Raw genomic sequence first — 51,583 nt, forward strand, 5'->3', positions numbered from 1 at the left:
CAAATGAAATTTCAATTAATGTGTATTAATATTAATTAAATATTTACATTAATTATAATTTATCATAAAAAAATAAAATATAATTGAATCTCCCGGAAAAAAATCTATATTGCGATTTTTTTTATTTTTTTTATTTTTTTACATGGAGGAATTCCTTCTCGTCTACTGATGAAAAAATAATAATAATATTTTATAACCCAAAATATCACTATTTGCTTACGACAATTAGAAAGCGAATGAAAGGACACATTTGAATTCGTCATTAAGCTTATAATCTATAAACTGAAGCGAAGACATTCAATATCTGAAGCTGGTGAGGTGTTCCAGTGAGAAAAATTATTTCATACGGATTCGACACCGCACGCAGCTTGCGTGCGGTATTCGATCCGGACCGTAAATTACCTGATCTATGATCCAGAAAAATTATTCCATACGGATCCGACACCGCATGCAGCTTGCGTGCGGTATCCGATCCGGACCGTAAATTACCTGATCTGTGATCCGGATGTATTTTGGTGGGCCTCTTCTAATTTTTTTTTATTATTAAAAAAAACGGAATAGATGTATTTTGGTGGGCCTCACCTAAATTTTTTTTATTATTATTAAAAAAAACTGAAATAATCCTGACCGTAAGGATCGGACACCGCAAGCAGAGATGCATGCGGTGTCAGTACGCAATAATTTCTCGTTCTAGTGATAAGATGCATGCGGTGTCCGTACGCAATAATTTCTCGTTCCAGTGATGGAAGGTGTTGAATTTTTCATTATTTAATATTAAATTTGATTTTTTGTTTTATTTATTACCCATAGCTATTTTACTTAACAGTTAATTAAAAAATAGTGTGCTGATATCATAATCTTATCAAGACCTAATCAAACTAAATAGAATATGTTCAGTAAACTTAGCTTAAGAATCACAATAAGCCAAAAATAAAATCTTTACATGTAAAATTACTTGTCAAAATTAAGTTCTTAGTGAGATGGCAAACTAGAGGCATTTACATGCACACCACAAAATTCTTGTGTATTTGCATATCTAACACCCAAATTTACATGCACGGCACTCAAATCCTTATTATGACATAAAAAACATTGCTATAATTTAATTTTAAATGTGAACTGCATGTTTTTAAAGCCACACATATATCATTTGCTAATTTATAAAGTATAGCTGTGCTTTATATGAGTTATTTTCTTTTTTTAGCTTGAAATCAATTAGATTATTGTAGCCAAACCAAATCGTTTCAAATTGCTTTGGTTTTTATTAAAAACACATATTTGTTGCATGCTACAAGTCTGATGATCAGTTGTTGGAGAGCAATTTTGGTAGTCATATTTATGAATGACCTCAAACATATAATCAGTTAAATAAAATAAATAAGTAGGAGATACTTCATTTTGTAACAAATTCAAAATAGAAAAATTACAGCACCTAACGTGGTCAATTTATTAGGTGGTTATTCATCTCGTCAAGATCGAGGTGACAAAATTTGACGACAAAGGAAAATTTGGCATTCGGCGATGCGAGGTGATGGATGTGTTGTGTTCTTTGAATTTGGAGAAAGTTTTTGATAGCGATGAATGTCTTGGAGAGATGTCAAAAGTAGATTGGTTGATGATGAACCGAGTGTTTGTGGTTTAACTGAAATTGTTTATCTCATGTGATCAAATATGGAGTGATGATGGAGACCTCTGCAGAAAAATTTTGGAGAATATTGGAGAGCAAATATTTCACAAAGTGTGTGGAGAATCATCATCATATGAAGTATCAACTTTACAGATATTAGATGAGAAATAGGGCTACCTTGACAAGCACTTGAATTATTTTACAAAGCTTTTTGTAGATCTATTAAATCTAGATGAGAAGGTTAAAGATGAAAACAATGCACTTCCTCTATTTAATTAGCTTCCGAATGAGCATGAAAATTTAATGATGACACACATTCATGGGAAGGAGGGATTGAATTATATCGATATGACTACATGTTGTTGAACCATGATTTCGTCTAAGGAGCCAAAATTTCACAAAGAAGGAGTTGACTAAAGCACTTACACTCTAACGCAGCAGATATGAGAAGATATGAAATTGGGAAAAAAGGTGGCACCAACGATACCTCCAAAAATCGGGACAAGTTTTGTGGGTGTAGCTTTGTATAAATTTTATGGCACTAAATTTTCCAAACGATTTGTCACTTTTAATAGTCCTACAATTTGATTAAAGTTTTCTTAAGGAGTGAACTTTATTTTAATTATCAATATTCTAAGAGCCACAGTTAACCTTCTCATAGTGGTCTCTATGTCATATTCAGTAATTTAGGAAACATTTAAGATTCTTTGTTTGGTGACTCTTTCTCCACTTAACTCGTATAAGAAGATCTATTTTCTTCAAAGTTTGTTTCTGTAAATCTACTTGAGTCAATCTCAGTTTGAGGATCATAGCTCATTGAAGGAGCATAGCTAATTGAAGAATCAACTTCAATGTAAATGTCAAGTCCAACCTTGTTATATGAAGTTCAAAAACAACAATTTAATTAAAATAACTTAGGATATAAATCATACCCCACTTCATCAGGAGTCAAGTATGCTTGAAAACTATGTTTTGAACATATGCATTTAAATTTACCCTCACATAAGTAAGTCAGAAGCTAAGATTTCACTTGCATGAATGACTCAATACTGTTCAAGAACTTCATGTTAGTCCTTTTATGCATGAATATAGTCTATTGTATATCTTGGACCTTACATTGTGAATATCCATAGGTAACATATATATTTGATAAAAGATTAATTAAATGCAGTTAACATCATACATAATTGCTGCCTAAAAGTACTAAATTGAGTCCTATATTATTTAAAAATGAAGACTCAAACCCCAAATATATTCAATATTATAGGTATACCTAACACAAAATTGATCAATTTGTGCCATATATGAAAGGGCATTAACTTACATTCCATTGAATTCTTACAAGTTCTTTTATGAAACACATGAACTTAATTTGCATATTTTCATATAAACCTGATTCCTCATGGAATTACATACATACCATACAATTCACAGTTATTTATATATATAACCTCAACTTGCATGTTTAAATCAAACTAGAGTTTTAAATGATCAAATTTCGATCTATGTTGGGCTCAGCTTGACATCGATCAGCTAAAGCAACAATGAGTCGTCTCAAATTTAGCAATTTAAATTTGTTTTGGCTCAAAAATCACAACGACCTCAGAGCTAAGCAACTTACATATATACCACACAATTCACAATTATTTATATATCTAACCTCAACTTGCATATCAAAACCTAAATAGGTCTATAAACGATGGGGTTGGCTTGATATCAATCGACTAGAACGGAAACGAGCTATCTCGAATTGAGCAATTTAAATCCATTCTAGCTCCAAATTCACAACAATGTGAGTCGTTTCAAGTTATCTAGCTTAAATAAATGACATCAACTAAATTACAACAAATTATACCATGTGTATAATACAAAATTTCGTGAAAAACTTACCCACATACCACTCAATACTTATATATTTATTATTTTAACACTTATATTTCAATTTTGCGTACATATCAGGGCATACACATATGCATGAATGGTGCATTTGTCTTTTCAAAAGTTAATATGATGATATTTATGGCATGATATGAAAGATTCGGTATTATACATGTAAAAGCAATTTAACTATATATATATATATATATATAATATCCTAAACCAAGAAACTGTAATTATGGTTAATTTTAAATTTAAATGTGCAAAAAAATATGTTAAACTAACGATCTTCAATTATTCTTAGATCTGAATAAAACGATTTAACTATGAGTGTAATACCTTATGTTTGTTTAAATATCTTGTATTTAGATAGAAATGTTAAAATGTGATTAAGTTTTAATCGAATTTAGATTAAATGCTTTATGTCTAACAAGCCTTTTACGTCTAAATCAAATGATTGTCTGAGTAAAGAATCTCATTTACATGCAAGATATTCTTATATTTGATCTGCTTTATAACTTTGTTATGATAAATTATTCATAAATTTATAAGAAATATAGGCATATAGGTGTTTGTTTATAAGTGATGCACGTTGGAAGCCTCGCTGAGGTGGAGTCATAAATTTAGTGTCTTAGCGTTGCATAAAAATTCAACACACACTCACGTAATTAAAAATAAGTAAGTAGAAGAAGACACCTCTTTTTTTATATGAAAAACCTTGCAAAGAGGAAAAAATAACGGAGCTTAGCCCAGTTGAAATAATCCACTATGATTGATGAGTACATAGGTCCACTTATCTTCTGAATTAGAAAAGATGAAGTTGCAAAGTTAATCATTGTAAATGGAAATTGCAGTTGATCGATAATAATCGTAGTCTAGTTGTAGTTCTATGTGATAGCGGGTTGCAAATGCTTGCTTCATGAGCGTCAGTTGGATATAGAGGTTGTAGTAAGAAATTGTAAGAGTTGTTAGTCACGTAAGTTGTAGTTGGTCACGTAGATCGTAGTGGTGAGCTGTGCTGACATCTGTAGGTAGTAGGAGCTGGAGACGAGAAATACATAAGTTGTGGACAATTTAGACCGTATTTGGTCACATGGTTCATAGTGTTGAGCTGTGATAACATTTATAAATAGCAATGAGCGGAGAAGAGAGTTGTTGCACAAGATGTGGGCCCATGTAGGACATTGTCAATCATGTAGATGTTGGGCTGTGATGACATTTGTTGGCCGCAAAGGCCGGAGTCTGGAGCTGCACGAGATGTGGGCCTAACCCATGTAGGATGTTGTCGTTCATGTAGGATGTGGTGATGGGTTGTCATGATGTTTGTAGCCTACAGAGGCCCAAGTTAAGAGTTGCACGAGCAGTTGACCATGTTGGTTGTATTCGGTCACATAGGTCATAATGGAGGGCTATGATGACATTCATATGCCGCAGAGACTAGAGTTAGGAGCTGTACGAGCTGTGGACGACATTAGGTGTAGTTGGTCACATTCGCTTCACGGTTGAACTATGATGGTGTTCATAAGATGCAGGGGTCGAAGTTGGAAAATACACAAGCTTGAGACCATGTAGTCTGTGTTTTGGTAGGCAAGTCATAGTAGTGAGTAGTGATGACGTACATAGGTCACATAGGCTGAAGTTGGGAATTACACAAGTTATGGACCACTGAGGCCATAGTCAGTCACATAGATCTTAGTAGTGGGCTGCGAAAAAAGAACTTTAGAAGTCTAGAAAAAATCACAGTCTTCAAGGTGCACTATTACTCCATATTCAGAAGGTGTCATTGCACCATATGTGAGAAGTGTTGTTACACCGTCATCAGGAGGCATCATTACACCATAAATAGGGTGCATTGTTACATCATCATTGGGATGTGTCATTGCACTGTACCTGGGGTGCATTATTACACAGTCTTAATGATGCACAGTTACACCATCTTTAGTAGATGTCGTTGCACCGTATATGGGGTATGTTGTTACACCATCTTTAGAAGCCATCATGACACAATATCTGGGATGTGTTGTTGTAGTACTAACAAGGTGTGTCGTTACATCGTATCTAGAGTGCGTTATTACACCATCTTCGAGATGCATTGTTACACCGTAATTGTTGTACCTTACTTTTACACAATGTATGTTATGATTCTGCAACACTCGTTGTGACTTCACAAGGGACTTCACTGAGAAGCAGGTGGCAGTCGATGATGGTTGACAGTGGTCGGTAATGGTGGTTGGAGTTGGTTTGCAGTGGCGACCAGAGTTGGTTGGTGGTGGCGACCTAAATTGGTTGTTGGCAGTAACTTTGGTTGGAGTTGGTGGAGGCGACTGAAGATGGATAGTGTTAGCGGCAACAGTTGCCGACGACAGCCAAAGTTGGTGTGACGATGGCAGTCGGAGTTGGCCAAAGGTAGCGGTGGCTCGAGTTGGCTAGGAGCCAAGTGTTGGTTGGAGTTGGAAGTGGCTACGATCGAAGTTGGCCAGAGGTACAAGAGACAATCGGAGTTGGTTGGAGGCACAGGAGAAAGTCAAAGTTGGTAGTGGTAGTCAAAGTTTACCATCAACATTGGTTAGGGTTGGCAGTGACGTTGGCTGGAGTTGATGGAGGCAATTGCAATAGGCGGCGGCGACGTGCACAAGAGTTGGCAGCGACAAACAGAGTTGGCCAAAGATGATGATGACAATGGTTGGAGGCTATGATTTCCAAAGCTAGTTAGAGGTTACAACAATAGATTGTCTAAGGCTATGATGGAAGATGGCCGGAGGTGACCACCATAGCTAGTTGGAGGTGGCGGCAATGCAGGGATGATGGTGGTTGGTTGCTGCAGGAGCAGGACGTGTTCACCGGATCTTTCAGTGTATGATCCTGGGCTTCAGCTCTCTCTTTTGTATGCTCTGGCCTTACTCTTGGTAATGGGTCTCATTTCCATCTTATGAGGGTTATTTAAAGAGTTCAGGTTGCAAATAAGGAATGAATTCAAACAATTATTAATTGGACGACCCAGAGTGATCCACATGATTGAACGATATTCAATGAACATTTTAATGCCTTAATGATGTCAGAATTTGGCGATCTTGGACTCGTTGGATTTGTCTTATCGAGAGAATTGATTTGAATATAATCATTTTATATTTGTAAATCTAAAAAAATGGTTTAATGTGTTAATTTGAGCTTGTATTCAACAATTTTGATATCGTTGGTTCCGTCTCGTCGAGTCGGTCAGCTTGATTATGATTTTACTGAAATCAGAATTTTGGATGACTTTTAATCAAACTTTGAGCATTTCATGTTCAAAAATTTATCTTGAGATTCATGTCGTGGCTCAAGGATCGTGTCAAATGACAAAAATTTGTTGAAGGCGTACCAATAAGTATTCCATATATAGTCCTCTTCTAACAATGTGATGCCACAATTTTATCAAGATTTAATAGAAGCATATTCTTTCTTACCACTTCACAAACAATACTTTCTAGAGGCATGTACATGTTAAAGCACTTCATAAATTTATAAGAGATATAGGAAAATAGGAATTTGGTACATCACAAGAGGAAAATGAAATGGATATAAACTTACACACAAAAAAAAAAATCTTCTAAAACAATCTCAACTAAAAATTTCTTCAAATTACAATGGAAAGTAATTATTATGTAATTCAAAAAACAAAATATTAATTATAACATTTATTAAATTCACTAGTTTTAAATGAAAATATGACACTAAATAGGACGTAATGGAGAAAAAGGATTCATGTAGCCGACCCCACGTAGTGGGATTAAGGCTTTGTTGTTGTTGTTGTTGTTGTTGTTGTAAACCCAAGTATGCGTGCAAGCCTTAAAAGAGAAATACTGCACATGATGTGATATATTAAAGTGTTTAGTATCCTATTCAATTAAAACTTCACAAGTTATACATTCCACTGAACTAATTTTGCCCAAGTAACAGCACACAAGTAAATTAATAATGATACTAAATTACCAAATTTACAAAAGAGAGTCCTAAAAATCAATATATAAGTGTTAAAAACAATATATGATTGTGATATAAAGAGAACAGTGCACGAAAGGAAGCAAAATTTTTTATAAATAATTTAAATATTATGGCATATTTTAATTATTTTATGCTTATCACTATGTAGCATGCAATGTAAATATGAACTTGAATACCTATAATACAACTGATATCTAATCAAGTTAAAATATTACTTTGCACTTAACTCTTCATTGATTTTATTGAGTTCATTCCTAAGTAGGTAAATTTTCAAACTAGTCTAGGACACCATGCCATCTCAAATGTGGCTATTAATGTATGCCTTCTAACATAAATGAAACTTTAGCAAATTATATTTGATAATCATTAAATCAAGAGTGAGATACATGAGTTCCCTTTATATAATAGTGGCAAACTAATATTGATGTGCAGTGATTAAAGCGATTAAATATTTAGATAACTACATTCACTATATATATATATATATACACACACACACACACACACACACACACACGATATTTTTTCACTTTTTATCATAAATAATGAAAGAGTTTATCCTTAAATTATTATTTTGATGTAACCCCATTCTATATATTTCTCCATAATATATTGGAAGAGCATATATTTCTTAGAAGAATGGGTTCCAGTATCAAAAATATATAGTTATATATTTTTTATGTTATTTGACTATTACCAAAGCTACTTTAGATTATATATGATATTTTTTTCGCTTTTTATCATAAATAATGAAAGAGTTAATTCTTAAATTATTATTTTGATGTAACCCATTTCTATATATTTCTCCATAATATATTGGAAGAACATATATTCCATATAAGAATGGGTTCCAGTATCAAAAATATATATTTATATACTTTTTATGTTATTTGACTATTAACAAAGCTACTTTAGATTTAAACATGCTAGTAAAATTTTATATTTATAATTTTATTACTAAATATAATAAAATAGCTATCAAATTTAAACTTTTTGTAAGGTGCTACCTAGTTATCAATAATAAATTATAGATATTAACAATTTTATAATAAAACTTGTTATGGGGAGTTACAATTGAAAAAATATAGCAACCATAAAGTAATATGATGAAATGTAAAAATAATAATTTAACATCAATCTAACATAAGTAATTTGTGTGTATTCTGAAGTGGTTTTCATCATAACAATGAGTATAAAGATTGCTGAAAAAAAAAACTATTAAAATTACATTTAAAAATAAGGTAATATTAGTTTTAAAATGCACACGATGTATGTCACGAGCTACATCGTCCTCTGAGGATACCATCTAACCTTGTTCACTGTCGGCAGTGGAATCTGTCGGACTGTCACCGAAAGAAGTACACTTCTCTGTGATTCTCCGCAGACACATGTAAAACTATCTTCCATAGTTATGTGTGTGACGTGACGTCAGTAGGGAAGTCTAAAGTCCACTGTGGTAGAGTAATCGTCGGGAGATCCCTAAAATCCTAGAGCTCATCTTCCCTGAACGATTCAAAAGACATCCATCAGTCACAACACAAGTACAAATTGACAAAAGTAGTAATCAATTACAGATTTGTGCGGGCGCAAGGTCTCAGGGAACTTAGTATACCAACCTCACCGAGCCTATCACAACATGACGATAGCTAACATTATAAAACATGGGTTCTTGGTTGTCTTTAAGTCACTTAATAACAAGATCGTAAGCATCACATATGCATATCACCAAAAAAGGACATCTAGGAGTACCTCAAAAACCACAACATCGAAAAGAAGAGAGGAACTTGGTTTCCTTTATCAGGATTTCACATGTGACACCAACCAAGAGCAACTAACAGACCATTCAGAAGAACCTACAAGGTTGAACGTCTCATCATGGACCTCACAAACCCACAAAAAAACCAAAGGTAGAGTATGATAATAATGAGAAGAAATAAATACAGAGTAACATATAGATTATTCATGCTAGAAAGAAAAACATCCAAATCAGATATCTCATGAAACAAACATAAAAAAACCCAAAGCCACTAAACAGTAACTCCACAAAATCAATTGTCCTTAGTGTTCATAAATAAACGTAAATAGTCGACCCTACGGTCGTGGGACATCTTCATTAATAACTGTCTGCTGGTCGAGTCCCATAACAACTTTAAGAAGTTTAGATACAGCGGCTTATCCCCATAAAATTTTGGATGTGTCTCCAGAACTCAAAGAAAGTCGTCTATGGGGGTGTCATGTGAAGTACTAGTATGAATTGTGCACGCTTCCACTAGTTTTATTATTTGTTTTCTATCAAAACCAGCTCCTTTTTTTCTTTTCTCCACCCTAGGACGCTTTTGACCTGCATATGGACTCTAACTCCTTTTGGTTTAGGTTGGGGCCTTCACCAGACCCACTTACCTGCTCGGTCTCCAAGTCCTCTGGTGAGGTTGCAAACGAGACCTAAATAACATCATAGTGTATTTATTCCATTTTAAATTATGACTTGATAAATTAAAAAAAATTTAAAGAAAAAACATGACATGTAATATAATGCATCTAATATGGGAAAAAAGTTAAATTTTATCTAATAGCTAAATAATAATACTAATTGGGGGTAAAAATTAAATGAGAAGTATGCCCTATATATTATAATTTATTTTCCACATTTCACAATGCCAATTTTTTTCAAACAACTTGTAAAAATTAAAGGATGATACAAAATTCATAAACATTACTATTAAATTTAAAAGCATATAATAAAAAGTATATGTTGTCTACTAGTAACTATGATACACATGTATTGGTTAAATATTTTGTATGATAAAGATTTTGTATAAAATATACTATCATTGATTGTGTAAAAACTAATATATAGCATGACTAAAAAGAATATTAAATTTAAAATTTAATAAGCACTAACTTTTTTTAATTATATTTTAAGCCAAAGTATCCTTACAAGATTAAGACCTTCATATATTGTACATTTTATGATAACAATCATTTAATATGCCCATATCTAAATTAACAAAAATTTGTAATTAATTATCAATATTCATATTTTGAAATTATATGATAATAACGTAACATCATTAAAAAAATATTAATTGTTTCTTAAGTGTGTGTGTGTGTGTGTGTGTGTGTGTGTGTGTGTGTGTGCATGTATTAAGTATAACATTTGATAAGTTTATATTTATAAAATTAAAATTATATATAATAAAGCAAATGTATTTTAATTTAGCATAAGAAAAGTCTTAAAAAGTAAAACATTATAAAATGTTGGAAAAAATCATTGATGTTTAAAATATGAGTTTGTAAGATATACATGATTTAAAATCAATCATATTATAGAGCACATATTCGTACATTATAAAAGTAGCTTATTACAATTTTAAGTAAAATTTATTTAACCATGATAATAAATTAGTGTAAATTTAGATAAACATATAAGTAACAAATGAGTTTGAAATTATATAATATTTTTTATTATATATCATATATTTTATAAAAATAATCTTAGATAAACTTTTTATGTGCACCTCTTTGATTTATATCCACCATGAATTATCACCAATTATCTTAAGTGGTACTCTATGAAATAATACATATAACACATGCTCATTTCTTAGATTTTGATATCCAAATAAATTTGAATCTAATAACATTATCAATTCAAAAATAAATACATTTATAAATAACAAACTTTAAATATCTATTAGTGCATTTAGAAATCAAGATATATGTAGATAAAGTTATAACTAAATGAATTTCTTATTTTAGCTCAACTATGTAATATGACATTTTTTATACAAGTAATGCTAGACAAAGATTATATAAATAATTTATAATTTTATATATATTTTCTTACTTAATTAGATTGAGTATATATATGAGATTGATAATATTAACTATTAGTTGTAAGGATATAAGAACAATCTTAAACACTAGTATAACTATGGAATAAATCATAAAAAATAACATTAAGATAGTATTTGCATCACTTAAGCTATCAATCTTAAAATATAAAACATGAGTATTTTGATCATTATATAAACATTATTTATTTAGAATTGTTATTTTTCCAACATATAAATCTTCACACATTAAAAATTATGCATGAAAGTGCTAGTAATCATTAGGTTCATTTTTTAGATTTTGTTAATATTTTAATTTTCTAGCACAACAATTTTTGTGGGGGAATAGAATTTAAATTATGATTAAAATATTTAACAAATAAACTATAAATAATGCTTAATAAAGGATTGTATGAATGATGGGTCACTTCTTAAAGAGGTGATATTTTCATAGTGAACATAAATTAAAAATGTGTAAGGCATTGTAGTCAATTTTAAACCTTTTAATTTAATTCAAGAGATAATATCTTGCAATTAGTTTTGGGGCATTTATATACATATCACTTAGTTCCTATGTATTTATCTATCTAACACATAAAATGTAATTTTTAAATACATGCCATCTTTAGTTAGAATGAAAAGGTCTATATCACCTTTTAAAAGTTAATATAGTAATTTTTTTGATGTGATATGAAAGATTTGAGTTGTATAAATTTAAAAAGTAATATATAGGTGTTAGATGTATAAATACATAAGAATTAAGTGCTATGTATCCAAACTCCTCATTATTTTCATTTAAGGAAAATAAGTTTTGCTTAAATATACATATTTTTTCTCAGAAGAAATTTAACTAAATTAATATTTTTCTAGATTTATAAAGACTAAAGAATTAGTGATGTCAATCTTCATTTTAAGTTTTTTTCCTTTTTAGTTTTAATGTACAATGACCACAAGGCTCTTGTAGGTACTCATTCTTTTTCCCATTAAAATTTTGCTTTTACTTTATTTTATCCTTCTTTCATTCTTCCAAGAGACATTTAATTTTTTTTCCATGTAAATAAATAATATTCTACATGAAAATTTATTTTTCAATTATAATCGTTTAACCTATCTTAGAAAGAATTTTTTAGGCATAGCATATAAAGATTTACAAAGTCAAAGTGAGAACACCTATATAACATTGTTCATTATTAACTAAAAAATATACACAATATATTTTGATAAAATAATATATTAGAAAATTTTAATATCTTTAATATTAATAATTTTAAAAATTCAAGAGCTTTTTTGGAGTGGTGGTCAAAGGCTAGGATTAGTGGAATGCTACTGAAAAAAGTTATTTATCTTAATATTCTAGGATATGCATATGAATGAGATTTTTTTTAGTAGATGACTACCTTTTCTTTGTTATGATCTAGCATATAAGAGGTTTTAGATGTTAGCTAACTATTGTGATAACTTTAGGTCAATTGGATATATGAATATGATGCTATAAAATTTCTAATTAAAATATTCAAAATAAGTAGATGACAAGAGTTAAGATTTTGGAAGAGTATAGCTCAATTTTACTGAGAAATTAAGTAATGTAAAAAAAATTAAAAAGGTTATAAAGATGAACAAAATAAAAAAAAAAAAAGAGAAAAAAGATATGTCAAAGTTTTAGAACCTTAAATGTGATTTTTTATAAATAAATTCAAATTTTAGCAGCACCAACTTCTTGTAAACATAAATTTTTGTAAAACAAAAAAATAAATTTGCTTTAAATGAAGGAGAGTGTATGTATTACATGAAGTGGGGTAGCAATGAGAGAGAATCCTTAGTATATAAACTAAAATCGTCTCTTAAAAATTCATCCATAGGCTATAATGGTAACACCCTTAAATTTTTTAAATATTTAAAATAAATAATATCACTCTAATTTTAAATAAATTAACTATTTTATTATTTCTCTTGAATTCTTAATATGAGCTATTTGATATGGTTCTAAAATAAATTTTTATATTTAAAGTATTCTATCTAAATCATACACGATTTGCTCATATTTCTTAAAATAAAATATTTCATCAAACTTTATTATTTTAACCTCATCATTCATTTTGATATTAAATTATTTGAGTTATTATGTTGTATATATGATATCTACCATAATTATATAAATAAAGATGTATTATATTGCTCATTCACGTGTGGAACGCTATCATGAAAACAATTATTAGGCATTTTGAGTAATGATATAATTATGATTAATATTGGGGACACTTTACTATATGTAAGCTATGTGAAATGTTAGTAAGCAACAACTTTTTTGGAACTTAGTTGTTATTGTCTTTTGATTCAATCATAATGTCAAATATTAACCTCAATAATAATTGTTATTGTCAACAATTATTAACATTTGATTCAATCATAATGTTAACCTCAACATTTTTTGAAGCTATGTGAAATGTTAGTAATGATTCAATCATAATGTCAAATATCAATTGAATACATTTGCAATATCTTCTTAAAGTTACACTTGATTACACATTTCTACAAAAAAGAAAAATAAATTATTATGAACTTCACAGCTTTTTATAGCTGTATAATGAATGTTATGTTATCTCTTAAATTGTACTTTATTGTCTTTTGAATGTTGTATTATCTCTTGAATTATTTCTAGTATGTTATACATATTTGTTATATCATTTGAACTACACTATTGTGTTATTATTGTTTGTAATATCTCTTCAGTTGTATTATGTCAAGTCAAGTTGTCATGTTTGAACATATATTTGAACTATTTTTGAATTGTGCTTGAATTATTAATATATTTGTTTAAAGCTTGGTCAAATCTTCTTTGAATTAACCCCAACTCTATTCAAATGTTATTTTCTTTAATTTTCTTTTATTTGAATTTTGTTTGAATGATTTTTGATTCATGTATAATCTATGTTAAAAAAACTTGAATATGTTTTGAATGTGAACCCAACCTTGCTACAATATGATTTGAACCTTGTTCAAAGCAGTACTTGCCATCATAAAATTTAAATAACCACTTCGGGCACAATGTTGAGTATTTTAATCTAAAATAAAATTCTTTGACATTTTTATTCAAAGTAGATAAATAGTTGTTATTTTTTAAGATCATATTACAAGAATAAAAAGTAAAATATTTACCCAAAAGATATTAAATTGCATTAAAATTTGTTTTATTTTATATAAATTAATATTAATGATTTTTTTTATTCAAAGAATAAAAAATTAGATTACTATATGAAAAAAAAACATATAAAATTTGGGGCATTTACATACATATGATTTTAAATTGCATTAAAATTTGTTTTATTTTATATAAATCAATATTAATGATTTTTTTATTCTAAGAATAAAAAATAGATTACAATATGAAAAAAAAAACATATACAATTTGGGGCATTTACATACATATGACACACTTCTACATATGATTTTTATGTATTTACATATCTAATAACCAAATTTTCATATTTATATTTATAAACATTTAAAATTATAATATCCCATCAAGAAAACCATCCATTTTAATTTTTTAAAAGTAAAATAAAAATTTTCATGAAAATATTATAAATAAATATCAAACTGTATGTAATAGATACATAAATACATAAGAATTATGCGTCATTCACCTAAATTTTCCAAAAAAGTAAACATCTGATTTAAAAAAAAAAATAATTGATAGGTGCAGACTTCATGCTATTTTCTTCAATTATTTGTTGATCTTCTCGCTTCCGTTGCATTGTTTATTCGCTTCGTGGTTGAATTAGGTATTCTGGTTGAATTGTTCTGCTGAGCGCATTGGGAGGAGATAGTTTCGGGGTTAAATTAGGGTTTCTGGTTGAATTGTTCTTCTCTTTCTCCCCCACTTCCTGTCCGTCTACTCGCTCGATGAAGTCATCAATTTCTTATTTTTCTAAGTTCTACTCCCCCCTAGAAGTAAACAAAAAAAAAATTGCAGTCTTTTCTGCACATTCCTTCTTCCTCGACGTTCAGACTCGAGTTCTACTTCAAAATCTCACCCAGACTTTTGACTTTCAATGTTCTTTATCCATTTACAGTCTACAATATTATCCATGGGATCTATATCCTGCCATTATTCTTCTCATTTGCAATCTCTCTTCATTTCCTCTACAATTTCCAATTTCTGAAATTTCTGTCTCATGTAGCCTTTTGATTTACCTATTTGCTTTTTTGTTTAAAAAAAGCTAGATTTTTCGTCAGCTTTTCTCTTATTCTGTCTCATGTAGCCTTTTGATTTACCTATTTGCTGTTTTGTTTAAAAAAAGCTAGATCTCTTAGTGAATTGGTTTTGTTCATCTGCCTTCCTCATGAAGCTTTTTTTGCAAGTCATTGAAGCCCGAGGTCTCGTTGCGCTGGATCTTAATAGGTTGAGTGATCCCTATGTGAGATTAAAGCTTGGGAAGCAGCGAGCAAAGACTAAGGTTGTGAAGAAGAGCTCCAAGCCATGGTGGGAAGAAGAGTTTTTCTTCCAGGTTGAAGACCTTGGGGAAGAACTGACTGTTTCAGTAATGTATGAGGACAAGTGCTTCAATGGCGATTTTATTGGACAAGTTAAATTGCCGTTGTCTATGGTCTTGGATGCAGAGAATCATTCTCTTGGGACTGCTTGGTATCAACTGCAGTCCAAGAGTAAGAAGGCGAAGAACCGAGAATGTGGTAAGAATTTATGTTTTCAAATCTTATTCATCTGTTTACTATGAGATTCGTGTAATTTTTTTTTCCCAAAATGCAAATTTATGTTGTATGAATTTCTTCTTCATTTTGTTCCCTGGATTTTGGGTTCGATATGTCCGATTCATGCATCAGTTTGTTAACCATGTCTGCCTTTTTCTTAAGGGATTTATATCTTATATTAGAACATGCGTGGTTGGAAATTAGTCTCAATCAGTACTGTCAAACTCAAATGAGGTTTTTTAAATCTCATTTTACATCTGATGACTCTATAAACATGTATAGAATCTTCTGTGATTCAATCTAATTTAAATTTTATTGAATATAATGAATGGAGATCTAATTTGCCAGGTTCTTTTTAGTTTTAGATCTAATTCAAATTTTATTGAATATTATGATTGACTTTTGGCTCCTGTTAAGGCTTAGGGGATGATCTCTTGGATCAACAGGCTATAGATATTGATAGGTAGGTAATCCACGCGTTGATCTACTACAATAAGGAACATCTTTCAAACATCTCATTTAACTTGGGTTTGAGGCTCAAGGAACTTTGTACTCAACGTTTGAGACTCTGGAACTACTTGGTGCTTGTGGAGGGTGACTATTGCTGAGTGCAAAAGGTGTTCCATGACAATTTTATTGATGAGGGGAGGAGAACCCTTTGGTGGAACGTAGGGTCGACGTCCAAGGTGGTGAGTTGAACCCTCAAATGATTATTTGATTATTGCTTTGTAAGAATGTTGTTAGTGAACCTATGAATCACATAAATATGAGTATGGACACGGGCACAATGTTTATGACATTACATAGACATGATGATAAGACATAATTGTAAAAAGTAGGATATGACAATTCATGGATACAATTTTATATTTAATATATTATTAATATGAATAATATAATTTTATGTTATTCTTTAATGAAGGCATCATGTGATGAAATATACTTTCATAAAATAAACATTCTAAATATGAAAAGAACTAATTAGGATTAGTAATAACAATTATTTTATTGCACAATCATTTATTTGTGTCTCGCTATGTCTTGATCATGTCCTCGCATGTGTCCTTTTTATGTCTTGCCTTGTACTTGCCATGTCTATGCCGTATTGAAGCCCAAAATTTATTTAAAAAATCCTGACATAGTTTTCGGTGTGTCAAACACGTGTTGGGACGTGTCGGAGTTGTGTTCGTGTCTAACATATGTTCGACATAGACACATATGCCATTCAGAAGTGTCCGTGCATCATAGCCTATATTATTGTGGCGATAATCGTTTCTTTCATTTGATGCTCATTGATGGGACCTCACTAGCACACCAATTGGATGACGCTGTGGATTTATGCACTAGGATCCAATAGGTGTTAGAGGTGGATGACCTTATACAATTGCGAGGAGTCACTAGAGGAAGATTCAATGCCATGCAGGCAATGTACCCCTTGTCGACCACTCTTAAAGAGTGCGGTGAATGATTGCCCTAGAGAGAAGGCACTTCATTAAATCTCCATTGCACAACATTCAAGAATGCTATTGATTAAAGATATTGGTTCATGCATCGTATTCGATACAAAAGAAGAATTTCAAAATATAGTCCTAGTAAAATGGCATATCAACCTTAAAGGGATTTTTGGATAAAGGAAGGCGCAAAAAGTACAATACAACATACAAAGTGACCAACAAAGTGACATAGAAGTGAAAATACATTTTTCTTTGCTCCTTAGGATTTTGGGATTTAGAGGAAGTGATCCCGAGTCTTCTCTTCTTTCTCTCACTAGAGTGTTCTAGAGAGAGGTACTCTGGGGAAAGGGGGTGGCCGGCAGTCACCCCCTCCTCTGAAGCTTTGGGGAGGCGGTCAAAAGAGTAGTGGTGGTTCTCGTGGCGGTGATGGTAAGGAGATTGGGGTGGGATTGGCTGGTCTTGCCTCCGGTAATGGGGGTTCTTATGTGGATAAGGTGGATGCAACTTGGCAGGGGAGTCGATTGGGCGATAGTGGTGTATCCAGGCAAAGCTTGGTGGAAGTTATGGTAAGAGATGGGAGAATATCGGTGGACAATGCAACCCCAAGGGATATTGAGGATCATATCTTGAGGAAAGCTAAGGAGTGGCGTTCCAATTTGGCTCTTCTCGTGCTAAAGAATTTAGGCGATCTCATTTCAAAGTTTTGTGCGAAGATGTAGGTAGTGTTGGAAGACTCCTTAGGCTCTGATGTGTTGGCCAATAGAGGCATGGTGGTGTTGGGGAAGAATAACACCGATAAAAATGGAAAGTCACAGAATGAAGATGTGGTGGTTGATCAACAAGAAAAGACTGATTCCAGGTTGTACTATCACCTTGGTGATGGAGCGACGACTATGGAGGTTATGTCGGAGGCGGCAATCAGGGAGGATGATAATATGATTGACTACATGGCTAGTGAAGCTCATTGGGAAGCTATGCATAATGATTTGGAGATTTGTGAATCTGGTTTTTCTGCAGGTGTGGAAAATAGGGATACAAGTATGCAAGAGGCGAATTGTTTGCTACAGTGCCCCCCAGATGTCTATGAAAATGCATCAAACAGCCAGCTGTCTAGCAGCTTCCGAGTAATTGCTGGCTTTACAAAGCTGCAAGAATAGTGCGCCGCTTGGCAATAATGATGGTTCTACCAAGGAGAGATTGGAGGCTGCACAACCCTCTAGGGCCCCGAATCCTCAAAATCGATTAGCCAGTGGTTGTGTTTTCTCCAATGCTAATCACAAATTTCCGATTGGTAGGTAAAATGCTTGGGCAAAACCGGCTCACATTCAAGTCACTCAAGTGGAGAATGTGAAAGACTATTTTGATGAAGAAGGAATGGTCAATCTTAATATGGAGAAAGCATGATTTAAACATATCTAGACTTGAAAATGTAATTGTTGGGAAATTACTTGGAAGACATCTTTTATATGCTGTCCTTAACGTGGAACTTTGTAGGAAATGGATGCATTTTGGCTTTTTCAAATTTGGTTACGATTAATTGCTTTATAAGCATCTTTGAGAGTGTTGAAGCAAGGGATGTTGTCCTTTTGGGAGTACCGTGGTTCGTTGTGGGTACAATTATCGGATTGGATGTGTGAAGACCTTCCTTTTCGTCAGAATCTTTTGTTGGTTTTTCGACACCAATTTGGATTTAGTTACCTCATTTACCAGATAATATGAACATTCTCTGTATTGCAAGGTTGGTAGGCCAACCATTATGGATCAATGTGCAAACAGACCCTTGGGGTCAGAATAATTTTACTCAGGTATGTTTTCGAGTTGATCTCTTAAAGAAATTGGCAATTGGCACTTGGAATCATGGGATAAATGAGAATTTTTCTAGAAAATTGAATATGAAGATATTTCACATCTTTGATTTAAGTGCGAGAAATGGGCCATAAAATGTTCCCATGTCAGGAAGTTTTCATTCTGTTAAATGTGGGAAGTACGAGGATCTCAGAGGAATCTAGCTAATTTAGTGGGTGACATGGCTGGAGCTAGTGGTGTGGTGTAGGTTGATCTTTTAAATCCTTCAAAGGGCAGCACCTCTAACATGTCAACCCGATAGGCTTCCACTATGGGAGATGGTAATAGCAGGTATGATAAACAAGAAACAGTCACACCAAGTCAACCCTCTAGTGCACTGCTTCGAAGGAGGAAGATTGGTAACATGTTTGGCCATGGACACTAGTTACCATGAATCGGAAAAAAATCACCAAAACCAGGCAAGTCTGGTGATTCGGTCAAACAAAGAATACTTTCGACACAAAGGGCAGTGAGCCCACAAAGCAGAAGGCAGATCTCCCACCTCAATCTGTTGATTATATACCGCAACAGGTTTTTAACTTTGGTTCCATTCCAGCAGGGGGTGATGAGCCTACCCTTACTTAGGTTCTCTAAAATTTCATGCTGGTTTGCCCTCAACTAATATTGGTTTCTTGTTGATTCATGGTAGCAAGCCCAAAACTCCCAAAGAAATGGTTTCTAAAGCCAATTATGGAAATTAATTGCAGGGCTTGAGGCCGGCTCTAGGACAACAGAGGAAACAAAAGAAGAGGGTGGAAATTGTTACGGACAGCGGGGATGCGTCCCCCGTGGATGATCAATGAATAATATCCTATTATGGAATTGTCGGGATGCCTAGAAAAAGAAGGTTAGAAACTACCTTGGGACTCTTGTTGTGGAAAAAAACACATTGGGTAAGTGGGTCTCTTGGAGAATAAAATTGAGGACATTAGCAGACTGGAGAACGATAAGCTGGTTGGTAGAGATTGGAATTATTTTCATCAAATGACCTGTGGTAAATACGGGGGTATTCTTGTTCTCTAGTGTATTAACTATATGAACTTCATTGTGACCAGGCATAGTGACCAATGTATCATGGGGACTGTGAAAATCTAAGACTTCTGTTCTTGGAATATCGCTGTGGTTTAAGCTAGCAATGATTACTCTACTCGGAGGGCTCTATGACATCTCATTGTGGAGACCGGTGATGTTGACACCTCGCTTCTTATTGGAGGAGATTTTAACTGCATTTTATCTCAAGAAAAGAAGAAAGGGGGTAAACTGTTCAAATTCTCTACTAGAGTTCAAGAGATGTCGAACTTCATTGCCGAAAATGATCTTGGTTTCTCGGGTCCATGCTTCACGTGGTCTAACAACAAAATTGAAAACAATAAAATTTGGGTTCAACTTGACCGATGTATGTTCAATTCCACGAGGATGCGCCTTTTGCTTGTGTGGAACACTTGCTTCATATGACTTTTGATCACTGTCCGATGACTCTTTACTGGGAGGCACAAAATACATTCAGTAAGAATGAGTGGATTTGTTTTGAGAATACTTGGACTTCATATTCGGAAGCTTGGCATATTGTGCTAAGGAAATGACAGGCGGAGAGGAGGCAACTATCTTGCATTGGAAATGATTACGTGCTATTTACATTTGGAGTAAAAATAATCTAAGAGAGTTGACTAATCTTGAAACTCAGCTGGAAGGTGAAAGCTCTATGTTTCACTTGGATGAAAGTTTAGATCGATGGTACGATGAAGAAATTGAAGCGAAAATGAGGAGTAAAATGCATGATCTTAATGTTACCTTAGCTGGGTTGGCTGTTTGGTGGAAGCAAAGAGCTAAGGTTAGATGGCTTAATGATGGGGACCACAACACTTCTTATTTTCTCTCTGTTGCTACAACCCAGCACCGATCGAACCGCATTACCAAAATCACGGATGCCAATGGGGATTGTCTCAATGAAATGCAGGTATTTTAAAGGCCTTTGAGAGTTTTTCAACTCCAAATCGAAGTGCAAGCTGCTTGTGTTTCAGAGGTGGCCGAACGTGGAGGAATTTCCCCTTAAAATTTAATTGAATAATGAAATTCTTTCAAAGGAAGTGACAGAGGAAGAAATTTGGTTCACGGTTAGTAAGATGAATGCCCCCAAGATTGACGTTATCATACTTCTTTCTTTAAGCACTTTTCGAAGATTATTTGTAAAGAGGTTATTAATGCGTTTGAGAAATGCTTTCTGTCCGGATGTGTGCTGGAGCAATGGAGAGAGACTCTTATTGTGTTAATTCCTAAAACGACCAGTGTCATATCTTTGGCGCTGTTTTGTCCTATTAGCTTTTGCCAAACTATCTACAAATTTGTTGCCAAGATTTTTGTTAATGGACTCAAAGGAGTTTTGCCGACTATTATATCTGAGAAACAAGCGGCTTTTGTTTTCCTCGCTATCCATTTCTACCAATTTTCTGCTATTTTTAAGAGATTTTGAATATATTCAAATATGCTAATGTTGTTTCCGGGCTCATGGCGCTTAAAATTGATATGGAACAAGCTTATGAGAAAATAAGCTGGTCCTCTTTGTTTGAGAAAATGAATCACATTGGATTTCACTCTACTTTTATTAATTAGGATCCGCAACGTGTTCATCGCCCCAAGTTTGCTATCATGGTCAATGTACAATGGACGGAATGGATTCAGGTGGAGTGTGGTTTTCATCAAGGGCGCCTGTTATCATCCTACTCTTTATCCTTTGCTCGGAACTTCTCCTGCTTCCGCTCTCTCAACAAGGTCAAAGTTTTAGGATCCAAATTGGTAGAGGCGGTCCTAGAATCTCCCACCTTCTATATGCTGATGAATTTCTTCTCTTCTCAGAAGCCTCTATTTCGGTGACCAAATTCATATCTCGGATTACTGAAAATTATTGTGAGTGGACTGGTCAACGTATAAATTTGGACAAATCCATGATTCTTTTTAGTAGGAGAACACACCTAATTGGAAGAAAAGAGAAGTTGTGGAGTTGCTTTGTTTTTGTAAAGTTGATGAAATCACATATCTGGGCATTACATAAGCTCAAGGGAAGCTTGTCAAATCTGATTACAGTAAGCTCCTTGTAAATATTGCCAGTAAAGTCAGTTTTTAGGGAGTTCGTTACATCTCATTGGCTGGGCGTATAGCCCTCCTTAAGGCATCATATATAGTGCTGACTATGTACTTGCTTACTTATATTGAGATTCCCAAGGGTCTCTCCAAGGAGCTCAAAACTCATGGAAGAAAAATTTTTTGGAGCAAAGGTAATGGAACGAAGGGTCTTTAGTACATTTCTTGGAAGGATTTGTCCAAACCGTCCAGACTACGCAGTTAATAATTGGAAAGGGCTGCTTAGGGCCAAACTTGCTTGGAATTTTCTATCTCAAATCTGCTACGCAGATTTCTTGCTAGCAAATATGATACTAATGTGTGGAACAATACCAGCAATAGAAGTGGTTCTATCTCTCGCATGCACACTGTAGCTAATCGATCTATTAGGCGATAAGTACCGCTAGTGTCGACCGAAATGGGAGCTCTGAGCTTCGATTTTCTGCTCCCAAATTCCTCCTCCTCTCTCTCTCTCTCTTACAATCCCACTCCCTGTTCCTTTCACGTGGGCATAAGTGAATTGCAACCCTTGCTACTGTGCAAGGCCGTGAGTAGCAGTGAACCGGGTGGCACAGGGAAGTTGCAACTCAGGATTTTAGGGCTCCAACATGATTTCTGTAAGCACAAGTCCCTCTCTCACGTCATTTGTGACTTTCATTTTCTTTCTCACACTTCCGTTTTGACTTGTACCTCGTTTTTCATGCAAATATCATTTTTGATAGCAGTTAAAGGCACCTATTGTGTGCCGTAAGCATCGAAAGTCTTTTGCGAGTTTTTGTAATGTTTCTAGCACGAAATCAATGTAGGAGAGGTGTGGTTGGAGGTGATAATATAGAAATTAGGAGGTTTCGGACGTATCGGTTATGCTGAGAAGTTTATTTGAGGTATGTGTTGAAAATTAAATGCATGTTATGAGCTAAAATTTATGAAATGCTATTTTGTTTACTAGCCTCAGGTTGTCCATACGAGATGACGAGCTCAAGACGAACGTGTGGGCACTCTTCATATGGCTGCTTCATCAAATCAGATGAAATAATCTTATGCTAATTTAAGATAAATAATCTTCTATAGGTTTTCATATGAATTTTTTTGATGCAAATGCATGTCGGCCGTTAAAATTCCCTTCATTCTTTTGAAAAATATAAAATGCAGTTTTAATTTAATTTAATATATGTATATTGATTTTCTTAAAAATAATATTTTTTATTTTTTAAAAAATAAGACTGGATGGATCTCATTCATTTAATAGTTTAAGTAATCGAACATAATACCGCAAGTAACGCACCTATCCCGAGGAATATGCACATTACTTGATAGTGAGACTTGATCAAATAAACTACAGAATTTATGACATATGTCTGGTCTGCGACAAGTTCCCCTATCTAATATGAAAAATTAGATAGAGTTTATATTACCTGCGTTTTTAAAACTTCCTATAGAAGCAAACCCCTATAGTTAATTACCTCTCAAATAACTGAACTCATTTAAGAGAACTCTCGATGATGATTAGATGTATCAATCTTCATGAATTCAAAGTTTAGGGTTTCTAAGGTTGGACATAGAAAAGTCAAGTGGGGGAAAAGAACCAAATGAGAACATTTATTTCTGGAGTCGAAGGAAAGAAAAGTAGGGAATGTCAATGATCCTGAGGAGAACCTCGGTGATTTCCTAAACTATCATATTGTTTGACTTCAATTTTGAGAAAATGTTATTTGACTTTTCATTCTGTTAATTTTATTATTTAATTCTTATATTTGCATGACACAATCATACAAATGACCTGGAAGATAGAATGGTTTACGTCGTATTGGACGATGACCTCGGAACCTAAAGTGAGTTAGGGCTTAAATTACACAACATTGCTGTGCAAAAACCTAAACGATAAAATGAGGATTTATGTTGCGCTAGGCGGACTACCTCGAAGTCTTATGACTTGTTATTTAATCTAAGGAAAGGTTTGTTGTTGTAGATATGTTTGCTCTTTCGAAGTTCTTCTGTACATCCTCGCCGTGCTGCACGTGGTATTAGCTCCAAGCTCCATGTCATAACAATTTCAGGTTTAATGTTAAGTTTAAATGTACATGTAATTTTTGGGTCAGTGGTCTGTTGCTGGGTACCTCCTATAAAACCAGACTACTATCCTTTTATTCTAAAATGTATAATACGCATAAAGGAAATAGTAGGAGGTGTAGTAAAGAAAAGCAATAACTGGTGTAGTAAGAAAAACAGTAGTAAAGAAAATATAGTAAATATACAGTAAAAAAGAGAAGAGCAGTGTAATATACAGTAAAGGAATAAATGCTGTAAATATAAAATAAATCTGTGTGCCTAATGGGAATAAATCTCATGAAAGACTCGAGAAAAAACTGGGAATGACTCACAAAAACTCAATAAAAATCGTAGGAAATGCACGAAACACCGAATAAAATCGTAAGCATTCAAGACGGGGTGGACTTAGAATCAGGACCTTGGGTTAAAATCAAGACCATGGGGCCTTAATAAAATAGTCAACATCATGTATGTGTGATCCAACACTAAGTAAAAGGTTTCTGGCCTAACAGTCACATAAAATGACAATTCCTAACCTGATTCATATTACTGTCTCGTAAATTTTTTATAAAATATTTTGAAAGGATTTCATTTTTCGAAAGAGATTTTTGATTTGTCATGCACTTAAAAGAAAATATATTAATTTATAAGGCACTTAAAAGAAGAGAGACGGTAATTCCAATCCCTCATTCTCTCAAAGTCACTGAGTCAGGATTGTGCTAGAACTTCTCACACATACCCAGATGTCTTTTTCATCATTGTCCTTAAACCCCAAAATCATCCTACTAACAACCTTGCTTGATTGTTCATATATAACCAGGGCTATATATGTGCGTTTATGCCTCAGACATAAACACCTAAATCAAATCAAGAAACAAAGAAAAAAGAAGAAAAAGAGGGTGAGAGAGAGGAGGGACTAATCCACCCGAAAGGACAAAGAAATGAACGGTGGATAGACCCGCAAAACATTTTTTTTAAGACTCCAAAAGAACACAATAGAAGGCCTTGAAATCATTTGTCGACCACTTCAAATCAACCGACCGAAATATCTCAAAATGGTGCCCAAATCAATGAGGAGCCGAGATATTAACATCCCCATCTATTTCAACTTGAATTCTACTATCAACATCCTCATCTATATCACCATCACTTTGAACAACAGAGCCGAGATATCTAAATCGTTCACACCTTTTAATAATTTGATCACCCAAAGTTACACTTCTGTCACTAGAACTACTACTACTAAAACTACATTCCATGTATTCAGTTTTAGCTCTACTTAAATGAAGGCCTTTAGGCTCCAATGTAGACCTCCATAATTCAAGTTTTTCCTGGGTTTTTTCTCTCGTCTTATCCACGAGAAAGATATCATCCGCAAAAAGCATACACCAAGATACATCCTCCTGTAAATGTCCAATTAGACCATCCATAACTAAAGAAAAAAGATATGGGCTTAAAGCCGATCGCTGATGTAAACCAACAGAAATAGGAAAATATGTGGTCAATCCTCCTTCAGTTCGAACATAAGTAACAACTCTAGCATACATATCTTTAATGACTTGAATATAAGTCATATCAACACCTTTCTCAAGAACTTTCCAAAGGATATCTCTTGGAACCTTATCGTAAGCTTTTTCTAAATCAGTTAAAATCAAATGTAGAGCCTCCCTATTATCTCTGAACTTCTCCATCAAACCTCTCAATAAATGTATAGCTTTCATAGTAGATCTGCCCGGCATAAATCCAAATTGATTATGATAAATCCTTGTAATAAGTCTTAAACTATGTTCAATTACCCTCTCCCATAATTTTAAAGTATTACACATCAACTTAATTCCTCTATAATTGGCACACTCTTGTGCATCCCCTTTTTTCTTAAAAATGGGGACCAAAATACTCTTCCTCCATTCCTCAGGGATTTATTTTGTTTTTAAAAAAATATTAAAGAGTTTAGTAAGCCAAAAAACTCTCAAATCTCCTAAATATTTCTACACTTCGATTGAGATATTAGATCCTGCAGACTTGCCACCATTGGTTTTCTTTGAAGCCTTCTCAACTTTTTTTTTTATTAATGCAATGATAAAAGTGAAACGTTTTATTATTGTTAACGATATTAAGATCACTAAGTTCGATCGTACTTTCAGGAACTTCATTAAAAAATTTATCAAAATAACTCATTCACCTATTTTGAATATCTTTTTCCTAAGAAAAACACTTTTTTATTTTCATCTTTAATACACTTTAAGTGAGTAAAATCTTTACCTTTCTTATCTCTTTGTTTGGCTAGTTTACATATATATTTTTCACTTTCATTAGTATTTAATATATTATAAAGATCACTAAAAGCAGAATTTTTAGCGTCACAAATTATTCTCTTAGACTCCCTGCGAGCCGTTTAATATTTTTCTCAATTCTCTATGTTTTTACATTTAAACCAATTTTTATAACTTACTTTCTTATATTTTATCTTTTCTTGCACATTATTGTTCCACCACCATTTTTATTTATAAAAAAATTTTCTTTTGATTCTCCAAGTACACATTTTGCTACCTGTTTAATAGTATTTGTTACTTTATTTTACATAACATTTGTTTCTTCACGAACATCCTAAATTTTGAAATCTTGAATTTTACTCATAAAAATAATTTTATGTGTCTTATATGTTCCCACTTCTAATTTTAGGATGATGAGTCCTAGTATCCTTTACTTTACAACTCTTCATTTTAAAATCTAGATCTAATAGTCGGCGTTGGGTACTTAAATCCTCACTTAGAATGACCTTACAATCTTTGCAATCTCGACGATATCTTTTTCTCATAAGAAAATAATCAATTTGTGTTTTATTAGATTCATTCTTATAACTAATAAGATGCTCATCTTTTTTCTTGAATAAAGTATTAGTAATAATAAAATCATATGCTAAAGCAAAATCTAAAATGACTCTACCTTCCTCATTAGTACTTCAAAACCGTAGTCATCTTGAATATTTCTGAAATCTTCAACCACTCTACCGACATGTCCATTTAAATCTCCTTCAATAAAAAATCTTTCTACAAGAGGTATCATTTATATTAAGTCTTCTAAGTCATTCCAGAAATTTTTTTTAGACCCTAAATCTAAACTTACTTGAGGAGCATAAACACTTATAATATTAAATATCTTAGTATCAATGATAATCTTAAGGGCTATAATTCAATATCCAAATCTATTAATTTTTAGAACATTTTCTTTTAAACTTTTATCAATAATAACACCTACACCATTTCTAGTGCAACTCTTACCAGAATACCAAAGTTTAAAACCTAAGTTCTCAATCTCCTTAGCCTTTTCTCCAACCCTTTTAGTTTCTTGAATACATGAGATATTAATATTACTATGAATCATAATATCAACTAATTCCATTAATTTACCATTGAGAGTACCTATATTCCAAGATCCTATCCTAATATTAGTTTCATTAGTTTTATGGACTAACTTCTTTATTTGCATCCGTTCGTAATGTGGGAACCCTTGCTTATTTGGCACTACACCCGGGCGTTGGTGTACCTTGCATACTTTTCACTGTATTCAGGCCGTACAACGCGTCACTTTCAGTGGACGCCCTAACACTTACACAATGATCAAAACGATTCATTTCATGATTTTTTCAAAAAGTTTTACGTTTGTTGTCTACTATCTAACGCAACCCTCCACTTTTCAGATCTGAGCATGAGACCGACAATGACAGTGTTAAATAAAATAAAATAAAATAAAAACAATTTATACTTAGTTGTCATGATAGTAAGTATTTGAAATTAATCTTGTCAGAGATCTCCTTGTCCTGCAATTCTTTTTCATTCAGATTAGACTAGTATATATAATAGATTCATAAGTTTGAAGTTTGATATCCAATGGACACGAACTTCCATCATTGTTGGAAACTACTTGTATATAGCTGTAATTCTAAACAGCTGATATTAGCTTAACTAGTTTTATAAGTGCCTACAATGATTTAAAAAAGACTGCATTCACCATTTTATTGAGGCCTGGAATTCATAATGAAGGCTTGCTAATAACTTAAGTTTTGACCAAAAGAATTTTCACTTTACGGAGTGGACATAAAGGTTAGTGGAGGCCTATTAAGTAACACGCACGCAAAGATAAAAGCACTAATTAAAGAATTTGTTAGTATTTTTTATGGAGATTTTTAATATAAGGTTTAAGGCTTAATATCAAATGATAATTTATACATACATACATACATGCATACATGGTTGACGTTTCTTCAATTGCTAGAGGATTATGCCTAAATTGGTGTCATAATACTCATGGGGTTCCTAGGTTTTCATGAAGGGCCTCGGCATAATAAGCGTTCTTTTAAAACTAATATAAATAAAAGACATATGAGACCATTTTCTTTTGCTGATAAGATTCACAATAAAGGACTTATGAACCACCATAGAGGTCAAGTAGTCTGACCACTAGTCTTACTTGATAATGAATGCCTTAACTTTGCCTCTGTGTATTTTAAATTAATCTTCTAAAATCTCAGTGGTAAGGTAGGATAGACTAGCGAATAGAAAAAATGTCAGGAAAGAAAGCCAGACATGCACATGGAATTCCTTATACATACGATAATGGTTAAAGTCCAAAGTAGTTCCCAAACTATTTGTATGTGATCAATTTAATTTTAGAGAATCATATTGTTTCAATTTAGCGCTTGCTTATATAAATTGATCTTGAATGGTCCCTCGGAACTGAACTATAATTTTTTTTTTATTGTTGAGGGACATGTATGTACATTTTGTGTCATAGAACTAAAATGTATAAATTGTACATTTTTTTTTTATAAATTCAGATGTTCAAAATTAAAATTTTATTTTATTGAGGTTAATTTTGTTACAAAAATTTCGGAGTCAGTCACAGATGTTCAAAATTAAAATTTTATTTTATTAAGGTTAATTTTGTTACAAAAATTTCGGAGTCAGTCACAGATGTTCAAAATTAAAATTTTATTTTATTAAGGTTAATTTTGTTACAAAAATTTCGGAACCAGTCACAGAACTATTTTGGATTAATTTTATAAAGGGGCTAAAGTAGAGAAATGTGATACTATGAATTAAATTAGTTGCATATGAATAGTTAGAACTATTTTGGGCTTTAATTACAAATGATAAAGTGATATTATTTTGATCTACATGCAAATGTTTTAGGCTGACAATATGAATGTGTTGGCTAGTCTAGTGTTTTGAACTCGAGGAATGCGGCCTTCGCTATGTTACTAAATGCAACTTGATTTACTTTTTAGATTACAAATTGGGCGAATAGCTTATTCATAATATTTTTGTAAAAAATTGCCAAGCAGTTGAGGAATTAAAATTTTCTTGTTTGTTTTTTAAATATTGTGCAAAATTTATCGTACGAGGCTATTCAAATTGCAAGAAACCACATAGAGCATCACAGTAAATTTTATATGACAAGCAATAAATTTATAGTTATTTTTATAGTGCATGCTATGAAGTGGAGTAATCGTAACATTAAACATTATAAACTCCATGTACTCGGGAATCTAACATAACACTGCAAGGGAGTTTGCCGAGCTACATACACATTTTAAATAATGGCTACCTCATTAACTAGTTATTACAAGAAATTATTATAAGTCTTGTAAATGAATCCATAATTCCCTATTATATCAATTTTGATAGTACAATATTGATTCAAAGGAGAAAATCTGCAGGTAAAATGAAAAACAGAGTGAGGTCTATGATTTGATAGATTCACGGGTAACACTTGTGTGGTGCCACGAGGAGCGGGTATGATAACATTTCCAGTCGTACTTAAGGTGACAGACGTGCATAAGGCTTTATCCCATGAGCTCTAAAGTAGCTGGCTTGCAAATTGAGGTGCCAATGTCATTTGTGAATAATTTGGGTGTCACCGTAATGGCTTATTTGAGTTTATCGATGCGACTCAACTTCCAAGCAACTTGGTTGGCTTGTCTGCAATGCTCGCGATGCTTGCAGTTGAGGCCTGCTGGTTCTTATTTGTTTGTGGTTCTTTAGCCTTATAGACTTTTGTTGTAAACCTTTGAAATGGGATCCAAAAGTCTACCTACAAGAAGTCTAAGGGCTTGCTAAAGGGGTGCTTGGCATGATGAAAATGAGGGTCATTGAGTGGAGGGCTCTACGTTGGCGTGACAATGGTTTGGAAAGATACATTTGAGAGAAGAAAAAAATGGGCGACAATTTAATTTTGTATCTTTCATGTAAGTTTTGATAGTATTCAATGGTTGATGTTTTTGTTCTTGAATGGTTCTCAAATACCATGTACAATTCTTTGGTGAGGAGAGCAAAATAAAAGAGCAAGTAGTAGGAGAAGTCTAATTGTTAGATTGTAAGTTAATTGAAGAAGCAACAATATTTTAACTTTGGAAATTGTAGTGTTGTTTGTAGAAGTTGGAGGTTCATTTTGCATTTGCATGAAGGAGCCTTCTCTATTTTAATGGTGGATAAAGCATGCACTAGTGCTTGTTCTGCTTGCTAATGGTTTTTTCTTTGTGAGAGGGAGTGGGTCAAGAGAGATGATGGAAGGTTCCTTGTAAATACTAAACTATTTTAGGATTTGCATGTTGATAGCTAGCATTTGATTTGCTATTGCACTGTCACTAGACATACTGACACCAAGCCCGTCTTATGTTAAGTGTGGATTCTACCGAAAGTGGACCTCCTTTTTAGGAAAAAGGATGGGTTCCGCCGACTTGAATTACTCTCCTCCAGAGGGTAATCGGTTGTGGTGAGTCATTGTAAGGGGATACTTCTGGAGAAGACAAGGTATTGGTCAAGGATGACTTGAACTCATTTAGAGATTCGAGTTCTCAAGGCAAACTTCCCAAATAAAGTAATTGAAAAAAGATGTCATCCCCTAGGCCAACTAGATGAACTTGTTAAGAAGGATGAGTTCTCGGGATGAAATTGTGGGGGCAAGTTCTTTAGAATTAGAATTTTAGTCCTAGGGCTGACTAGATGAACTTATAGAGAAGGATGAGGTCTTAAGATGAAAGCATAGAGGTTACTTCCTAAGAAAATGATTCTATCTTTAAAATTTTCAGGTGAAATGTACAAGAAGAGATGACTACTATGATGAGTTATGGAGACATTATTTTCTAGTGAAAATTCATGGAGAGGTTGTTAAGTGGAGGCAGTTCCCGTGAAAAAGTTTTTGGGACACTAGTTTCTCTGGAGAAGTCATTGAGTTATTGAGAAGAGGCAACTTTTCGGGACAAGTTGTTGAGATGCTATATTCATGGGCCTCCTAGTGTGGGTGATTAGCTTAAATGACCAATTTAATTGAATTTTTGAAGAAAAATCATTATCTTTGGAAAAGTTATTTAACTTAGATATATTATTTATTTTTAAACAAATTGTCGAGAGGTTCACAAAAATATGACTCTTGAGAATCATCTTCAAGATTGGCAACTTCACAAGGAGGGTGGTTGACCAAGGCTGATTGAAATGGGTCACTTTAGAGAAAGATGCAACTTTTTGATACAAATTTTTGAGATACTAGTTTCTTAAAATAAGTTTACAAGAAGATGTAAGAATGATATTATCTTTAAAAAATTGACTTAGTAGTGCGCCAATTTTGGTGTGAAGTTGAAGAAATCAAACTTCCACATTGGTCTTGGTGTTGTATAACCCAAGAGGAATAGAATGGTGCCAACCAAATAGGGAGGATTACAAGTTGTTGTAACAAACCAACTCTTATCCATCAAGATATTGTCCGCCTTGGCTTAATAGTTTCATGATTTTGTTATGTTGGTGAAAGTTCAAAGGTCGCCTATCACATGATTTCCTCTACACGAGCATGCTAAACTTTGAAGTTTTTGATAAATTGTCCGCCTTGGCTTAATAGTTTCATGATTTTGTTACGTTGGTGAAAGTTCAAAGGTTGCCTATCACATGATTTCCTCTGCACGAGCACGCTAAACTTTGAAGTTTTTGATAAATTTATAATATTTGCACCAAATGGCGCCTCAATGTTTAAGAGTTCAACTTCATTCTACTTAAGGGACTTCGCATTCTCCCCCACTTAAATAGCTAATGTTCTCGTCAGTTTCTTAGCTCATAATCTTCTACCAAACAAATAAGATTCTGAAGGTGGCCATTATAGATTTATGAGATGGCTTTCACTTTGTAGCACTTTGTCCCATTTAGGGCTCAAGAGGTGGCTCCTTTGGTGCATTGTTATGTATGGAATGTAATTCCCATCTTTAGGCTGGTGCAGCTCTAATATTATTTGTAATAGCATGAACTTTCATCCATGGAGATATTGTCTGCTTTGACCTAATGATCTCATAATTGTCTCATTAGTGTAATTTCCTAAGAGGTCTCCCATCCATCCCATGAGTACTTAGGCCCGAGCACTCTTAACTTAAGAGTTTTTGATGAAATTTTAATAGTTAACCAAATGTACCTCAATATTTAAGAGTTAAGCTTCATTCTATTTAAAGGGTTTCACAGTTGCCTCTAGTTTGCTCTCAAAGGATCTAAAGGTCGAAAGCAGGTCCTAACTTTGCTTAAGGAGAATCTTAACAAAACGGTGTCTAGAGGGCAAGATTTGAATAAAAGGACTTTCGAGTGCTAAGAAAGAGCTCAACATGGCAAGATACTTAGAATCTCTTTCTTTTGTAAAACATCTAAAAACTTTATGAGCAAGATTAAACTTTCGTATATATTCTACTAAGGTAATATGAAGTATTAACATTTTTTTTATAAATCTACTACGTATAAAAAATAGATTCATACGATTTCATGTATTTTTACTCTTGTTTAAGTTGATTAACTATAGCATTACAACCTCATAAGTAATTTCATAGATAATGATTAATTATCCATACTTCTTAAATTGCTTTTAAGGTGGAGGCTTTTTTATAGTCAACTAGCTTGATTTTGTAATAGTGATCATATTTTTAGAGTTAAGCTTGTATCAGCTTGAGTCCACTTATCAAATGGCTTTTCAACCTAAACCCTAACCATTTTAGTAAGGGTTTGCGTTGAATAAGAAAGTATATTTTGAAGCCAACTATTTTTTCCTTTTAGATATCTACTAATACTTATTTTTAATAATCGAAAGGAACATGATTTGAAAATTTTGGTTTATGTGACTGGTCTTTTGGTGTATTATTGTTAAACAACTTATTTGTTTGATGAATCTACTCTTAGTAGTTGTGCCAAATATTGAACTCTTGCTTAGATTCAATTAATGGGTAAGATGCATTAAGAGAGGAGGTGAATTAGTATTTTAAAAACGTTTTCTAATCACAAATTCTATGTTTGATAAACAAAATAATTATTATAAGTAGAAAAAGTGCAAGTAATGATAGAGAACAAAAAAATAATTTATACATGGTTTGATTCAACCGGCCTACATCTATTGCTAATTCCTATTTGATTAGGATTCTAGTAATCCTAACTGCTAAGTGCCAAACAACTTAGCTCTTGGAGTTGGTGGGGAAATCGACATGCAATCACGCTTGATAGGGGAGTTTGCCCCAAACAATTGTTTCAATACTAACAAACACTAAATCTTTATAGACTTGGCAAGCACTAAATATAGTGAGGATGTAAAAATGTAAACAAAATTTACTTATAATGTTTGGTCTTTGGAGAAAGATTGATGCTTTATGAAAGCTTTGCAAAAAATATCAAACCATGCGGCTTTTTTCTCTTGTTCTACCTCTAGGAATTCGCTTGAAGGTTTGCAAATGATGTTTGGGATGAACAAAATGAAAAAAGTGTAAGGAAATTGGAGCCTCCATCCCCTCTCAATGCTTTCGAAAAGGGGTATATATAAATAAGCTTCACCCAGGTTTATACATGGTTAAGACCAAGTTCCAATAAAATTTGAAAAATTTTGAGCTAAGAATTTGCTTATCGGACAATTAAGTGTATTTCATGATCAGTTCAAATTTAGAAGAATTTTATACTAATAATACGTATTATTGACTGATTGTATGCATGATCCCAAACTAGGTATTTGGGCATGAAGTTATGGAAATCCACTTTAGTGACTATAATTATGGAAACAGAGATCTTCTAATGGCTTGTCTCCAGTGGATTGTTTATGTCCGATTGAATGTACGGCTCTGAGATCTTATGTATAGCCTTGAGATCATATTAATGATTGAGATTGTCTAGATAATTCTCTATAGATGAAAACATTTATGAAAATTAGGTTCAAAATCACCTGTCCTTGTCTAAATAACCACCCAATGATTTAAGCTGTTTTTTGTAATCTTTTCAAAGTAAGTTGGATTACTTGAACATAAAATTTTTATTATTTATTTTACATATGAGAAAGTATCTCGATAGCCATGGGGTTATATATTTATTGTAACTAGAATATTAAAAGAAAATTAAATGAGTTAATTATCTGTCTTTATTAATTATTTTGAGTCTATCTTCCAATCCTTCTTGACATCATAGTTGCTAATAATATTTCTAATTTTAATCATTATCACTGTAATCATTTCATTGAAATATCGGTTACTCCGATCATTTATTTGTTATCATCACAATATGGCTTGTGGTTAACTTCAGATCATATGTTGCCTTATTAGATTAGCATTTACATCGGCTTTTTTGTAATTATATTAAAAAAACATTGATTTTGGGTTCTGATACATGAATGTTTTTATTAAATCCCGCAGGAGAAATTCGTCTAGCCATGTCACTTTCTCAGAAGAATTCTTGTGATGGAACACCTCCTTGGTCTTCTTGGGTAGATCTAACATCAAATTCAGATAAATCCTCAGAACTGAAACGAGAAATACCATCAGTAGAATCCAGTAGTAAAATGGACTCTTATGCTGTATCTGAGGATGAAGAAGTCAATCTTGATATAGAAGAGAAGTTGCGTGGTCAATCATTGCGTGAGAGAATGTCTAAGATTTTTTCTAGGAAGAATGTGAGCATTTCAACATCCTCAAGTAAAGATTCTGATATCACTGAAATAAACCAAGAGAAACCACTAAATCTCGAGCCTGATGAAACACTGTTACCTGATAATTTTTCTGAGTCTTTGAAATTCTTGAAGTCAAAAGAACAGGGAAGTGAAGTACCAGAAAATTTACCTGGGGGAGTACTTCTTGACAAGCATTATGCAATCTCCCCAGCTGTGCTGAACTCTCTTATCTTCTCACCTGATTCAAAACTTTTACAATCCTTAGCAGATGTTCAGGGAACTACTGATTTATGTATGGAACCCTGGAAATTTGAAAATGGCGGAGAGAGCCTGAAAAGAGTGCTCACCTACATAAAAGCTGCAACTAAATTAGTTAAAGCAGTGAAAGCTACAGAGAGTCAGACTTATCTAAAGGTTGATGATAGAAACTATGCTGTTTTAGCAAGTGTGAGTACTCCTGATGTTCCGTTTGGTAGTTCTTTCAGGTGTGAAGTTTTGTACTGTATAATGCCTGGTCCTCAATTGCCATCTGAAGAGCAATCATCTCATTTAGTGATTTCATGGCGCATTAATTTTCTTCAGAGTACAATGATGAAAGGTATGATTGAAAATGGTGCAAAGCAAGGCCTGAAAGAAAACTTTGTTCAATTTGCTGAGGTGTTATCTCTGAATGCTAAAACTCTTGATTTGAAAGATGCTGGATCCAGAAAAGAGCAGATTTTGTCTTCTATGGAGACCGAGCCAGAGTCTGAATGGAAGTTGGTGTGTAGAATTTTTGGCAATTTCACTATAATATCCTTCATATTGGCTGTTTTGTGTGTTACTGTGCATATACTACTTGCAAACCGTAGTTCAATACAGGGGCTTGAGTTCATAGGCCTAGATTTGCCAGATTCTATTGAAGAAGTAATGGTCTGTGGAGTCTTGTTTCTCCAAGGAGAACATGCTTTAAAGAGGATAGGTCATTTTCTGCAGGCAAGGAGGCTAAGAGGTTCAATTTTTTTTTTACTTCGAATTTGGATGATAATCAATATAAGCTCTTAAAAAATTTCTACGTTTAATATTTCTGTAAGTCCTGAGAATGCATTTATTACTTTAACATGAGCTGGGACTTACAATCTTAGAATTTTATATGCATTCATCACTCTTAAATGAACTAGGACTGCTATTTATGCATGGAACTGTGGAGACTTGACCATCACAGAATTTTATATTCATTATTCATGAATTATATTCTAACGGATATTCTTTGCTGCTAAGTTAGTATTCTTGTTAGAAAGTAGGCCTTGCCAAAGGGGCTTACTACTTTGCAACTGCATATTAAAAGAGAGGCAAGTAAGTTGTGATCATTGTTGATCTTTTGCCGAATATTAGAATATTTAACATTTGCTTCAACAAAATGTGCACAACTCGTTCCTGCAGTAAGCAAATAATTTGCAGCATGCTTGAACACTAAATAATCCTTTATAGCTCTAACACATTTTGCATTCATGTTGGTTTACTTTTTCAGGCATTTTTTCTTCTAGTATTTTGGAAAATAAAGGAAAATTTCTGTGAAATATTGTATTATTTTCCAATATAACTTTAGATTTTGAGTTTTTTTTTTTCTTTTCCTTTCATACAGGGAATGATCATGGAGTAAGAGCTGAAGGAGATGGTTGGTTGCTAACAATTGCTTTGATCGAGGGAATTAATTTTGCAGCAGCTGATTCATCTGGTTACTCTGATCCATATGTAGTGTTTACCTGCAATGGCAAGAGAAAGACAAGCTCAATTAAATTCCAAACTCTGGATCCTCAATGGAATGGTGATTCAATGACCTTTCACTTCTCCTTCTCTTCTTCATTTCAGATTGACATTTTGATTTCGTCATTGTTACAATTTACAGAAATTTTTTATCTGTAATCATAGGCCCAAAGTTTGTTATGCTTATTAAGGCTACCTTTAAGTTGTGAATAAAACTTTTTAAGTTTTTTAGATTGTGGCACCTTCAAAAGCGTTCATGCCTTATTCTACGATTTCTCATTACAATAGTTCAAATTTAGAAAAAGATCAATGACTAGTTGCTGCGTTGTGGATATTTTCGTAATACAACACAACACAATGTAGAGGTTAATTTGTCTTCGATAAAATCCCTTCAATCTTGATTTGTAGCCGATGCCAAGTATTCCTGCATAAGAAAATTATCTTTGGTTATGTAAGATAAAGGGCAGTTATGTACAAAAATAACCTACAGGAAGGTTAAAACTAATTCTCAATAGAAAGTGACTTTTGCAACCTCAAATTTATCAAAATCAGCGCTTCCATATTTTCTTAATATAAAAATGTATTAGAATTACTAACCACTTATTATCCTCTCCATATTTACAGAAATATTTGAATTTGATGCAATGAATGATCCCCCATCTACAATGGACATTAAAGTGTTTGATTTTGATGGACCTTTTAATGAAGCTGTTGCCCTGGGCAATGCTGAAGTCAATTTTGTGAAGAATAATCTATCAGAACTGGAAGATGTATGGATTGCCTTAGAAGGAACATTAGCCCAGGCATGCCAATCTAAGTTGCATCTGAGGATCTTTTTAAGCAACACACGAGGAGACCGAGTTGTCTCGGACTATCTAACAAAGATGGAGAAAGAAGTTGGTAGAAAGGTGAGATATATTGCAAATTTGATGTGCATTTTTCTGAAGTTTGAAATTAATAGCTTACTTTCTATATGTCAATGCACAGATAAATTTGCGTTCACCTCAGACAAATTCAGCTTTCCAGAAGCTATTTGGTCTGCCACCCGAAGAGTTTCTTATCAATGATTTTACTTGTCACTTGAAGAGGAAAATGCCGTTACAGGTTATTTATTTATAGAAATGGACAAGCATATGAGCCATTTGCACACTAAATTAGAATGTTATCATTGAAATCCCTCAAATAGAGTATATAAATTCTTGTAATTTCTAATTGACAAGGTTCATATCAGACTGGTGCTTTCTTATTGCAGGGTCGTTTGTTTCTATCTCCAAGGATTACTGGATTTTACACAAATCTCTTTGGACACAAGACAAAATTTTTCTTTCTATGGGAAGATATTGAGGACATTCAAGTTATTCCTCCCTCTTTGAAATCAATGGGAAGCCCTTCTCTTCTGATTATTCTTCGCTGTGGTAGATGCTTAGATTCAAGGCATTGGGCAAAGTCAGTAGACCCAGATGGAAAGCTAAAATTCCACTTCCAATCATTTGTTTCTTTCAATGTGGCTAACCGGTATTTGTTCCTGCCTTTTCTATATTCTTCTTTTGCTGTGCTTAGAACTTCAAGTTGATAGGAAAGGAGTCATTAATATAACTATGGCAATGAGACAATTTAGCTAAGCAAACTTGTTTATCATTAAACTGAATATTTTCTTTACACAATTAGCTAGACAGTTTGGACCATTTATTGCATGAAAGTGTTTTCGTATGAAAAGGTTTTATGATTTCTGTAATATCTTTGTTAAGTGACAAGAAATATTTGCTGTCCATATTTTGTCGTCCAGTGCGACAGTTTTTGATATTAAAATACATGAACGAAAAGTGAAACTAACATCTATATCCATATACATATACATACATACATATATATATATATATAGATACATCTATATATAGATACATCATTTAACCATCATATTTGAGAAGGTCTATTATGAGAGAATTACTAGTTATAAGAAATTGGCATGAAGAAATTTAGCTCTTAATGAGTAAAATTCATTTAATATTCATAATCCACTAATAAGTGTTCATATCAATTTCAATAGGTCTTCCTGATTATGGCTGTAAACGAGCCCAGGTCGTGTTCGGCTCGTTTATATTCTGAGCTCAGAAAGTGTGTTCGTGTTCCGCTCGTTTGCTTATCGAGCCGAACACGAGCTGTTCACGAACAAAGAGTCATTTTGACACACCAAATCACGTAGCTATAAGATGTTAAGGATTGGGGCAAGATTTAAAAGATTATTTGAATCTAATTTAATCATTTTTATTTTATTTTCTTCATTAATACTTTTAATTGATTATAAATCTTTGTAGCCTTATAGTCATCAAAGATACATATATAATTGATTAGTAGTATTTCTAGCCAAAATGAACTGAACACAAACGAACAAATATTTGTTCTTATTGTTCATGTTCGGATCGTGAACTTAACGAACGAGTCAAACACTAGTTGTTCACGAACAACGAGCCGTTTTGACAGCCCTATTCCTGATTAATATTTTTTCTTGCTATATATATATATATATATATAGATATACAGATAAAGAGAGAGAGCTCTTATTTGATCTAGTACTTTTACATGTTTAGCTCATTTAGCGAACAAGATGAAAATCTCATTCAAGTTGAACTCGCTTAGTGATCAAGCTGAGAAACGACTATCCAGACTAACCAGAGTTATTCATGATCATTGACCTGCTTTGGCAAACCAACGTGAGCGTTTGTAATAAGTGTTTACAACCAGCTTGATTTCCAATGCCAATATGTTTATGATGATACTCTAATCACCTATCAATTCCTTAATTCACTGATCTGCTAAAACCTACATTAGATATCTAACCTTCTCGATGTAGCAGGCTAATCATGGCACTATGGAAGGCAAGGTCCCTAAGTCCTGAACAGAAGATGAAGATAGCAGAAGAAGAATCCGAAGATAACAACCTCCAATCTGAAGAAAGTGGATCATTCTTCACCATAGAAGATGCTAAAATGTCTGAAGTTTTCTCCTCCGTTGTTCCTGTACCTGTGAGTCAACATTCTCTCTTGTTCTTAGTATGTTCTTGAAGATGACATTAGAAGGGCCTGAAATTTGATCATTTCCCTTATTATTTTCTGGTCTCTTTGCAATGATCAGATGAAGTCACTCTTAGAAATGTTTGGAGGAGGCTGTCTGGAGCAAAAGCTGATGGAAAAAGTTGGCTGTGTTGATTACTCTTTCACGCCATGGGAATCTGTCAGATTGAACGTGCACCAGAGGCAGATCCACTACAAATTTGATAAGAACATCTCCCGTTATGGTGGAGAGGTAACCAGTACACAGCAAAGATCTCATCTTCATGATAAAAATGAATGCATGATCGAAGAAGTCATGACACTCCAAGGTGTTCTTCTCGGCGATTACTTCACTGTGAGGAAAACATAAACATCTCTTTCTCTTAGGTTTTGTTTGGGATCACTTGTTTTTTATTTTTGCTTTTATTTTAGTGCATTTTTGTATTTTTTGTTTTAAAAATAAATTAATTTATTTTTAAAAATACTCAAAACATCTAAAAGTTGTTCTGAATGCTTTTAAAAACAAATAAAGATGTTATCTATACCAAACTTTTTTTATTTTTAATAAAAATAAAAAACGAAGAGCAGAAGTGATCCCCAACAGCTCCATAGATATTAGAATGCATTTAAGATCGCCTTAGCTCAGTTTTATATTTTTTTAATAGTTTTGATCTCTTCTTCAGCTTCATTTGAGATATCAGATTGGTGATCTTCAATCCAAATCGAAGGCATGTCTTGTCCAAGTATTGTTAGGCATTGCTTGGTCTAAAAACACCAAGCATCAGAAGAGGATAATGAAGAATGTTATTTCCAACTCATCACTTCGTCTCAAAGAGATGTTTCGTTTGTTCACAAAAGAGTTTTCCATGGAAAAATGAAAGTTTTCCAACATTTACTCCCTTATAACATCATGAATAACAGCTGGTGGAGTCTGATTAGTTTTTAGCACTATTAAACCTGAACGGTTTTGCTTTTGAGAATGAGACAAAAAATCAAAAGTCTCCTTTTAGTTTTTTTTCTCTCTCTAGGAAGTAGATTCACATGTACATTGGTTATGTATAGAAAAGACTAACTTTTATAATCCCTTTCTGAACTGTTGGCAGAGATCAAACTGATCAGATTTTGCAGTTTTTAGTTCAAAATTGAAGTTTGAACTCATTTAACATATACTTTGATGTAAAGAGCTAGCAAAGCTCAACCTGTTTATTTGAAATACCAATGTAACATCCTTTATTGTCATAAAACTTTAGCATGCAATTCTGATCATATAATGTTGAAGATTTACCTGCCTTCACAAGAATGCCAAATACTCATCTATCTCGAAGCCTTACCTAGTATAATGCATGTTGAAGCTAGGTGTAATCTAATTTATTTCAAATTTATAAGCAATAAATTAGGGACATTTACATGCATATTATTGACATATCAAATACTGAAGCTTTGATATTTATGTGCATGATACCCAAATTTTTGACATTACATTAAAAATATCATTATTATGAACATTTTAAAAGTGAAATATATTTTTTTGGAATATAGGCTTATGACATCAAAGAACTGTAAATTTTGCAGGGGAGAAGAATGCAACAGTACCAGAATCAAGTTAGCATATTAGTTGGAAATAAAATAAAAAATTATAATATGTTGTACTGTGAATATTTTGGGATATGTTGAACAGTTAATATCATAATGATAAATATGTTATTTTGAGCTCTTATTTAGGCCAGATTAACATCCATATCATTAAATATTAATAAATTTGTATGGCCAATAGATGCAAGAGAATTTGATCGATAAATGCTTGAAATTTGCCTTTTATAATTTCGCTTTTGATTTGTTATCAAGGCAGAACTCATCCCTGTTGTTTTGAAAACTATAGGTGTTGCTATTATAAATACCGGACAAAAAGTATTATTGCTGCTTGGAAGGCAGCTTGCAGTGATCGATTTGGACACTTACTCCTATGGAAGGGAGGAAGAAAGTTCCTTCAAATTTAAATGTGATGTTGATGGAAGCTTGAAGGGAATCATTTGTTTGGGACCTAAAAGTAATCATATTTCATTCAAATATATATATATTTTATTAAGGCAATGCATGAGGTTTATAATCTTGGTTTCTCTATTTTTGTTGGATATGCCATTGGGCTGTGTTTATCTTCTTTGGAAGATTTACATACATGCGACATAATTCCTATGTATTTACATAGCTGACACTTAAAATTTGATTTTTACATTAAGAGCACCTTAGCTTGCTTCGAAGGGTATATTTCACTTCTAAGAAGTTAGTGATATGAAATTTTAGACGTGATAAGAAAATTTTGTGTTAGAAATGTAAAAAGTAAAGTTTTGGTGTTAGATATATAAATTCATAAAAATTGTGTGGGATGTTTGCAAAGGCCCCTCCTTTTTTATAAAGACAATATGCATTGTAAGACCTGAAAAAAATTTTACGTAGTTTAAGCTCATTGTAATTAGAAATGTAAAAAATAAAGTTTTGGTGTTAGATATATAAATTCATAAAAATTGTGAGGGATGTTTGTAAAGGCCCCTCCTTTTTTTTTTAAAGACAATATGCATTGTAAGACCTGAAATAAAATTTTACGTAGTTTAAGCTCATTGTAAGGATCTTGCTCCACAAACATTGAAAGCAAGATCTTCCATGCATGATAATGGTATGGTAGATACAGAAGCTAAAGTAGCGAAGACATTTTCTAATATGATTACTGATTTAATATTTAGAAATGTTTAAAACTAAAAATATTTTCTCTTATTAACCGTCAAAATAATAGATTAAAAGGACAACATTATTATTTATTTATATTAAAAATATTTTAAATCATCATTTATTTAATAAAATAGTTTTACATTACCTTAAAAGGGGGAAAAACCATAAAGCTATATAGGTGAGGTACATACTAGACTATATGGACCTAACTAGTCTGATATATATATATATATATATATATATATATAATTAAGCACACTGGATAGTAATGGACAAATCCTTCAATTTCATCATTGTCAAATCTATAGTGGTGTGCAGGCACTTGTCAAACTTGCTTCATCCAATAATAGCCTTTTGGATTTTAAAAAGTTAGGAAAATATATTGTTAAGTTTATTTACCATACTGCCAGCTTGAGATAATCCTATATTACAATATATTACACTAGGCCGAGCAAGTAATTATAATTTGCTCAAGATCTCCTTCAAATTCATTATATTATTTAAGTTTTATTTCACAGAGCGACAAATTCAAAAAATTATAACAATATAGCCAATTTATCATCTAATATTCATATAAATATATCAAATTTCTTCCGTTCAAAATTCTTCTGTATAATAATCATAATACTTCAATAAATTTGATAAAATATATCTGGCCCATTATTACAAAAGAGTACAATATGAATAACTAAAAAGCATCTCATTCAACAAGAATAAAGTCGTCACTCCACATAAAATTCAACCGACTCTTGTTTATAATCTCACAAGAATTTTCACCATTTCTTTTTCTTCCATAAATGACAATTCCTCCTTTAAATCCAAATTCAAGACAAGATATTTCTATGCTTACATAATTTTATGCATAATTCTCACTTTTTTTAGCAAGGTTTAAATTAAAGAGGAGTTACATGAATAAAATCGTAATGAAAAATAATTTAAATTCCAAATTCAAGAAGATTGAAATTTGAACATCATTATTCTCTGTCTTAGATAAGACATAATTTAAGGAAGAGTTGCACCACTCTCATCTCTTTTGAATCAAAGCATGAACAATGAAGGAGTCACACTTACACCGCATTATCATAAACTTTCTAAATCTCAAGAAGGAGCATATACATGCATGCTAAATTTTGGCTTTCTCTTTGTCATTTGAGCTAATGCTTAAAAAATGGAGGACTTACAACAAAGAAAATATAATGAAATATGTTGCATTTCAAATTAACAAACTACCCCAAAACTCTTTATTGACATATTTTATTCATGTCATTGCCAATAAATAGATATAAAGATGTAGTATCATCATACTTCAAAATAGCTTAAATTGGAATCGGGTTAAGGCTTTGACATTGCATAAAAGGCACAACTATATGGATTTCTCTTAGATGTAGACTTTGTTATGTTTTCAATATAGTACTTTTAAAATTTTATCTTTAACACTAAATGAAATATATAATTTCATTCAACTATTACTTTTCTATTTTTATAATTCATGATTTGTATATTTTTACCCTCCACTCAACTCTCTACATGTTTAGGCTTGGGTTCCAATATTTCACCATGGACAAGGTTCACTTCTAGCATAGTTGCATTCACCATCATTACCTTCCATCGCTTATTATTGCTGACCAAGCATCCTAAGTTGACTAAATATGATTATTATTTTAGGATTAGTCTCTAAATCCTAGAGTAGGAATATTAGCTTTCATTGGTATTAACAGTTCTTTTTAAATCACTTAAATTAAGCTAGGTTAATCCATATATTATAAAATTCAATTTATGTTTTATTTTGACTTTACAAAGTGTTAAGTAGACTATCATAGGTCGATACCAATGAAATTTAAAGCATATAGGGACTAAATAAAATACATCTAACACGATCATCTAGTATTTTTGACATTGGCATCAATGCCACCAAACATATGCCATTGGACAATGTTGATACCTATCATAAACCAACAACAAGGCCCTATTGAACAAAAATGAGACCCATATGTTGATCAATATTGATGCTCATTGATGTCTGAGATTGTTGTGATGCAAGTCGGTCAATTACTTAATTATACATGTCAATTAAGTAATATACAAATTATAAGTCCGCATATCAATCCCATGATGAAAGTTGTAAGACTATTCTATCAAGCAAAGTTCTAATTTACTAAACCTTTGAATCAAGTTTGAAGTATCCAATGAAAAAATATTAAAAGTTCTAAAATTCTAAAAGGCATAAACTAAACTAAGTTTTATAAGTGTTTTTAGGGTTGAAAGGCTCCTTCTCTTATGACAAATGTCTAGTGATTTCTCTATATTTTTCCTACGAAATGTCAAGTTATTGTTGACAACTAGGGTCACAATCCTTCTTAGCTTATGTTTAGGTCGTAATAAGAGTTAGAAACTATATTACATTTAAGTGGGACTTAAAAAATTACATCATTTCTTAAGATTTTTTGGATCCTCCATCTAGTTTATGATTTCCTAATGACAATATATCTATTTTACAAGGCTATTGTGTGTTAAACTATTGTAATTCTAGGAGGTGGTTAGAAGTTTTAAATGATAGAAGGCTATATAGGTGAGGTACATACTAGACTATATGGACCTATCTAGTTTGAATCAAAATAAAATGTGAAATTAAGCACACTGGATAGTATTGACCCTTATTTGGACAAATCCTTCATTTTCATCATCGTCAAATCTACAGTGGTGTGCTCAGTCATTTGTCAAACTTACTTCATCCAATAATAGCCTTTTGGATTTTAAAAAGTGAGGAAAAGATATTATTAAGTTCATCTACCATGCTGCCAGCTTGAGATAATCTTATATTACAATATATTACATTAGGCCGAGCATGTAATTAGAATTTGCTCAAGATCTCCTTTAAATTCATTATATTATTTAAATTTTATTTTACAGAGGCACTAATTCAAAAAATTATAACAATATAGCTAGGTTATCATCTAATATTCATATAAATATATCAAATTACTTACATTCAAAAATTTTCTATATAATAATCATAATACTTCAATAAATCTGATAAAATATATCTGGACCATTATTACAAAAGAGTACAATACAAATAACTTGACGACATCCCTTTTAGCATGAATACTGTCCACACTCCACATAAAATTCAACCAACTCTTGTTTATAATCTCAAAAGAATTTTTGCCATTTCTTTTTCTTCCATAAATGGCAATTATTCTTATAAATTCAAATTCAAGATAGGATATTTCTATGCTTACAAAATTTTATGCATAATTCTCACTTTTTTAGCCAGGCTTAAAGAGGAGTTACACGAATAAAATCATAATGAAAAACAAGTTAAATTCCAAATTCAAGAAGATCTAAATTTGAACATCACTATTCTCTGTCTTAGATAAGACAATAATTTAGGGAAGAGTTGCACCACTCTCATCTCTTTTGAATCAAAGCATGAACAATGAAGGAGTCACACTTACATCACATTGTCATAAATTTTTTAAATCTCAAGGAGGATCATAAACATGCATGTTAAATCCTGGCTTTCTCTTTGTCATTTTAACTAATGTTTAAGAAAATGAGGAGTTACACCATTGAAAATAAAATGAAATATATTGCATTTCAAATTAAAAAACTACCCCAAAATTATTGACATATTTTATTCATGTCATAGTCGATAAATAGATATAAATATGTAGTATCATTGTACTTCAAAATAGCTTAAATTCTTAATTAGGTTAATGCTTTGACATTGCATAAAAGGCACAACTAGATGAATCTCTCTTAAATGGAGACTTTGTTATGTTTTAAATATAGTAATTTTAAAATTTATCTTTAATACTAAATGAATATATAATTTCATTCTATTATTTCATTTTCTATTTTTATAATTCATGGTTTGTATATTTTTTTCCTCCACTCAGCTCCATAGATGTTTAGGCTTGGGTTTCATTGTTTCACCATGGACAAGGTTCACTTCTAGCAAAGTTGCATTCACCATCATTACCTTCCATCACTTATTATTGTTGACTAAGCATCCTAAGTTGACTAAATATGATTATTATTTTAGGCTTAATCTCTAAATCCTATATTAGGAAAATTAGCTTTCATTGGTATTAACAATTCTTTTTAAATCACTTAAATAAAGATAGGCTAATCCATAGATTATAAAATTTAATTATGTTTTATTTTGACCTTACCAACTTTTAAGTAGGGTATCATAGGTTGATACCAATGAAACTTAAAGGATCTAGGGACTGAACAAAATTCATTTCTATTCAACAACTAATACGATCATCTAGTATTTTTGACATTGGCACCAATGCCACCAAACATATGCCATTGACAAATGTTGATACCTATCATAGACCAACAACAAGGCCCCATTGACCAATAATTGACTAATATTGATGCTCATTGATGCCTAAAGTTGTTGTGATGCAAGTCGGTCAATTACTTCATTTTACGTTTAGATCAAGTAATATACAAATCATAAGTCTGCGTATCGATCCCACGATGAAAGTTGTCAGACTATTCTATCAAGCAAAGTTCTAATTTACTAAACCTTTGAATTTAGTTTGAGGTATCCAATGCATAAATATTAGAAGTTCTAAAATCATAAAAGGCATAACTTAAACTAAGTTTTGTAAAGTTTTCTAGGTTCGAAAGGCTCCTACTCCTATGACACATGTCTAGTGATTTCTCTATATTTTTCCTATGAAATCTCAAGTTATTGTTGACAACTAGATACACAATCCTCCTTAGCTTATGTTTAGGTCATAAGAAGAGTTAGAAACTATATTACATTTAAGAGGGACTTAACCATCACATTATTTCTAAGAATTTTTAGAACCTCTATCTAGGTTATAATTTCGTAATGGTAATATATCTATTTTACTAGAATATCACGTGCTAATCTACTTGTTGTCCTAGGAGGCGGTTAGAAGTCCTAAATCATAGAAAATTGTAATATTCTATTGGGATAGATTGATTCAAAGTAAACTAATACCGAACAGTGAACACATTAATATATGAAATCTAAGCATGAAAAAGGCATCTAGACAATGAAATCTATAAAATAAAACAATGAGAAAGTCACATGTACTATATCACAGGAGTAGTAAAATTAGTTTAACTAAGATGTACGAGAAAAAAGAAATAAAAATTGCTATTAACAATATAAAATTTAAAAAAACGCAAAAGGTATAAAAAATTTAAACCCGAGCCAATTGTTCCATACAATATATTGTGATCCTCTCTGTTCAAAACAAGATTCCTTCAATCTCCCTCATACAGGAACACTCGATATCTCCTCATAAAAGCTTAAGGCTTCTCCAAATCGTTCCAATTTTCTCAATTCACAATTTAAGGCGATTAAGCACACACAATACTAGCACAGGTGCATTGCTGGTGACTAATCCGACCGTAATTACATAATTATTTAAATTCTGAAAGATGGCCAAAAGTTTGACACAATTTATACTTAGTGACTAGTGTGTAAAATTAAATATTATGTAAAGTTGATAGAATGGTTCACACACTATGAGTACTATGCAAGTATACATATCATTTCAAGTAATATAAGACTCTAATGGAGTCCTAAGTATCAATTCCATAGGGATAGACAAAAATCTTCTAGGTTGACTTTATTAAAATCCTCTTTAAACTACAGTTAACTTATTTAGGAAATGGTGAAAACTTTTTATGTAGTAACAAATCCTACAGAATTTAAAAGGAATGTTAAGTATGCTAAGAAAATACATAATACAAATGTAAGACAATTTAAAAAACTAAAATGTAAAGTTACTGTTGTGGGGGCGATTTAGTGTGACAATTTTGCAAATAATATTATAAAATCACACACGACAGATATATAATAAATATGCAAAATAATCCCAACAAAAATACACTTTATGTAAATTATTTTTTTATTTAAAACTCTTTTTAAACTGTCAAATCCCCTTTAAAATCAATGCAAGTATACGTATCACTCAAGTAATAAAGGACTCTAATGGAGTTCTAGATATCGATCCCATAGGGAAGTTGAAATATCCTAAAATAAATTATGAAAATTATTTTATAACCAAAAAAAATAAAATTAAAAGTAAAGTGCGAAGTTTGAAAATTAACTACTTAAGTGAATGCTAATTAAAATGCAGATGTAAGACTACAGAAGTTAAACTAAACAAAATACTAAACTTTCAAAAGTAAAATTACAAAAATTAAACAAAGTTTTTTTAGGAAGAGTTCAAATTTAAGAAAGCATCCATCCTCTTTACAAAGAGTATACAGACTGTGAAGACTTTAAAATCATTTAAAAGTACATTAAATTGTTTTGTGCCAAATAGGAACAATCCTATTCTTTACCCTCTTTCGATTGCATAAAGAACATTTACTAATCTATTGGTCCCTAATTTCATGGTTAGGTTGGGAGGATACTGCCTACCACTCTAGATCTCCCACTACTCCCTCACCTGAGGGCTAACACTCTCGCATTAGTTTCCAATCAATTGGACCAAATTGGAGATTTTAATCTGTCACCTTAAAATCTCCAATTCTGCATCCAACAAAGTATATTTCCCTATTTATTTGCACCCAATCCCATGGATGACAAACTCTCCCATGAAATTAAATGTAATTCTTTATATGCTGTAGAAATCATATCTCATTTAAGAACATATGTCTCTCAATAAGTTTTAACATTTCAATTGGCCACATCAAAATGTAAATGAAGATCGAAGTTCAATTCATCACAAATTATTATCATTTAAAACTGTGAAAAAAATCTATTCTTCACAAAATTATATCTCAAAGTAGGGAGAATGATAAAGAAGACTACTCAAAATTCATGAGAAGGATACGATAAAACACAGATTTCATATATAAAAGCAATTTTACAAAATAAAATAAATAAAAATACAACTTATCTCACAATCCTTCCAAAGAAAATCCCTAGAAGTTCTCTCTAAGCCTTTCTATCTTTACAATCACTCCCAATTCTCTCTTAGAAGTGTAACGAAGAAGAAATCTCTCACCTTCCCTCTCCTCTTACAACCCTAGAAGAAAATCTCCTCCTCTCTTTATCTCTATCTCATGCCCACTTTCTTCTCTCTCACACCACACACTTCAAGCCTTCCTCTTTGAAGTGTTCTTCTTTTATTTTGGGTTGCCTCCTTTTAAAAGGAATTCAAAATTCTCTCTAAAATTCCCTCCAAGAGTCAACTCTTTTGAGTTCAAAAGATGTGTCATTCGATCCAAGAGAGATATCCCTTCATAAAATAACCTTCCAAAGTGTCTAGATGCATTGAATTACTCTAAGAGGTGTGCAAAACAAGTGTCCCTTTGAAAATTCGTGCAAAATTTGTCTCGAACCACCTTAATTTGAAAAATTCATCGCTGGCGCATCACGCGTCGATCTGACACATCGCCCGCTGATCTGGTACATCGCCCGCCGATCTGGCACATCATGCGTCAGTTCTCTGGATTTGGCGCATCATGCGCCAGAATCCCAAAATTCACTATTTTGGCTCCAAATTTTGTCCTTTTTATCATTTTTGCTCCAAATGCCTAAAAATGATATACCTGCAATAAAAACACAAAAATACCCTTCTATAAAGTGCAATATCACCAATAATAAGCATAAAATAAGTACTTAAAATAGTATATTATTTTGGTGAATCAATTATCGCTAAGTAATTCTAAACTAACAATGTATAGAAGAGTTCAAACTGTATAAAACATACTTACCCTTGCAATGAGTTTATAATCAATATAAGAATCTAATAATTTTTAATATAATTGTATTGTGTCAAATAGGAGAATACATATTCTTTACCCTCTCTTGAGTGCATAAAAAACATTAGCTAATCCATAGGTAAGTCCCTAAACCCGTGGTTAGGCTGGGAAGATACTAGCTGTCACTCTAGAGTTCCCACGTACACTTCAAATGAAGGCTAACATCTCACTTTAGGTTCCAAACATCTGGTTCAAATTGAAAATCTTAGTCTGTCACTCTAAAATCTCCAATTTAAGCTCATAAGAATTTATTTATCTATTTATTCACACTTAACCCCATGGAATACATTCTCATCCATGAGACTAAATTTGCTTCTTTCTATGTTGAGAAAAACATAGCCCTTTCAGGTCATTATGTTTCACAATAGATTTTAAAAAATTTATTGGTCAAATCAATAAGTAAATTAAGCATAGAGTTTAAATCATCACAATTAATGGAATTAAAAGTACTTCTACTGAATTTTACTCCTCCACAAATTATTCCTCATTGTAGAGAGAAAGACAAATGAAATTACTCATATCTCATGAGGAAGACACAATAACATGTGGATTTAAAGATAAATAGAAGTTTACAAAACAAGATTAAGTAAAATAAACAAAATACACAACTTATCTCAAATTCATTCCCAAGCAATCCTTCCAGTTCCTTTGAATCTCTCACTCTCCTTACAATTCCACTTTAATCTCAATTAGAACGTAGTGAAGAAGATAACTCCCACTTCTCCTTTTCTTCTTCAAAACTAAATAAGCCACTGATTGCGACTTTATATATGCTTAAAAATTCAAAATAAATATGGACGTAATAAATATTCAATAATTGTAAAGTCACACTTATCAACGCAAGTATAC

The 51,583-nt window shown here is 32.4% G+C and overlaps 1 protein-coding gene across 3 annotated transcripts; it reads left to right on the forward strand.

Moving 5' to 3' along the window:
* The first annotated feature begins 15,602 nt into the window (after window positions 1-15,602).
* LOC110019082 (C2 and GRAM domain-containing protein At1g03370-like) lies at window positions 15,603-42,254 on the forward strand. Of its 3 annotated transcripts, none has more exons than XM_020716631.1 (9): window positions 15,603-16,014; window positions 35,188-36,432; window positions 37,066-37,248; window positions 37,812-38,095; window positions 38,175-38,291; window positions 38,440-38,702; window positions 40,042-40,210; window positions 40,320-40,592; window positions 42,117-42,254. In XM_020716631.1, exons 1-9 carry the CDS (start codon window positions 15,666-15,668, stop codon window positions 42,129-42,131), a joined length of 2,898 nt encoding a protein of 965 aa, XP_020572290.1. In that variant the 5' UTR covers window positions 15,603-15,665; the 3' UTR covers window positions 42,132-42,254. The 3 variants fall into 3 exon arrangements, with proteins under 3 accessions (XP_020572290.1, XP_020572289.1, XP_020572291.1); XM_020716630.1 differs by lacking the exon at window positions 42,117-42,254 and adding an exon at window positions 40,921-41,421; XM_020716632.1 differs by lacking the exon at window positions 42,117-42,254 and adding an exon at window positions 40,921-41,037 and having other exon boundaries at window positions 40,320-40,566.
* The last annotated feature ends 9,329 nt before the right edge of the window (window positions 42,255-51,583 follow it).

This window comes from Phalaenopsis equestris, unplaced genomic scaffold (genome assembly GCF_001263595.1).
Source record: "Phalaenopsis equestris unplaced genomic scaffold, ASM126359v1 Scaffold000046, whole genome shotgun sequence".
In the NCBI taxonomy this organism is placed as follows: Eukaryota; Viridiplantae; Streptophyta; class Magnoliopsida; order Asparagales; family Orchidaceae; genus Phalaenopsis; species Phalaenopsis equestris.

Bases quoted from the DNA above. Each gene is read 5' to 3' on its own strand.
- LOC110019082 (XM_020716630.1), top strand. From the start codon at position 15,666: ATGAAGCTTTTTTTGCAAGTCATTGAAGCCCGAGGTCTCGTTGCGCTG. The intron at 36,433-37,065 runs GTTCAATTTTTT...CCTTTCATACAG, and splicing joins GCAGGCAAGGAGGCTAAGAG to GGAATGATCATGGAGTAAGA. The intron at 38,703-40,041 runs GTATTTGTTCCT...TCGATGTAGCAG, and splicing joins TCTTTCAATGTGGCTAACCG to GCTAATCATGGCACTATGGA.